Source organism: Dendropsophus ebraccatus, chromosome 12 (assembly GCF_027789765.1).
Source record: "Dendropsophus ebraccatus isolate aDenEbr1 chromosome 12, aDenEbr1.pat, whole genome shotgun sequence".
Lineage (NCBI taxonomy): Eukaryota > Metazoa > Chordata > Amphibia > Anura > Hylidae > Dendropsophus > Dendropsophus ebraccatus.
Window position 1 is genome coordinate 67641705 of NC_091465.1, and position 72089 is coordinate 67713793.

A 72089-nucleotide genomic window follows, 5' to 3' on the forward strand; every position below is an offset into this window, starting at 1 on the left:
TGACATTGGAACATTATTATTTCTTTCTGATATACCTGGCCTGGTTAGTGGATGTTGCACCTGTCTCCACTTAAAGTGTCACATCGTTAAAACATTTTTTTGCAGAAATCAATAGTCCAGGCGATTTCAAGAAACTTTGTAATTAGGTTTATTAACCGAAAAATGCATTTTTATCATGAAAAAGCAGTTTGAAGCTCTCCCCTCTGTCTTCATTGTTCTCTATGAAGAAGGGAGGGGTGGAGGGAGATGAGGCACCAAAACAGGACAACAAAAAGTTCATTTACAGCTACATCATCAGGCTATCTCCTCTGACATCAGCACTGACCTCTGAATAGGGGCTTTCAGCGGCTCCTGCTGTGTAAACCTTTGTTCTCTGCTCTCTGCTGGCGACTAATCTCCCCCCTCCCCTCTCCATAGAACCAACAGGGTCCGACTGATGTAAAACAGTCATAATTACAGATTTCCTGATTCTGAGCAGTGAATGAGAGAGAGGGGGGGGGCTGGGAAAAGGCTTTTTACATGCAGATAATGGCATATTTGCCTAATAAACCCAATTACAAAGTTTCTTAAAATCGCCTGGACTACTGATTCCTGCAAAAAGAAAATTAACGACAGTGACACTTTAAGTATTTATGGCCTTTTTTATGAACTTTTCATATATACACAGTTTTGATGTTTTGTTTTTGCAACATATTTTACTCCCCTTGTTTATTATTATGTAGTGCTATATCCCATTTGGGTCTGATATGATACACTTGTTTTTTCACTCATATTTCTGATGTTTTACACTTTATTGATAATCACGTTTGACTACTCATTGATTGAGATCTTGAACACATATAATCTCAGAGTGTGCACATGTATTGAATGGCTTGAGAAAGGACCTAATGTAGGACTGAAACATCGCTTGCTTATGTGAGAACTAAAGTGCTGCGGTGATTCTACTTACCTATATCGCTTTGCAACTGTGGTTCCAAGCTGCACGTCGCTGGCACCCATGCTTAACAGTTTCCTGAGTGCTGCTCACTATCTAGCACTACCACCGACAGATAGATAGATACAGGGCCGACATCAGGGCAGTATTAGTGGTACAGTTGTAAGTGGCCTGGCACAGATTAGAATCAGAGGCCCCCTCCTCGCTGCCCCTGGGCCCCGCCCCCTCACTACCTGCAGTTCCTGTCTTCTCCTCTCCTAATGTCGGGACAGAAGAGGAGGAGGGGGAGGGGCCCAGAGCGGCTGTGAGGAGAAGAGAAGCTGAGGACTACACCACATGAAGCTTCCCTGCATACAAAGGTGAATACAGAAGTGTGTGTGTGTGTCTGTCAGTATGGATGTAAATCTGTAATGTGCATAAGTGTGCACATCTGTGTAAAGTGTGACTGTATGTAATGTATACTGTATGTCTGTGTGTATATGATGTATGGTATGTAAAGTGCACATGTGTGTGTACATGTATATAACCTGTATGTATGACTGTAGATTAGAGATGAGCGAACCTCGAGCATACTCGAGTCCATCCGAACCCAAACTTTTGGCGTTTGATTAGCGGTGGCTGCTGAAGTTGGATAAAGCCCTAAGGCTATGTGGAAATCATGGATATAGTCATTGGCTGTATCCATGTTTTCCAGACAACCTTAGAGCTTTATCCAAGTTCAGCAGCCCCAGCTAATCAAATGCCGAAAGTTCGGGTTCGGATGGACTCGAACCCGAACCCGGTTCGCTCATCTCTCATCTCATCAGCAGTTTTGGGGGTTAAAGTTTTACTGTAATTTAAATAATTTTTTTGACATGTTAAATAAACATACCAAAACAGCTGAAAGTTCCAACAGCACCTTGGAGATACTCCAAATTGTTGATCAGAAAATAGAGGTAGGATGCACGCAGGACGGCTCACAATCCTTGGTGTGAGCACTGAACTGTAGAAAGAAGGGAATCCCACAGCATCCGATGCAAAATAAAGTGTGTTTAATCACACATCAGGGTACAAAAGTGCAACGTTTCGGCCAATCCTGGCCTTTGTCAAGCATAAACATGGTGTGCAAACAGGGGGTATATATATGAGCAAACAAGAAAAGAATCAACCCACGGGGAGGTACACGGGAGGGAGGGGGGAGGAGGACGTGAAAACAAGGGAGGAGGGTAAAAAGAAAAAAAAGGAAAAACCTGGGGTGGCACAGTTCATAAACGTTAACTATACACAACACATTTAGATGATCAACACATTCTGTATATCCGGATAGGTGTGTGATCCTATGTAGTGAAAATTGTGACACCTGCGGGCCGAGAATATGTACATAATATATGTATACAAATTAAATGTATTACCGGGTCTTGGATGTGGCCGGTACGACGGGAGACTCTGCACGAGAGAGCGCTGACAACTTCCGGACGCCAGAATCAGCTGATCCGTGTTGCCGCGTGCGTGCGTGGTCACGTGACCGGCGGGGTGACGTGGACCAATAAGGTTAAGGGAAGGCGGAACTGAGTCCCGGTTGCTATGATGCTTGAGAAACATAAACAACGGGCTGTCAAAGCGGCCCGGTGTTCATATCGGAGAGCAGTGGGGGCACCGTGTGTCAGTCTGGGGGGCTTACAAGGCAGAAAAATAGATTGAAAGGTAGAAAAAGCATATGAATCTATAACTGCATCACAGAAGGTGGTCCCATAATTACAAGTCTAACAAAAATAAATAAATAAATAAATAAACCCAGGAAACCTGACCCGACATTGCAGGTCTGCACTGTAAGTGTCAGTGCTTTGGGGCATAATAAAGGGTCACAAGGTGACATACATCAAAGCCGGAGGTGGTAATAAAAATGGACTAAGTGGAGGTTAGGTGACCATGTGAGAAGTGACCCGACATTGCAGGTCTGCGCTAACTACTGTAGCGCTTTGGGGCTACATCAAAGAAGGTTGGCCAAATGGAGTATGGCCTGTATTGGCCAGTATATAAAAATAAAAAACATAGGTATACATCAACACACCATAGTTGCCAGAGATCCGAGTGTTAACTATTTAGATGAGAGGTGGGAGAACAAACCGAGAGCCATTGTCCTATAATAAACCTGTGCACAGCCCCACAGAGTGTGTGGACTCTCAAGTAAGGGTAAGTATAAACTCAGGATGGACAATAAGGCTCAGTAAATCCACACCATACCATCAAGAACAGTGTATAGTGGTTGAGGGGTGCCCCGGCCCGTATGGGCACACGGCGGCCCGCGTCGGTTACACAGCCCACCGTGCAACCCCCAAGCCAGGGACACAACCACCCCCACCACCGCAGCAGAGGTCAACCCAGATCTATATAGGTGTATGAAATAAAAGGGTAATATTAAACATTCCTGGCCAAGGTACTAGGTCACCATAACACTACGAATCCATAAAAATACATAATAGACTCAAAATGTGATGCTCAATAGTTTATTCAGAAGAGGCAAAAGATATAAAGTACAAAGAAAGAAAGCAAGAGGAGGAGTAGGAAGGGAGGCCCAGACATCAACTCCGGATATCCCATGTGTACGGCATAGCAACCGAAGTCTCTCTCATATCCGGCCACATACAGGACCAGTCTCAGCAACTGAAACAAAAAGAAGAACACAATGAGGTTAGTGTGTCACTTGGCACATATATCTCGAAATTCACATAGCTAAAGTCTCACTGTCAGAGACGACCACTGTACCAATCCCCACCCCTAGAACAGAGAAGAGGGAAGAATTTAAAAACTCGTGAATAAAAATCCATGTAGAAATCTAGCTATACAGAGAAGTTGTAACCGAAGGTCACAGATACACAAAACTGAAAATCCAGAAACACCTTCTGTGATGCAGTTATAGATTCATATGCTTTTTCTACCTTTCAATCTATTTTTCTGCCTTGTAAGCCCCCCAGACTGACACACGGTGCCCCCACTGCTCTCCGATATGAACACCGGGCCGCTTTGACAGCCCGTTGTTTATGTTTCTCAAGCATCATAGCAACCGGGACTCAGTTCCGCCTTCCCTTAACCTTATTGGTCCACGTCACCCCGCCGGTCACGTGACCACGCACGCACGCGGCAACACGGATCAGCTGATTCTGGCGTCCGGAAGTTGTCAGCGCTCTCTCGTGCAGAGTCTCCCGTCGTACCGGCCACATCCAAGACCCGGTAATACATTTAATTTGTATACATATATTATGTACATATTCTCGGCCCGCAGGTGTCACAATTTTCACTACATAGGATCACACACCTATCCGGATATACAGAATGTGTTGATCATCTAAATGTGTTGTGTATAGTTAACGTTTATGAACTGTGCCACCCCAGGTTTTTCCTTTTTTTTCTTTTTACCCTCCTCCCTTGTTTTCACGTCCTCCTCCCCCCTCCCTCCCGTGTACCTCCCCGTGGGTTGATTCTTTTCTTGTTTGCTCATATATATACCCCCTGTTTGCACACCATGTTTATGCTTGACAAAGGCCAGGATTGGCCGAAACGTTGCACTTTTGTACCCTGATGTGTGATTAAACACACTTTATTTTGCATCGGATGCTGTGGGATTCCCTTCTTTCTAATGTTAAATAAACATGTCAAAATCTAAGATCTGTCAGGGTCTGAGACCCCCTGGCTCAGTTTAGGGCCCTATTACACAGAGCGATAATCTGCCAAATCAGGCTGATTTGGCAGATTATCACCAACGATCATCTGATGATTATTCCAACTTAAAAATCATCAGCCATCAGGTGCGCACCGCTATTACACATAGTGATGTACACCCTGCAGACAATGATTTTTAGGCTGGAATAAATAAAACTATCAGCCGGATGATGAATGTGCAAAACAAAAAACTTATGCACACCTCTTCACGTTCCCCAGTGTTCTTCTATCTTCTGCCCGCTCCCAGCAGTTGCTGCCGCTGGAACTTCTGAGCCGGTCTCTGAAGTGACAGTCCGCTCAGCCAATCACTGGCCAGAATGGTCCCGTCTTGGCCAATGATTGTCTCAGCGGTCTGTTACTTCAGAGGTAAGCTCAGAAGCTCCAGTGGCGGCTGCGGACAGAAGCGAGAACACCGGAAGCGTGGACAGGTGTGCTAAGGTTTATTATTTTACTAGGGCAAGGGCTGCCCTAGTAAATATACACACACACATATATACATAATGTAAAAAAGAACAGCACTCCAATGTGGATAATGAAGTTGGTGCAGGTAGAGTCAACCTGTATCAAAGGTCTCAGATCCATAAAAATAAAGAAATCTTCAGCACTTCGTTGTCATAAGGAAAGTGAAAAAATTGCTTTATTCCATTCCAAAGTGACAGCTACATTTCAGCTCACTCAATCAGCTTGAAAATGGCTCTGTGAGAGAGCTGAAACGTAGCTGTCACTTTGGAATGGAATAAAGCATTTTTTTCACTTTCCTTATGACAACGAAGTGCTGCAGATTTCTTTATTTTTATATATACACACATATACACAGCCCTTGCTGCCAGGTTATCGAGCGGTATATGGGCTCAGTAAGTGAGCGCCAATCTAGCAGATCAGCGCTCCCTTACATTAGTGATCAGGCCGTGTAATACAGCCCTTACAGTGCAACTGATTATGGGAGACACCAAGACGGGCTCTATTATATTCTATGGAGCTTATTTCCTGTGATCAGCTGGACTTTGCACTGAGCTGGGGAGTCATCCATGATACTGTGCACTGAGCTGGGGAGTGATCCATGATACTGTGCACCGAGCTGGGGAGTGAGCCATGCTACTGTGCACTGAGCTGGGGAGTGAGCCATGCTACTGTGCACTGAGCTGGGGAGTGAGCCATGATACTGTGCACTGAGCTGGGGAGTGAGCCATGATACTGTGCACCGAGCTGGGGAGTGAGCCATGCTACTGTGCACTGAGCTGGGGAGTGATCCATGATACTGTGCACTGAGCTGGGGAGTGAGCCATGCTACTGTGCACTGAGCTGGGGAGTGACCCATACTACTGTGCACTGAGCTGGGGAGTGAGCCATGCTACTGTGCACTGAGCTGGGGAGTGAGCCATGCTACTGTGCACTGAGCTGGGGAGTGAACCATGCTACTGTGCACTGAGCTGGGGAGTGATCCATGCTACTGTGCACTGAGCTGGGGAGTGAGCCATGCTACTGTGCACTGAGCTGGGGAGTGAGCCATGCTACTGTGCACTGAGCTGGGGAGTGATCCATGCTACTGTGCACTGAGCTGGGGAGTGAGCCATGCTACTGTGCACTGAGCTGGGGAGTGATCCATGATACTGTGCACTGAGCTGGGGAGTGAGCCATGATACTGTGCACCGAGCTGGGGAGTGAGCCATGATACTGTGCACTGAGCTGGGGAGTGAGCCATGCTACTGTGCACTGAGCTGGGGAGTGAACCATGCTACTGTGCACCGAGCTGGGGAGTGACACTACTACTGTGCACTGAGCTGGGGAGTGAACCATGCTACTGTGCACCGAGCTGGGGAGTGATCCATGATACTGTGCACTGAGCTGGGGAGTGAGCCATGATACTGTGCACTGAGCTGGGGAGTGATCCATGATACTGTGCACTGAGCTGGGGAGTGAACCATGCTACTGTGCACCGAGCTGGGGAGTGACAGTACTACTGTGCACTGAGCTGGGGAGTGAACCATGCTACTGTGCACCGAGCTGGGGAGTGACACTACTACTGTGCACTGAGCTGGGGAGTGAGCCATGATACTGTGCACTGAGCTGGGGAGTGAGCCATGCTACTGTGCACTGAGCCGGGGAGTGAGCCATGCTACTGTGTACTGAGCCAGGGAGTGACCCATACTACTGTGCACTGAGCTGGGGAGTGAGCCATGCTACTGTGCCCTGAGCTGGGGAGTGAGCCATGCTACTGTGCACTGAGCTGGGGAGTGACCCATACTACTGTGCACTGAGCTGGGGAGTGAGCCATGCTACTGTGCACTGAGCTGGGGAGTGATCCATGCTACTGTGCACTGAGCTGGGGAGTGAACCATGCTACTGTGCACTGAGCTGGGGAGTGAGCCATGCTACTGTGCACTGAGCTGGGGAGTGAACCATGCTACTGTGCACTGAGCTGGGGAGTGAGCCATGCTACTGTGCACTGAGCTGGGGAGCGAGCCATGCTACTGTGCACTGAGCTGGGGAGTGAGCCTACTACTGTGCACTGAGCTGGGGAGTGATCCATGATACTGTGCACTGAGCTGGGGAGTGAGCCATGCTACTGTGCACCGAGCTGGGGAGTGAGCCATGCTACTGTGCACCGAGCTGGGGAGTGAGCCATGCTACTGTGCACCGAGCTGGGGAGTGAGCCATGCTACTGTGCACTGAGCTGGGGAGTGAGCCATGCTACTGTGCACTGAGCTGGGGAGTGAACCATGCTACTGTGCACTGAGCTGGGGAGTGAACTATGCTACTGTGCACTGAGCTGGGGAGTGAGCCATGATACTGTGCACTGAGCTGGGGAGTGAGCCATGCTACTGTGCACTGAGCTGGGGAGCGAGCCATGCTACTGTGCACTGAGCTGGGGAGTGAGCCATGCTACTGTGCACTGAGCTGGGGAGTGAGCCATGATACTGTGCACTGAGCTGGGGAGTGAGCCATGATACTGTGCACTGAGCTGGGGAGTGAACCATGCTACTGTGCACTGAGCTGGGGAGTGATCCATGATACTGATTGACAGCAGTGGCGTAGCTACAGGGGTCGCAACGGTCGCAGTTGCGACCCGGCCCGCCAGCCAGGGGGGCCCGGCTGGGCCCCCCATGCCACCTTGCTGTGTCCCCGAAGCTGCTTGCAGTGGCGTAGCTACCACGGTAGCCCGGGACCTCTGCTATTAGCGGGCACGGTCTGATCGCCGTGCCCGCTAATTAGCTAATCGGAGACAGCTGTCAAAGTTGACAGCTGCCTCCGATTACCGGAGGCAACGTTTCCCTGGGGTCTAGTGGGGGAGATCGCTCCTCCGGGACCTTGTCCCGGAGGAGCGATCTCCGTTACTGATGCCGGCCGGGGACGCGTCCAAGATGGCGCCGTCCTCGGCTCGGCACTCGTTCGTTTTCGGCTGCAGCAGCCGAAAGCAAACGAGTGCCGATCTCATGGATCTCTGCAGCATATCTATGCTGCAGAGATCTCAATGAGAGATCACAGTGTATATACTAGAAGTCCCCTAGGGGGGCTTCTAGTATATGTGTAAAAAAAAAAAAAACAAAGTGTTGTTAATAGTAAAAAGCCCCCTCCCCTAATAAAAGTCTGAATCACCCCCCTTTTCCCAGGTTTTAAATAAAAGTAAACAAATAAATAAATAAACATGTTTGCTATCGCCGCGTGCGTAATCGCCCGAACTATTAATTAATCACATTCCTGATCTCGTACGGTAAACGGCGTCAGCGCAAAAAAATCCCAAAGTGCAAAATTGCGCATTTTTGGTCGCATCAAATCCAGAAAAAATGTAATATAAAGCGATCAAAAAGTCGTATATGCGCAATCAAGGTACCGATAGAAAGATCACATCATGGCGCAAAAAATGACACCTCGCACAGCCCCATAGACCAAAGGATAAAAGCGCTATAAGCCTGGGAATGGAGCGATTTTAAGGAACGTATATTGGTTAACAACGGTTTGAATTTTTTACAGGCCATCAGATACAATATAAGTTATACATGTTATATATCGTTTTAATCGTAACGACTTGAGGAACATGCATAACAAGTCAGTTTTACCCCAGGGTGAATGGCGTAAAAACACATTTCCCCCAAATAAAAGAAATGCGTTTTTTTTTTTCAATTTCACCACACTTTGAATTTTTTTCTGGTTTCGCAGTGTACTTTATGCAAAAATTCAGCCTGTCATTGCAAAGTACAATTAGTGATGCAAAAAATAAGGGCTCATGTGGGTTTCTAGGTGGAAAAATGCAAGTGCTATGACCTTTTAAACACAAGGAGGAAAAACCGAAAACGTAAAAACGAAAATGGGCCATGTCCTTAAAGGGTTAAAGGGAATTATCCAGGATTTTTTTTTTTTTAAAGCATCATTTTTCCAATAACAAGGCCATTCCTTGAGATATTGTAGATTTCTATTTAAGCATTCAGTGGAAACAAAGGACGAATCTTCTTCGGCGACAGGAAGTATGGCTGTCATCGCTCAAGAATTTTCATCTGGCTTTCTACTCATCATAACAATCCTATTACATTATGAATAGAGATCTATATGTTTCCGGTTTCACTAAGCATTTTATAGTTGTCAATCCCTAACTAGTGGCCCCCATGGACACTGTGCGAGTGCTGGTCCGGTTTTCACACCGTGCGGCTTTACCACCCCATGGGTGTGCGGCCAGATAGGCAATCTAATCTGGGATTATTATGAGGCTTATGAACTTAACTCTGTTTTCTCTAGTCTCTCATGCTAATGGGTTGGTCCACTTGATGATAGGACAGTTTTCATACTCTGCGTTTCTATATGTTCATTCAGTGTGATCAGATTTATGTGTTATTGTTTTATGTAATGCAGTAACTTCTTAGTGAGTTCACAGTCCTTATTTAACTGTTACTTTGTTCAGATCTCTATGCATATGTTTCTATTTTGGTGGGCGCTCCCATTGACTAGTCTGAGCTCATACACTTGCTTGTATGAGTCCTTTGCGCATGCTCAGCCCTCACGTACATGCATGTAGTTGCGTTCCACCGGAGCTTGGGTTCCATAGTCCTACATGCCGCGCCATCGGTGTCAATGCATCAGCTGTATGTCTCCCCTGCATGAGGTGAGCGATCCATCCTCGTTCTTTTATTGAACTGTAATGTATTTTTCTATGTGACACCGATTGATTAATGTATTCACATTGTATCACAAACACATGCGTATCACTACTGTTCATGGGATTACTCCCCCTTATCACATGTTTGGAATTGTTTGTAGTGTGATGTCACTGGTTAGCACAGCTGATTATACTAATAGCTCTATTGTGTTACATATATATACCCCTAGGGGGCACACGGGTTCATTAGGCTTGAAAAAAGATCACAGTTGTGGTCAGAAACGTCGCTGTTTTTCACATGGGTTGTGAATAAACCTTTTCACCATTTTTGCAACCTTTGGAGGGCTGCTGCTTTTGTGGACTTCATATCAATTTGCCTGAAGACTCACGGGCGTGCAAGCTGGCACCCAGCTTTCAAGAGTTTTTTCTTTGAGTGCCATGACACCTTTTTACTATCTATCTATATGTTTTGTGTGTGCGTGATAAACCCCAGCCCCTGAATCCGTTAACATTCTTATTGAACATATTCAAAACCATGGGGTTTTGTGAACCTTTGGTATTAGTTCATTAGGGGGTATTTGTGAAATTCCACACATCTGGGGTAAGGGTGAGTACATGTATCACTGCTGTAATAAGGGGGCACTGTGGCATCTGAAAAAAGTCATTATTATTTACAAGGGGTCTAAATGGAATGCTTGGAATGATGTCACAACCCATTGACGTCTATGGGCAAGTCAGTTCCGCAAATATGGACTGCATAAGTTCATGTCCTATTTTTAAGCTGATAGGACTTTCTAAAAAAAAATATGGACCATGTGCTTTGACCCCTGGAAATCAATAGTTGCTATACTGTGCATAATTACAAACAGTATACAGCTAGAAATATACAGTTGTGTGAAGGTGGCCTATGGGTGACCATCCATTTATTCATCCATTTGTTCATTCATGGCTCTATTCCCACACAAGTACTCAATAAATCAAACAATAATAACACGTTAAGTGGTAGATTCAGTACAAACAATTTGCAGTCTCAGTAGCTCAATAATAAAAGGCCTATGTATAGAAATATATAAATAAAGAGTGCAGTGCATGTGACCATGGTCTCTAAGAAGTCTTTCCGGGCAACACATAGCCACAAAAAGGAATAGTCCATGGCTCCTTCTAATTTAAAATGTGATGAAAACATTTCAAGTGTACCTGTCGTTATAACTTTCAAAGTTTGCAATATACATTCATTATTATTATTATTTCTGACTTGTGCTGGTGGAGAAAAAAAACAGACTAAACACAGAAATTCCGGCCAGTACAGAGAGTCACAGCTTAATATGTCCATCAATCACATGACTGCCTTCTCTCTGTGAGCGCTCAGATGGCCTGGGATACACAGGACTTCCTGTTTTCTGACTGTTTCCTGTCAGAAAACAGGAAGTGCTGTGTTTTCCATGATAACTAAAAAAAAAAATTAATGTAAATTGCAAACTTGCTTTATTTCACATCTAAAAGTGGAGAAAGATCTGCAGCAATCCCGATCCATTCTGGAAGAAAAGCGGCCTCGTACTTAAAAATTTTAAGATAAGTAGAATCTGGCAAAGTGAAGTTTGTAAGGTAGATTGTTTCACCTCCAACCAAGTATGCAGCCCAGTACCCAAACGTTCCAATGGTCATGATGGTGTGGTTACAATGAGCCAGGAGGGCCAAATCCTGAGCAGGAGAACTTTCTATGCCATTTCCAACAAAGTAGACATCCCCTAGTGTGTTATCAATGTTTTTCCTACACCAGTCCATCCCATTACTGGTCACCACAAAGAGAGGGTTGGCATACTTTCGTCTAAAATAGTCCATGGCTTGTTGCAGGTAATTTTTGTCCGCTACTACCCCTTTTCTTTTTTTAGGCATGACCTCTACATAATCTCCTCTACGAACATGAACTCCAACGTAAGTCACATTAACCTTGGTCCCTTTCAGTTGTTTCAAGTGGGAATTTGCCTCATCTTTAATTTTATCATGGAAGGTGAATTCCCTTAGAATCTCTTCTCTTATGTGATGGTAGAAGGTCCACGAACATGGAGTACCAAAAAGTTTCACATATTGTCCGGAGATGTTTAAATATTCTGGAGACATCCAATCCTGGATATTGTATTCCCTCCATTGAATTGAATCAGCGACTTCTTGGGGAAGAACAGGCAATGAGATCTTAAAGATCTTCCCAAGTTCATTTTGCATCTGGGGTAAAATATAGGCTCGATGACCGTTAAGTTTCGCCAGAGCGTATAACACTGCATATTCTCCCATCTTGTTTCCTAGACGTGCGCTGGGATGAGCAGTCCATATTACTGTATCTGAAGTGAAGTTCTTTGATTGTTTCTTACTATTTTTACTTATGAGGAAATTCATTATGAGTCTTCTGTATAAATACCAGAAGTAAAAGGTCAATGTCAGGAGAAATATCACCAGGGCACGTCTTGGTAAGTGGTTTCTCATAATGGGTAACTTGCCAGGCACTGAACTCCTAGAGACAAAGGCAAAGGAGAATAAGTAAGTAATAGCATTTAATAATATGATAATAAGAAATTGTAAGTAATAGTAAGTAATAATATATCATAGCTGGGTTTTTTTCCTCCAAAAACTCTTGTCCATGGGATGCAGAAGGGATACTGCAAGCCAGTCTCATTCAAATGAACAAGGAACATATAGTATAATAAATAAAGTATAATTCATGAACAGGAACTCTGGGGTCTGTTCAAAAAAAAAATCACCAAATAAACAAGGGATCGTGTACACCTTTTGTATAGTAACAGTTGGAGCCCAGAATCGCCACTCTCGAACCCCCACATTGCCCGTTCTGATTATCAGCTGGTCTCTCCTCACTTCCTGTATAAGCTCTGTTACTCTCGCCCACTTTACACTCTCCTCTCCTCCTTGTCCAGCCCACTCAGCCAAGCCTTGCTGTTTGTCCCACCCCCTGAATGTTACCACCCCCCTAGTGCTCAGCCTGTATTCCTGCCACATGCATCCTCTGTGGCATCACTGTTAGGCTACATTCACACGTTCCATGTTCCGGCGCATATCTGTACAGTTCCCCCACCCCCAGCATCTAATTACAGATGCTGCCCAGGCAGGGGGAGAGTCCGATACAGGTATTCCACACCCTTGTTCCGTCCGGCACACGCAAAATGTGAATGCAGCGTGTCTGCACGCCTAATGTGCAGCTTTGCAAAATGGTAAATCATTACACTGACACATCACCACATACTATACATACAGTGTCCATATTACTACTGACTTCTGACATTGACTACTGACTACTAACTTTGACTACTGATGAGTCAAATCATTGTGGTACTGTACTGACCCAGCCGCATCGCTGTGTCACTGAAGTAGTGCAAAGATTTAAACTCCAAAGCTCCAAACTCTGTTCCGCTGCCCATCGTCTATATATACGGACCATGCATGGAACATGTAAATAAGGCTTCAAGGTCCACCCAAAAATTCTAGTTGGGGCTTCCCTGAGCTGCCTACGGCTCCCCTTCTCCAATGCCCAGCTTATTCTATCTAGATGGACAGCAAAAATAGCAATGGTAAGTGTTACTTTACATTTCTTTATTTCCTTTTTTTGGAGGCTTAGAAGAAGAGATATGGGTGCACACTGGTGAAGCAGACTGTACTCCCTCTTGCCAGGCTCCTTCAGTCTTTTGAGTCCACACTAGATCGGAAAAAAAAAAAAACACTGCTATCATAGTACACATGGTGTTATCCACATAAATAGAAAATAAAAGGTGGGACAGTAGGGGCATGAAACTCCTGACCAGACCCCAAAAATGAATTCAGACCTCTGATCAGACAACCTAAACTAAGACTATTAATACCAAGCACTTATTTACTCATCCTCATTTCGGGGTCCTCTTCACCTCTGGGTGCCACAGTACTAGGTCCTGTACTAATCCAATAAATAAAGGCATATTTAAAAATAATTAAAAAAAAAATCTTCTGGATCTATGGGTCTAATTCCTCTTCTATGTGTTTGCCACTCAATAATAGTGGTGTCTTCTTATGTGGCCCAGATGGGACTGCTGCTCTACACCCCTAAGTACAATGTATTGTAATACAAAGCCTGGGAATATATGAAAGGTCAAAAGTATAGATGAGCGAACCGGGTCAAGGTTCAGCCTTTGACTCCAGCTGTCTTCCCGCTCTGTAGGGAAGGTGGAGACAGTGCTCAGGAACAATGGGTAAGCAGCGGACAGGGGCTAGGGACCGGGACAGCGGACAGGAACTAGGAACAAGGACTGAGGTCAGGAACAACAGGGAGCTGGGCCAAACGCTATGGGAAGCATGTAGAGGCTCCAACACCTGTGGTGGGGCAGGGCTGGAATTTATAGGAGAGTGTGTGAGCAGGAACCAATTAGGGACGGACTGCCCCTTTAACTGTGAGACAGCGGCGCGCGCGCCGGCCGGCACAGCTACGGACAGGAGCGGGGTGAGGTGAGGCGCCCCCAGGGGCCGAAGTGGCAGCAGCGCCGGGTCCCTGTATGTGGACACCGGCGGCTGCAGAACAAGGTGAGGGGATGTGGCGGCGGTCCGGAGCGCGGGACGCCGCCGCAGCCCTGACAGTACCCCTCCCTTTGGCCTCCCCCTCTTTCTAGCCTGCAAGAATCCCTTGAGAAGGTCCCGATCCAGGATATTAGACTCGGGTTCCCAGGATCTCTCCTTAGGACCAAAACCTCTCCAGTCCACTAGGAAGAACCGTCTTCCTCTGACAGTTTTCATCGCCAGAACTTCTTCTTTAACAATGTAGACATCGTCTGAGACGGCTTGTGGAGCAGAGAATGAAGATTTATTGGAGAATCGGTTGAGGACCACTGGCTTTAAGAAGGAAACATGGAAGGCGTTCGGGATCCGCATAGTAGGTGGTAGACGTAGTTTGTAGGTGACTGGGTTGATGCGTTTTAGCACCGAGAAAGGACCGAGGAATCGAGGACCCAACTTGTAGCTGGGAATCTTGAGTCGGACATATTTGGCCGAGAGCCAGACTTTGTCACCAGGGAGAAAGTTTGTGGCAGGTCTCCTTTTCTTATCCGCCTGGTCCTTCATGCGGTCAGATGCCTTGCGCAAAGACTGTCGAGTCTGTTCCCAGATTGACTGCAGGTCAGACAACAATTCCTCCACGGCTGGGACCTCGGAGGATGGAGAGAGAGGCAGAGGAGGACGAGGGTGACACCCATAGACCACATAGAAGGGTGACTTGCCTGTGGAACTCGAGTCCAGATGGTTGTAGGAAAACTCTGCCCATGGAAGTAGGCTGGACCAGTTGTCTTGGCGAGCTGAGACAAAATGACGTAGATAGTTGCCCAGGATCTGGTTGACCCTCTCCACTTGTCCGTTGGTCTGGGGCTGATAGGCAGACGAGAAGTCCAACTTCACTTGGAGCTGTGAGCAGAGGGCACGCCAAAACTTTGAGACGAATTGTGAGCCTCTGTCAGACACAATGTGAAGGGGAAGACCGTGGAGGCGGAAGATGTGTTGAAAGAAAAACTGGGCCAGACGGGGAGCAGATGGAAGTCCAGGAAAAGCCACAAAGTGAGACATTTTGAGAAGCGGTCAGTAACCACCCAAATAACTGTGTTGCCCGCAGATGGAGGCAAATCAGTGATGAAGTCCATCCCTATGTGGCGCCAGGGACGGTCTGGAACTGGCAAGGGCTGAAGTAGGCCGGCAGGTCTTTGACAGGATGACTTGTTTTTGGCACAAACGGTACAGGAAGCCACAAAGTCCTTGACATCCTGGAGGAGATTGGGCTACCAGTAGTGGCGGGAGATCAATTGCCCGGAGAGCTCCCGGATGCCCGGCCACCAAAGAGGAATGACTCCACTTCAAAATTTGTCTTCGAAGTGCAGGGCGCACATAGGTCTTTCCGGGAGGCACTCTTTAAAGAGTAGAGGTGGCGACTGGCACTAGGCAATCGGGAGGTATAATGTGGTGAGGGGATTCCTCTTGCCCCATAACATCAGATGCTCGGGAAAGTGCATTGGCTTTCACGTTGTTCTCAGCTGGACGGAAATGAATGATGAAATTGAATCGTGAAAAGAAGAGCGACCACCTGGCCTGCCGGGGATTGAGGCGTTAAGCCGATTGGAGGTAGAGAAGGTTCTTGTGGTCTGTGTAGATGTTAACCGGATGTCTAGCCCCCTCTAGGAGATGACGCCACTCCTCCAGTGCCAACTTAATCGCCAAGAGTTCTCGGTCGCCCATAGTATAGTTCCTCTCGGCAGGGGAGAAAGTCTTTGAAAAGAACCCACAGGTTCTGGTCTTGCCTGATGCATCCCTTTGCGGTAGGACGGCTCCAGCGCCCACTGAAGATGCGTCGACCTCAAGTGAAAACGGCTTGGTGGCATCCGGGCGGACTAGAGCAGGAGCAGAGGCAAAGGCAGACTTTAGGCTAGTGAAGGCTTGCTCGGCCTCAGGTGGCCAATGCCTGGGATCCGCCTTCTTCTTAGTGAGAGCCACGATGGGTGCGACCAAGGTAGAGAAATGTGGGATGAACTGCCGATAGTAGTTGGCAAATCCTAGGAGTCCCACAGGACGTGGCCACTGGAGAACAGCTGAGAGTTTGGCTGGATCCATCTGTAGACCCTGATCGAAGACAATATACCCAAGAAACGGAAGGCTGCGCTGATGGAAAACGCACTTCTCCAGCTTGGCGTACAAATGATTGGCCCATAGTCTTCGTAGGACCTGACGTACTTGTGTCACGTGAGTCTGTTGGTCAGGGGAGAAGACCAGAATGTCACCAAGATAGACGATGATGCAGACATAGAGGAGGTCACGGAATATGTCATTGACGAATTCCTGGAAGACAGCTGGGGCACTGCATAGGCCGAATGGCATGACCAGGTATTTGTAGTGCCCGTCTCTGGTGTTAAAAGCGGTCTTCCATTTGTCTCCTTCACGAATACGGATCAAATTGTACGCTCCCCTGAGATCCAGCTTGGAGAAGATCCTGGCTCCACGGAGACGGTCGAATAGTTCGGGGATAAGCGGAAGAGGATATCGGTTCTTAACAGTCACCTTATTTAGGCCCCGGTAGTCTATGCATGGGCGGAGAGAACCGTCCTTCTTCTGCACAAAGAAGAATCCTGCGCCAGCAGGGGACGTGGATTTGCGGATGAAACCCTTCTGTAAGTTCTCCCGGATGTAAGAGGACATGGCCTCAGTCTCGGGTACAAAGAGAGGGTACACCCAACCTCGTGGAGGAGAAGTTCAAGGAAGGAGGTCTATGGGACAATCGTACGTCCGGTGAGGGGGTAGAGAGTCCGCCTCTTTGGCAGAAAAGACGTCATCCAAGTCTTGGTATTCCGCCGGTAGGCCGGGTAGAGGTTTGACAGAGTCAGGTGACGTCATAGAGCACTTGGGCTGAAGAGACTTCAAACACTGGTTTGGACAGTCCAGACCCCAACTGAGAATCTCCCCGGTTCTCCAGTCTAGTTTAGGGGTATGTAATTGCAGCCAAGGGAGGCCCAGCAGGATGTCGGAAGAGGAATGGCGCAAGACGTAGAAGGAGATCTTCTTCTGATGTAAAGCGCCCACCTGGAGGACTAGAGGTGCAGTCTCGTAGTGTACAGCTTCGGTGAGAGTCTCGCCCGTGACCGAGGAGATAGACAGGGATCGGGCTAGCTGGGTCACGGGTAGCCGCCATCTTTGGACCAATGTTGCCGCAATAAAACTGCCTGCTGACCCAGAGTCGATGAAGGCAGTAGCCTGGTGAGTTTGTCCTGAGGGTGTCTGGATGGACACTGGCACAGACAACCTTGGAGAGGTGGCATTCACACCTAGGGAGGCCTCTCCCACCGGACCTAGGTGTGAGCGTTTCCCGGACGCTTGAGGACGTTGGGAACATCTCTGCCGGAAGTGATCAGGGCCACCACAGTAGAGGCTGAGATTCAGCTCCAGACGACAAGTACTCTCATCAGGCGTCAGGCGAGCTTGTTCCACCTGCATAGGAACCTCAGGAGTCAGCTGGGACACCGGAACGACAGGACTCTGGAAGACCAGCGCCAGCTGGTGATGGCGACGGGACAGGCTTAGTCACCGTTCTTGCCGGACCTCCTCCTCTCTCTCAGAAAAACGAGTATCGACCCTGGTGGCCAGTAGGATGAGTTCGTTCAGGGAGGTAGGAAGGTCTCGGGCGGAGAGCACGTCTTTCACCCGACTGGACAGGCCCTTCTTGAAGGTGGCTACTAGAGCTGCCTCATTCCAGTCTAGCTCTGCTGCCAGCGTGCGGAATTGGATGGCATAGTCGCCAACGGAGGAACTCCCTTGTGAGAGATTGAGTAGAGCAGTTTCAGCCGAAGATGCACGGGCAGGTTCCTCAAATACGGAGCGAAACTCGGCCAGGAAGGTTCAGAGATTGGCAGCAGCAGGGTCATCTCGGTCCCAGAGCGGCGTGGCCCAAGCCAAAGCTCTACCCTCCAGTAGGCTGATGATGAAAGCCACTTTAGAGCGCTCGGTGGAAAACTGACTACTTAAAGTTCAATATGCATGGTGCATTGAGTCAGGAATCCTCTGCACAACTTGGGATCGCCTCCGTATTTACTTGGGAGAGCTAGTCGAAGTCTCGAAGGGGCTGCAGGAGGTGGTGAGCGCTGGGCTGTAATATGCTGCTGTAAGGCGGCAGTCAGTTGCTGGATCTGCTGCGACTGTTGCTGGATCTGTTGCGCCTGTTGGGCGACCACTCTGGCTACGTCATGGATATCATGCACCTCGCCGGGATCCATGGTTGGAGCCTTCTGTAACGCCTGGAGTCGTGGATCCACTGAACCGTCACTAGCGATGGTTGTAACCGCACCAGGGAGCGGAGTCTAAGGGCCCTATTCCACCGGACGATTATCGTTTGCATAATCGTTAACGATTAACAATCTCAAACGACCGCTATTGCGAAAGACCTGAAAACATTCACTCATTTTCATGGAACGATAATTGTTACTTATAATCGTAATTGCGATAGTTTCTTCTTCGCTATTTATTCGCTATTGCGTTCGTATCTATTGCGAATGACTGAACGATGTTTTATTCAATGCGAATGATTTACGAACGTTTTGCGAACGAGCAACGATAAAAATAGGTCCAGGTCTTATAAAACGATTATCGTTTAGATTCGAATGATTTAACGATAATCTGAACGATAATCGTCCGGTGGAATAGGGCCCTAAGGGGCCGCTGGTTTTCACCAGAGCCCGCCGCAAGGCGGGATGGACTTGCTGCGGCAGGCGACCCCTAGGTCGCTACCCCTGGCTTGGTTGCTAGTGACAGCAGGCGAGGCGTGGCAGGAGCAGTAGGCAGAAGATAGTGCAGGCAGAGGTCTGTAGGAGTAACCGCAGGTGGCAGGCAGTGCTCAGGAACAATGGGTAAGCAGTGGACAGGGGCTAGGGACCGGGACAGCGGACAGGAACTAGAAACAAGGACTGAGGTCAGGAACAACAGGGAGCTGGGCCAAACGCTATGGGAAGCATGTAGAGGCTCCAACACCAGTGGTGGGGCAGGGCTGGAATTTATAGGAGTGTGTGAGAGCAGGAACCAATTAGGGACGGACTGCCCCTTTAACTGTGAGACAGCCGGTGCGCGCGCGCCCTAGGAGGCGGGGATTCAGGTGTGTACAAACCCAGACCGCAGCCAGGTTTGCTAATCTTTATCAAAAGCTCACTAAATAAAGTAATACACATAAAGCATAAACTGCAGGCGAAACCACACATACAGTTGAATTCTACTGAATAGGGATGGTCCGAACCTGGTTCGGACGGGGTTCGTACGAACCCGAACCCTCTGCAATGATTACCGCTGTCTGCCCGCTCCAGATCCAGTGGGAGGAACGCCTGGAAAACTGGGATACAGCCATAGCCATGGGTTGTATCCCAGTTTTCCAGGCGGTCCTCCCGCTGTATCTGCCCGCTGCACGGAGCGGGCAGACAGCGGGAATCCGATGCCGAGCGTTCGGGTTCAGCCGAACCCGAACCTCGGCGGGTTCGGACCATCCCTACTACTGAACTTAGTGCACATACAATACACATTAATTTTATGGCCATCATTCTTACAGCCATAACATCACTCAATATTCCCCTGCCATTTATGGCCAGAAAAAAAGACACTTTTCATGCAAAAACAGCTGGAAATCTTCTTTATGACTGAAAAAAAAACCAGCCATAATATTGTGTGAACATAGCCTAGGTAGTCTATGGAAAATTAGGGAGAAATAGAACCAGAGAAACAATAGCCCGACCACTCTTACTAGCCAACTTAGTGCCAGCATTTGACAACACTATTATGTGACTACTGTACAGTCAATGGACAGATGTGAAAGACTAAGCAAAAAAACCCCAAAAAGAAGGTAACAGAAAAGGGAGGGGAGCGAGAAAACAAAATCTAACTCCTGGCAAAGTGCTCCTAAGTGGAAACCTAAGCAGAAGAGTAGGCTGAAGCCTATCCAAACATATCTGACCCAAATCTATTAACCTCCAGTCCTTGTTCAGTCAAGTGAACCAATGACGCACAGTGTGGGAGATCTAAACACTTTAAAATGGGCAGATTAAATGTTTTAGCTGCCATTAATATATGTCTCACCAGGGGATGTGTATATTCACTGTGCTAGGGGTAAGGTTACTATGTAATAATGCCCCCCTTTCCTCTCACACTTTAATTTGGGGGAGTTGACAATTTTTGCATCTTGCAAGGTGTGAGTTAGCAGGAAGCAGATGTGGTTTAACATACAACATTGTGCTTTAAGATAAAAAAAACTGTAAGCCAACTGTAAGTATATAATTATACAACAGTCTCTTAAAGGAGAAGTCCGGCGATTTTTTTACTTTTCAATTTAATTAAAGTATATTGCCTCCAAAAGTTATACAAATCACCAATACACACTTATTATGGGAAATGCACATCAAGTGCTTTTTATGGTGCAGAGGTCCAGATTGGCTCCCGGCTGAGGTGATGGATCAATGCAGTACATATGTACAACATTGATCTTTATGAGCTGTCAAGGAAATTTCAAATCAGGCACATATCTCCCCATGTAATAAAGCCAGTGATACAACACTCGCTTGTTGACTGATTGCTGTTTTTCAGCATGTCAAAAAGTAACTTTCCATTGGCCAAATCGAGCAGCCAGGAGAACGTTGCTTGGAAACTGAAAGCACAGATATTCATATAGCTATATTATCTATAGATAGATAGATAGATAGATAGATAGATAGATAGATAGTAGAGAGATAGATATTCAGATCACAAAAGCAGTGCATACCCTAAAGATACAGTGACAGCCAAAGCTGGACGGGAGGATTTCCCATAGCAAAGCAGCGGTAATGGTATTCATCCACTGTTTGGGTCGGGAAACTGATATATATGTATATTCATGCTGACAGTTTCCCTTTGCTTTCGGTCTCACATCTTCTGTTCACACAGGGTGATATGGGGACAATAACTAAAATTTAAAGGACAGCTCCAGCCAAAAGTATTTTTTAATATGTTATTACTTATGAAAACTTAAACAAATTCCTTATGTACATTAATTATGGGAAATGCACATATAGGGCTATTTCCCTTGATTTAGTAGATCATGGAGTGTTAAAATTGTCACGAACCAGGTGTTATTCCTATGGAGTGTCCAGCAGGGGGCGCAGTATATGTAGAAGCCTATGGACTGTACTGAAGTCTATGGGAGATGTAATGTGCAATGTAATGTAAACTACACTTTATTGATAGACTATGTGTATGGATTAAATGGAGACTCCCTCCCTCCATGCTTGGTGCAGTGGGAAAGAAATACACTGCTACTCCTCCCATCATCTGCTAATAGTATGAGCAGATGATGGGAGTAGTAGTACTAGGGAGATTCCCAGCACCAAGCCCCCCCTCAGCCGACATTGCCCCCACCGACCCCACACCCACCGCCGGTAACCTCCCAGGATCTGGCCCCCCGTCAGCAGTCTCCCCAACTTCTCCTTGTCCTTTAAAGCCAGCTTAAAAGATCTGATCAGCTGAAGTTTGGGTGTTTTCCTGCTCCTCCGACGATCGCTGTGACGTTTACATAGGCCTTCTTATCGGTTGAAGGAGCATTTCTAGATAATCGGCCCATGTAAAAGGCCCTTAAATCGGTTGTTAGAGCCCATGTTAGAAAGGGATGGTGGCCAAGGTACTGAGGATATGACTATGTGGCCCTGCTCAAGTGCCTGGGATGTTAATTCACTGCAATATAGGAGATTAAAACCTAAAAATAATCGGTGACTACAAACACAATTGTGTACCAAATTCCAGCACAGAATGCTGTCACAGCCACCAAAAACCTGTGCATACAGTGCAAACTATTCAGTCAGATGGATAACAATATTATGTAACACATAAAAATAACATTTAGAATGGATATGATGAATAGCCCTGTTCCTAACAATGATGGGGGTAAGGTAAAGGCAAGAGGTTGTTTTCTGTATAAGGACGGCCCCGCACTGGAACCTACCCATAGTGCTCTTAGGTTGTAATGTTTCATATTGGGACTATTACCCCATCAGCGGCAGTGATATGTTAAAGGCGTTATACATCACTACAAAAACATGGCCACTTTCTTCCAGAGACAGCAACACTCTTGTCTCCAGTTCAGGTGTGGTTTGCAATTGAAGGGGTTATCCAGCGAAAATATATATTTTTTAAATCAACTGATATCAGAAAGTTAGATAGATTTGTAATTTACTACTATTTTAAAATTTCAAGTCATCCGATACTTATCAGCTGCTGTATGTCCTGCAGGAAATGTATTATTTTTAGTTTGACACTTTGCTGACATCTCTGGCCGAGACAGGAAACCTGTCTTGGTTTTCTATGAATCCCCATAGAAGACCTCTCCTGCTCTGGACAGTTCCTGTTTCGGACAGAGATGTCAGCAGAGAGCTCTGTGTCAGACTGAATATAAAACAGCACTTCCTGCTGGACATGCAGCAGCTAATAAGTATGGGAAGACTTTTTTTTCTACTATTTTTAGTAGAAGTAAAATACAAATCTATATAACTTTCTGACACCAGTTGATTTGAAGGAAAAAGATTTTCTCTGGAAAACCCCTTTAAGATCCATTCACTTCAATGGAACTGAGTTACAAAGCCATACCCACACTGCAGACAACCTAACCTCTTTAAATGTCTCTGGCACATAAGATTTGCATCTTTCCCAAAGACCATACCCAGGATTATAAAAAGGCAGAAGAAGTCTTGCCCAAACAAGGTGTACACCAACAACCATAAGCACAGAAGCGCCACTCCTGTCCCCAGGTTGTGTGTGTTATTACACCCAAGCTGAGGACAAGAGTAGTGCTGTTTCTTTAAGAAATCTGCCATGCTTTTCTAGCCCCTTTTAAGTAAGAACTATGCACCTTGTTAATGTTCTCTATGGAGAACTGCTAAGCACTGTGCATGTGTAATATATGCAGTAAACCATCTAAATTACTAAGTTACTTGCAAAAGCTGTGTCATTTCCTAGAACCACAGGGCAGAGAGATTAACCGTCACGGCTCCACCTGCCCCTTCTTACAGGCTTAAAGCGTAACTGTCATTTCAGGGTCATTTTTCTGAAAACATTAAATATAAACAGTACAAGCGATTTTAAGAAACTATGTAATAGGTTTTATGTACTAAAAGAGTTTCCTTCTGTAGTGAAAAAGCAATCTCCCAGCCTCCCCCTCACATCAGATGAAGTAGGATTTCTGTGTCCATTATGTGGCTATGGAGGGGGGAGGGGCTGTTAGGAGTGACTGAGCACGGAGCAGTTCTGCACAGCACAACACCCTGCAATCTTCTCTCAGTAAGTTTATAGATAAGCACTGACCTTTCTGACACCTGAATTTAGCGTTTTAGGTGCCCAGAGAGTCTACAAACAGCTGACCTTCATGTCACCTCTTCCTGCTCCCTCATCTCCCTCGGCCCCTCCCCCCTTCATAGGCTTACAATGGAGAGAGCAGAGCCCGTCTTCACTGGCTTCTCTGTAATGAAGACGTGTTTGCCTGATAATGCACAGATAAGAAGTCAGGGGGGGAGGCTGGGAGATTGCTTCTTGAGCACAGAAGGAGGCTTTTTTGGCTGATGAAACCTATTACAGAGTTTCTTAAAATCGCTTATACTACTGATTTCTACAATAAAAAAAAACATGACAGTTACTCTTTAAGGCCCTATTCCACGGAATGATTATCGTTCGTATTCGGCAGATATTGGCCGCTACGGATGATAATCGTCCCGTGGGAATAGAGTGCAACGATCAGCCGACATCGTTCATGTCGGCTGATCGTTGCAGTCGTTTGTTTTTCAACATGTTGAAAAACAAGCGACTGATATAGTAGCGATCTGCTGCAGTCGCTCCGTTGAATAGGAGCATCGGCAGCAGACACTGCTGTATCCTATGGGCTGCCCGGACTATCAGCAATCACCCGGGCAGCCCCCCACCACAGCTTCCCACCGCCCCTCCCGCACTCACCCGCTCGCTGCTGCCGCGTTGAATAGCGGCGGCAGTGAGCGGGGAACGAGGAGCAAACGAACGCTGAGAGCACTTGTTTGCTCCTCTAGACGGCCCGTTGAATAGGGCCTTTACTTCTAGAAAGTACTGACACAGACACTACCAGGCCGTGGTGCTTGAGATTCACTAGCTTCACTTGTATGCCTTTACTGAAGAGATCATATTACCACTTTAAAGGGGTTATCCAGTGCTACAAAAACATGGCCACTCTTGTCTCCAGCTTGGGCGGGGTTTAGCTGCTCAGTTCCATTGAAGTGAATGGAGCTTAATTGCAAACCGCACCTGAACTGGAGACAAATGTCGTGTTGTCTCTGAAAGAAAGTGGCCGTGTTTTTGTAGCACTGAATAACCCCTTTAAGGAATCATGCAATAGATCAAGAAAGTGACCACAGATTCAATCAATATCTGATTCCAATAACAAATTCTTAAAAACATCACATGACCCAAAAAAAAAAATAATTTTAACATTTAATATTTAAAAACAATTAAAAACACAAAACCAATACCCGATAAGTTGCCCCCTAGGAAAATTTAGATCTCGTTGCTAAGACCCCTTTAATCGTTAGTTACTTCCTAATGATCTAAGGGGGTCTCAGCACCGAGGCCCTGACCTTTTGACTTTCTGAACAAAATGCCTAAACTTTAATTATTATAATTTTAATTATTGGAAACAAATAAGGAAATAAGGCATCATTAAGGGTGGCAGTCATTGTCTAACGTTTAATGTACATGGTCATGTAAAGAAAATACAGATATATAAATAATAAAAACACAATAGAAATACCATGTATGTTTTGATGATCTCTGATAGTTTCTCCATAGATGCTCTTCTCTCATTCTAAGGCGGCTGATAACCGTGTTTACATTATTGTATTTCCCCTGCAGCTACAACGCATTTACATCATCTATGTTATGAAGTTGTCTTTTAAAGTACATACATCTTACCTTGTCGATCTGCCTTCGTAGATTGTACAATGCTTTCAGTTCCTTCTTCCTGCCCCTTAAACTGCATTTATGGAAATAAAAAAAAAATAAAAAAAGAACTGTAAGAGGGCGGAGGGCTAATACAGGAAGCAGCAGGGCTGGATCCCAAACACGACATAGATCATCATCATTAGATAGAAAAACACATAGGCATATCTTATATGGAAGTGAAACCATTAACCAAGAGATGGTTTATGTTAAGAGATGGATTTCTAGCCATCACTATTAGCTAATCCTCCAGTTCCTTCCATACAGAACATCATGTGAGCTTTACATGTTTGTTATAATTGATAAAGTTCACAAAGTGGACAAAGCAATGAAAATATATGCATGCTTGTAATAAAGCAGGCATAATCTATCTGCTTAAAGGAGACCTGTCACCCCCCGTGCCGGGGTGACAGGCTCCCGACCCCCCGTTAGTTCCCCCTATACTCACGTGATCCCGTCGGGTCCCGCTTCCTGAGCCGGTCGGGTCACGGAGATATGAGCGCCCGAAGCCCGGCGCGTGCGCTGACAGCAGAGTCAGATGCCCATAGAGAATGAATGGGGAGTCCGATGCTCCGTCATTCTCTATGGGCATCGGACTCTCCTGTGAGCGCACGCGCCGGGCTTCGGGCGCTGATATCTCTGTGACCTGACCGGATCAGGAAGCAGGACCCGGCTGGATCACGTGAGTATAGGGGGATCTAACGGGGTCGGGAGCCTGTCACCCCGGCACGGGGGGTGACAGGTCCTCTTTAAAGCAACTTCTGTCCCCCCAAAACCGCCTTTACCGTCGGATAGCTGCTTTTAGAGTGTCTGTGCCCTAGGCCTGCGACGCCTCTCCGTCCCTCCTCCCCACCCTCCAGCACATGTACAGTGTTCAGCTTAACATAGCTTAACCTTTTACGTACACTGCAGCTGTGTGTGTGTATATATATATATATATATATATATATATTTTTTTTTTTTTTTTTTCAGATTGGAGGATCCCATGCCTCTTTTACAAGCCGGGTGATTCCAAATAACACTAATTCTACAAAGACTACATGGACAAAAGTATTGACACAGCTCTTAATCATTGAATTTAAAGTGTAACTGTCATTTAAATGTTACTTTTCAGAAATCAGTAAGTATCAATAGTACAAGCAATTTCTAAAAAAAACTCTGATGGAAAACAATAATAATTTTTCTGGTGAAATTGAAAAAAATAAAATCACCATTTTTTTAATTTCTGAGGGATTTCATGTTTACGCCGCTCGCCCTAGGGTAAACTGATCTATTATATAAGTTTCCCAAGTCAGTACGATTACAACGATAGGCAACTTTATATATAACTTTTATTTTATTTAATGGCTTTTAAAAAGTTAAAAACCATTTTAAAAAAAAATAAATGTTCCTAAAATTGCTCTATTACCATCATTTTAATGCTTTTATCCTTTGGTCTATGGGGCTGAGTGAAGTGTCATTTTTTTTGCGCCATGATCTGTACTTTCTATCTGTACCTTGATTGCGTATATGTGGCCTTTTGATCACTTTTTATTACAATTCTTCTGGATTTGATGCAACCAAAAATCAGCAATTTTAATTTTTTTGCACTTACACCATTTACTGTGCGAGATCAGGAATGCGATAATGTAATAGTTCAGGCTTTGACAGCTGCATTTGAATGATTAATTAGCCAGGAGCGGTGATCGACCACAACGGTTAATACCCATGGTCCTGCGCGGTTCAGAGCGGAGTTTTGGTGCAACCCTCCCTTTGAACTACCCCACCTGACCCAAACTTATCTCATCAAGTTCCTATACCAGTGCTGAGTTTTCTGACCTTTGAATCCATTGTTTTATGTGCCCAGACAATCCCCAAACTGTAGGGCTGCTTGTCTGCTCCCCCTGTTCACTCATCCCCCTCGGCCCTACCCCCTCCATAGGTTATTATGGACTCAGCAAACCCGTCTGCACTTTGCTCCTCTGTAATGAAGACAACTTTGCCTAATGCACAGATACGAAGGGAGGGGAGGAGGCTTCAAAACTGCTTTTTGAGTACAAAAAGAGGCCTAGTGTGAACCCAGTCCTATCATACACAGTAGACGCTGTATTCAATGTGCCATGAATTATCACAAAGAACAGTGGCAGACTTGCAGTAACTTGGCTGGGAGGCAAACACATAAAACATCAGGCAGCATTTGACATCATTCCTATATAAATAGACACTTACAGGCTCTATGCAGGTTCCAGGAAACCAGGGGAGACCATTTGCCTCAGCTGCTGCAAAGCTGTTGGGAAAGCACAAGTGTCTAAGATGCTAATTGAGATGTCAGCTCTAGCAATGTTTGTGCTCTGCTGCATACAAGCATATGGTCCCTTACAACTAGGAACTTATCAGTAACCCCCTCCTTATCTATATACTGCAGCAGCTTGGATATCAGACATACAGGACATGGTAGGGACAAACACTGGCAGTCAATATACATCATATTGTAATGCTTTAAAAAATACCAAGTTACTAGGACACTGTTCTACTCTGGCAAAAGGTATAACTATCTATTAATACAAATACAGGCAATAATGACGCAAAGATTACAAAGGGTTAATAAATTGAGTCATTACCTCATATGCCGTAATGTTTGCATGTGGTTTCACCCTCTGTATTATCTTGTGAGAATTGCATTAGTCTGTGAGTCAGCACAACCTGGTCCTTAGAAGAAGGGGGAAGGATGAGGAGCTGTGCTTGTATGTAACGGCCGTTTACAGGGAGGGACATCATAACTAGAGATGGGCGAGTACTAAAATGCTCGGTGCTCGTTTTTCGAGTCGAATTTTTCCCGATGCTCGGGTGCTCGTTATTCGAATTTATCCCGATGCTCGGGTGCTCGTTTCGAATAACGAACCCCATTGAAGTCAATGGGAGACTCTGGCACTTTGCAGGGGACTGGCTGGTAGTGGTGGCTCCCCTGCTGATCCTGGTGTGGCACAGGTTGCACACCACAGTCCGTCGGTCATCTGCACTTTCTTTAAAGAACCTCCAGACTTGAGAACATCTAGGCCTTGGCACAGGAGCTTCACTTTGTGAAACATGGAAAGTGCAGAAATGAGTGATGGTTCCGGCACTCCAAGAAGGTTAAAATCCAATACTTTATTTCATAGAAGCCATAAAATTGTGCTGCAAGATAACACCGACGCGTTTCGCGCGCATGCGCGCTTAGTCTTGGTATGATGCATGCTACGTGTAACACATGTTTAAAAGCAAAGCGGCCTATCGTAACAAAGTAATTCAACCTGGGATACAGGTGTGAGAGCAACTTAGCATAATTGTAATGTGAGACCAATGTGGGCGTGGGAGAGATGCAGGCAAGGGGAACCGAACATAATATGCGGTGAATGCCGCATGATGAGAAAAGAAAAGTCTGAATAGGGATGAAACCAAGAATGCAAAGTTGGATAAAAGGACAAAAGAAAAGACAAAAGAAAACAGGAAACAAGAAGCAGGAAAATATATGTATATAATATAAAAGGAGAAGAAAAAAAGAGAAGAGTGGAGGTAAGAATCCCTCATAAGGTAAGTACAAATATGAGTATGAAAGCATGAATAAATACGTAACTGAGCATGTTATATGAAAAACACATGTGTGTATGAATAACAGTAAAATGATAGTAGGAATATCACAAACTCTTGCAAATAGATCATATCAATAACATAAAAGCTCAGTAAGTATAGTGGTACAATAAATCATTTTTGAAATTTAATCCATTTGGAAAACGGGTATTGAGTTTGAAAATGTACTCAGCTTCCTTGTATAATAATGCTCGCTGTCGGCTCCCCCCTCTCTCAGCAGCTTGGACTATCCTAATGCCGTAGAATGTGAACGAGGACATATTACCACGATGTTGCTCAAGAAAATGTTTTAGTGCACCAGAGGAGCTTGTGGTATGACCCTTTCTAATGTCTGTTACATGTTCACTGATTCTTCTTTTTAATTTGCGTATGGTACAGCCCACGTATTTTAAGTGACAAGATCTACACTCGATTATGTACACAACATGATCACTTTCGCAACTAATGTTGTCCTGGATTTTATAGGTTTGGGTGTTGCCACTGTCGGTATACGTGCTAGTGGGAAACATGTATCTACACATATTACATCTCGGGAGTCCACATCTGTGGCAGCCCAAGATGTTGTGTGATGAATGGGTATGGAGTGGAGATAAAATACTGGGCGAGAGTTGATCACCCAATGTGTGGCCTCTTCGTGCCACACTGCGTACTAATATGACTATGTTTGTAGCCACTGCGTTCACACTCCTAAGATCATTCACTCACTTATCCGCTTTTCCCCCTGACCCACATTACTTAAAAAAAATTCCCTTAACTCATTGTTAAAGGGGAACTCCAGGTAGAGGTTAAAAAAATGAAACTTCAGCAGAAGCATAAAGCATTACTTACCTATCTATCCCAGTTTTGAAACTACCAAAAATCCATTTGTTTTGAAGGGTTTTGTTCTATTTTGTGTTTCTGTATTTCCTGGTTGAGCAGTTGTACACAGAACTACAGGTTCCAGAATGCAATGCTTTCCCTCAGCTGTGCATCACAGTCCCCCACCCTGCCCATTCCCTGCCCAAATCTGTTGCAGAACATCTAGGCTGTGTTCACACATTGCAGTTTCATTGTGTTACTGCATTATTTGCAGTACTTTATCATTTCATTGTTGTTCCACCCACACAGCACGCTGTATTCTCTACCTGTAACACCACACAGAACGCTGTATTCTCTACCTGTAACACCACACAGCACGCTGTATTCTCTACCTGTAACACCACACAGCACACTGTATTCTCTACCTGTAACACCACACAGCAGGCTGTATTCTCTACCTGTAACACCACACAGCACGCTGTATTCTCTACCTGTAATGCTGATATTGGTAAAAAAAAAAAAAAAAAAAAGTAAAAAACTTTTAGAATTTTTTTTTTCTTTTCATTTTCACGCACATATTATGATCAAGCATCTGTTATCTTTGAAGTTGAGCCCCACAATAAGGCTCTGATCCTCTCTGCCATTTAGCATAATTTACTTGTGTTACTGTATCATTTTTGTGAATAAGTAGCAGTACTGCAATGACACTCCAACATGTGGACATAGCCCTAATTTCACTGCACACTTCTGCACAATCAGCAAAATTAGTGCAACACCTGCTTCTGCCTGGTAAGAGATGGTGAATCACTCAGGGGATTGGGGGATCCAGCCAAGCCTCCTGGGACATCACGCCCTGCCCCCTGTCTGCATCATCAGCCTGATCTCAGCAAACACACACAATGTGAGACAGAGGCATGGAATATTTGTCTCCTAAGGGGGGAGAGCAGTGGGAGCAGGAGACAATGTGGATTTGCACAGAGGCCATTTTTCTTCACTTCCTCGATTTCTATCAGCTACCAGTGTGGCAGAACCGCACAGATATGGTAATACATTGTATAGACACATCTATATAACTTTTAATGTACCTTAAATAGAAAACAAGTTTTCCTTATCCGGAGTTCCCCTTTAATTTGGTCATGTGTAGTTAGAGATGAGCGAACCGGGTTCAGGTTCGAGTCCATCTGAACCGGAACGTTCGGCATTTGATTAGCGGTGGCTGCTAAACTTGGATAAAGCTCTAAGGTTGTCTGGAAAACATGGATATAGTCATTGGCTGTATCCATGATTTCCACATAGCCTTAGGGTTTTATCCAACTTCAGCAGCCACCGCTAATCAAATGCCGAAAGTTCAGGTTCGGATCGACTCGAGCATGCTCGAGGTTCGCTCATCTCTATGTGTAGTAATTAACTTTTAAAATCCCTATATTTGGCCCTATTACCATCCAGATTTAGATCTGTTCTAAGTGGCACGTGATCAGACACACTCCGGTTTTCATGCACCACTCTTCCCACTTTTAGCATAGCTTTATCATTAACAAGCGTCATATCTGTCCTTGAAAATACCTTGTGGGACAAGTTGTAGCAGGTGAATTCCTGAGCTTCAAGGATTCAGCTGACGCAATGCTTCCCTCCATCCAAATTCACTCATTAATTTAACCAACGGGGACCAGCCCCCACTACCCATCCTCTGACACTCTCTTTTCCGATCTTGTGTTTCGTCTATAACAGTGTTAAAGTCCCCCATTATGAAAACCATACAATCTCCAAATCTCGCAGCAAGCTCATAACACAGCACAAATACATCTGTAGAGAATGGAGGAAGTATATAAATAAATGCAAGGACAACATAATAGCTAAAGGCTGATAAGCCCTGATGCAAAATTTTAGCTTGAAGTGTGAAGCAATGAAGTGTGACAGTGTGGTAAGTGATAGTTTATATTTTCAATAAACTATGTTTAACTATTGCTGATTTGTCTGACTTTCTTCTCATGTTCTATAACAGAATCCAAAGAACCTAACTCTAAGCAGAACAATTACACTAAGCAGAAGTCCTGGAGTCAGAACAGGAAGCCCGGGGCTTCTGCCAGCAATATAGTCAGCTGCATCAGCAATAGGGAGGGAGACAGGGCCAGGCTGGGACTAGAAAGCAGCCCTGGCTCCTTTCAGCCCCCACAAAATATCATAATTCCCCACCCCATAAATAATGGTGGTGCAATGTGCACCACAGTGAATTTTGTTCACATTGCTCACATATACACATAAACATAAGTACTATGCTTGGCTTTTTGGGCATTTTCCATCTGACAAGTTCTATGTAGCCAAGTTCATATAGACACATACAGTCACATAAGTACATATGGTCAGGCACAAATATACCCATTCAGAGACACATATGCTGTACACACAAGCACATACATACAGTCACATAGATACACACATACGGTCAGGCACGTGCATACATAGAGACACATACAGTCACAAAGACACACAGGCACATATACAGAGACACACACATTTTGTGCACACGAGCACATACATAGAGACACATACAGTTACATGCACCCAGGCACATATATACACATACACACACCCTATACTCAGGTAGATACATACAGTCCCATGTACACATATGGACATGAACATACATACAGACAGAGACAGACAGAGAGACAATCACATATACTCATACAGTCAGGTACATACATACCCATTCAGAGACACACATACACACACACTGTACACAGAAGTACTTACATAGTCCTCCTCTCCTTGTAAAAGTCTGAACTTATCTGTGGTTTCACTATAACTGTTGTATTAGTAAAGATGACCACTAGATGTCGCTATAGTGTGTAACTAAGGTTTAGAAGCTGCACAGCTGAAGTATACTAAAGGGTTACTGTTTGTGTATGTACCAGATTCTGTTGTCCAGTAGGATTTCTCCTTTCTTCTGCCCAATTCTCTCTTTTCTATTCTGTTTCTCTATTGCACTTTTTCCACCCAACCACAGCACATCTTACTCGCTGGTTAGGAAGTTAGTCCCTTGGGTGAAGGAGAAGTCTTAGCTGAGCTTTGGAGGAAAAAGGACGCATCTCAGATAGCTCTTCTCAGTGGTTCTACCTGGGCCCTGGCCCTCTGCCAGGTCCCCCCTACAAGTTAGTTCTTAGTCAGTACCAGGCATTGGGTAGGACGCAGAACAGCCAGCTCTCACAACTCTCTTTCTTGAAGCACCAAATCCGTATGATGCGTTGCCTACAGATAACCTCAACCCACGCAGAGGAATAGTCAGTACAGTGCAGGACAGTCTCTGCAGAAAAGCCAAAGAGCTAGGAACTGATCCAGGTGGAGCAAAGCAAACTCTACTACATCCTACTCAGAACTTATTCTACAGATCTGGTGGTTCTATGTATGTGTATTTATTGGATCTGTATCAAGTGTACCTGAAGATTCGTTGTATTCCCTGCTGCATATTAATGAGTTGTAAACCGAGTCAACGTTATCAACTGAGTCTGTGATTACTGACTACCACCTGCACGGCATATATACCGCAACCCTGGGACATTTCCCCTATCTGTGGGTGGCGGGTCCTATCAATATTCGGGAGGGGTACTATACCACTCTGACCACCTGTGACATAATCCCAAGGGACCCTGCAGCAACCCGACAGGACACCGACCACAGGGGAGAAGGGTACAACCGGCCTTATACTCAAAAAGCAGGCATGCCATCACACCTGTGTACCACCAGACACTGGCGTCACGTGACAAAACCCTTAAGGTCCGGCAGTGCTCGGCCATCCACCACAAGGAGTGGCGTCACACTTCCATCTAGCAAGTGACCGGCCGTCCAACCACTACAACATCATCCGGGGGTTACCACACTAGAGCCATGTAATGGGGGCGAGCTGTCAGCAGTGTCTGGCAGCAGCCCTCAGTAAATGCTTTGGCAGCATGGGGACGAGGTGGGGGGGCCTTGGGCTGGAAGGAAGAGCTGTCCCCTGCGCTGCCGGTTACTTTTTTCCTGGAGGCCTGTGCTTAGTGCATTTCTCCCGAACTAGCTGTCATTATCACAGCCATTTGGGGAGAACTGCAGAGTGACAGGAAGTGCAGGCCCCCCTAGCTACGGGCCCATTCGCCATGGCGACCGTTGCGACCCCTATAGCCACGCCACTGTCTATTGGCTTAAATTTAACATTCTGATGAACCAACACACTTACTCCCCCTGAGTACACCGAATATGTAGGGTGGAACTGTACGAAATCCATCTATGCTCCAATACTTTCACCCTCTCAGCATCTAGATGGGTCTCCAGCAAGCAAACAATTGCCGGTAAAAATCTAGCCATTCCCCTAGTAACTGCGTATCTTTTCAACCCATCATTAATCCTCCTAATATTCCACACTACTATTCTCACCAAGCTTCAAGAGAAAGAAAGAGAGAGGGTAAAAAAAAAAAAAGGCAACCGTCCAGGAGCCCTGGACAATGGATAGGTAATGTATGCACTTTGCATACCGTTAGCCGCTATTACATGTAGCGATGTGCGGTCTGTGCCCGACAATTATAGGTCCAAACCTATATCAACCTATATTGTTATCAGCTGATCGTTGTGTTTATTACACAGAACAATAATCAGCCGGATAGGGCCGATTCGGCCAATTGTCGTTCCGTGTAATAGGGACCTAAGTCTCTTTTTCACATCCACAAACTTCTCTCTTGATCTCTTATTCTACTCTCATTACTGACTTTCTTCAGCTCTCCCTCCATCTTCCCTACTTTATCCTCCACCGAGCTAATCCTGCTTTCTGTCTCCGTTACCTGATCTCTTACTTTATTTATATCAGCACGAATCAAAAAGACGTCTACCTTGATCTAACCTATCTGCGGGGTAATTTCATTAAGGGCCTCATTTGACTTATTTGCGCCAATATCTCTGCTAGTATTGGATCTACCATCCTGTTAGCCGAGGCTCCCCCTACTGCTTGCTCCATCTCTTGCTGTTGCTCAATCTCTCCGATAATCCCCTACCACTTCCCCCATTACTTAGATGGGGTCGCACCGTTTTCCTCTGCAAGGTAGGACTCACATATTTATCCATTTTTTGCTCAGTTTTCCCTGGTTTAGGGGGATTGCTCGTCTGTCCCATTACCAAACCAGTGGTGTTTTTGCAAACACAATGCACTCATTTATGCTATCACAATCACAATTATGCTATTATACAATCACAGTGCAGGATAGCCGTTATACTATCTTACAGTCTCACTACCCTACAGGATAACAGATGTGTTGTTGTGTAACCTCAATACAATACCAACTAGCAATTATGTTGTCTTACAGTCTCAATACCCTGCCAAGTAGAAATTGTATGACTTATAAAAAATGCACGATAGCTATATGTTGTTTTTCACTCTCAATCCACCGGAAGATAGCCTTTGTGCTATCTTGCAGCCTCAATACAGTGCAATACAGCTGTTGTCTTTTCTTACTGTCTCAACCCACTGCCGGATATCAGTTATGTTATTTTACAGTCTCAGTACAATGCAGGATAGCAGTTATGTTATTTTACAGTCTCAGTACAATGCAGGATAGCAGTTATGTTATTTTACAGTCTCAGTACAATGCAGGATAACCGTTGTGTTATTTTGCAATCCCAATACAATGCAGGATGTTATTTTGCAGACTCGATACTAAGCAGGATAGCAGTTCTATTATGTTGCAGTCTCCATTCAAAGCAGGATAGCAGTTCTGTTATTTTGCAGTCTCCATACAAAGCAGGAAAGAAGTTCTTTCATTTTGCAGTCTCCATACAAAGCAGGATAGCAGTTCTGTTATTTTGCAGTCTCCATACAAAGCAGGATAGCAGTTCTGTTATTTTGCAGTCTCCATACAAAGCAGGATAGCAGTTCTGTTATTTTACAGCCTCAATACTATGCCAAATAGCAGTTATATAGTTTTGCAGTCGGGATAAAGGGAACTCCGGATAAGAAAAACTTGTTTTCTATTAAAAGTACATTAAGGCTACAAACCCACTTGGCGGGTCTGCAGCGAGTCTCCTTGCTGCGTTTTTGCAGCGAGACTCGCTGCAGATCCCAGCCCTATACTTTCATTATATACAAATAGAAACACACAATGGGCTTAATTCATAAAAAATGTAAAGAATTTTTATTGTATATAATAGGTACTAATACACAGACAGTTTTTACCAATATAAAATGAAGTATTAAAAATATTACCCCAGTAAAAACACATATAAAATGGGTGTCAGCAATGCGGGATTATACCCACAACAAATTTCTAATGTGGGAGTATAACTATAAGGTGCATTAAGTCATGTACTATTCTAGTATCGCCTCAGTATCATTACGTATGTAAACAAAGAAAAACCAAGTGGCCACTATAGCATTCAAAACATATTGCACATACCCATGTTTGTCTGACACCGCACCGACCGTTCCTACGTACGTTTCGCTATTGCACGCTTCCTCGAGGAAGCGTGCAATAGCGAAACGTACGTAGGAACGGTCGGTGCGGTGTCAGACAAACATGGGTATGTGCAATATGTTTTGAATGCTATAGTGGCCACTTGGTTTTTCTTTGTTTACATACGTAATGATACTGAGGCGATACTAGAATAGTACATGACTTAATGCACCTTATAGTTATACTCCCACATTAGAAATTTGTTGTGGGTATAATCCCGCATTGCTGACACCCATTTTATATGTGTTTTTACTGGGGTAATATTTTTAATACTTCATTTTATATTGGTAAAAACTGTCTATGTATTAGTACCTATTATATACAATAAAAATTCTTTACATTTTTTATGAATTAAGCCCATTGTGTGTTTCTATTTGTATACAATTTTATTTATGGGTAATTTCTAATTGATAGAGTGACATCTAGTGGTGCCGTTTGGTACTGCATCCCTTATTTTAAGATCATTTTTTCACATCTATCACAAACCAGTGTGTGTAATCCTATACTTTCATTAGCAGAGAAACTCGCAGCAGGGATGTACATCCCTGCTGCGATTTTGTCTGCAGCCCTCCCCATTAACCCCCTAGCCGCCGGACATTATACATTACCGGGTCCCCGTTCCTGCTTGCTTCGGGGCTCCCGGTGTCTTCACGGCCCGCCCCGATCGCCCCCGGCCGCATGATCGCCCCCCGCACCCCCCAGCCGCATGATCGCCCCCCGCACCCCCCAGTCGTATGATCGCCCCCCGCAGCCCCCGGCCGCACGTTCGCCCCCCGCAGGCCGGGGGGTGCGGGGGGCAATCATGCGGCCGGGGGCTGCCGGGGGCTGCGTGGGGCGATCGTACGGCCGGGGGGTTTGGGGGGCGATCATGCGGCCGGGGGGTGCGGGGGGCAATCATGCGGCCGGGGGCGATCGGGGCTGCAGGGGGGGTGGGCAGGATATACATTACCTGATCCCGGCTCCTGCTTGCTTCGGCAGCTCCCGGCACGTTCTGCCCAGCCAATCAGTGCGCTGCCCTGCTGCAGCGCACTGATTGGCCGGGCGGACCGTGAAGACACCGGGAGCCCCGAAGCAAGCAGGAACGGGGACCCGGTAATGTATAATGTCCGGCGGCTAGGGGGTTAATGGGGAGGGCTGCAGACAAAATCGCAGCAGGGATGTACATCCCTGCTGCGAGTTTCTTTGCTAATGAAAGTATAGGGCTGGGATCTGCAGCGAGTCTCGCTGCAAAAACGCAGCAAGGAGACTCGCTGCAGACCCGGCAAGTGGGTTTGTACCCTAAAAGTTATATAGATGTGTCTATACAATGTATTACTGTATCTGTACAGTTCTGCCACACTGGTAGCTGATAGAAATCCAGGAAGTGAAAAAAATGGCCCCTGTGCCCATCAACATAGTCTCCTGCTCCTTCTGCTATCCCCCCCTCCCCCCCAGGAGACCAATCTTCCATGCCTCTGTCTCACATTGTGTGTGTTTGCTGATGATGCAGACAGGGGGCAGGGCGGGATGTCACAGGAGGCGGGGCTGGGTGGGGGTGGAGTCTGGCAGCCTGGCTGAATAAAAGCATAGGATCTGAGCTCCTGCTCATGCATCCTTATTAAGCGGCATAAAAGCATTTCCACCACCTCAAAACTGATCAGGACTACCCTTAAAGCATACTCCATCATGCCCTACAAGAAAAGAAAGACATTTAGACCAGAGAAATTGCTCAGAGACTACTATATTCTGGATGCTGGGCACTCCCAGGATGGTGCTGTGGGAGAGAAGCAGCATGCCTCACAAGCAAGCAACAAGAACTCACCCAGACATGTTCCAAAACTTCATCTGAGACATTCTACATCTGACTCTGAGGTACATCTGCTGGAAAATGAGGGAGACAGTGAGAGGGAAAGCATGCAGGATCAGACAACAGGTGAGCTGACAGAAATAATTCAGCTGTGTCACTGAGCCACCATGACAGAGAATCTGCTCCCTCACCAACCATTTTTACAGGATAAAGGAACTGTTGCTTGAATACTCAAGGAAGCAAGGTGACTTACCTGCACCATATCACAAAATAAAAATCTACACAGATCTCTCTGCATCTACCCTCCAACTAAGGAGAACCTTACAGCCAATCACCCTGGCATTAAGGGAAGAAAAAATACCCTACCGCTGGGGATTCCCTGTCAAACTTTTCATTTTCAGAAATAATATCCTGCACATTGTCAGATCGATGGAAGAGGGAAAAGATCTACTCAAGGAATGGAACATAAAATTGAATGCTCGGGATGCCACAAAAAAACAAGGGCGTCAAAAAATCCAGAAAAAGTGGACTATCCCTAAATAATCTAGGTGGAAAATTCATTAAGCTATGATGCTATCCTGTGCCTTAGTTCATATTAGGTAACAGAATGACTTGTTTACCCCATAATCAGTACGGCTTTTACTTGGCAGGTCGATTCTACATGCTAACTGTTCAGTATTTTGTTCCTCTGTTACATCTGTTTTTGTGTTACAGGTTCTTACCCCAACTGCAGATCGGCCTTCATTCAGCCGGCCAAATTCTTATGCTGACTGTTCAGCATTTTATTCTTCTGTTGTGCATAATACTTTTTCGGTTTTTACCTAGTCCGAGTCCTACAAAGTGTATTCTATCTGCATCCTTTTGGTACCAAGGATACACATCTGATGGGGATGCCCTCGCTGGGAGGTATTCTCTGCCTCTGTATATGATTGCATTTTCTGCTTTTTTGTTAGCAGTGTTTGTATTACTGTTTTATGGTATTATCATTAACTAGTCTGAATGTTAAAGGGCTTAATGCCCCTCAGAAGCGTTCTTATGTATGGAGAGAAGCCAAACATACGAAATGGGATATCATACCCATCTTATAGAAAAAGACGCATTTAGACTTAAACACCCTAATTATTCACATATATTTCAATCCCATTGCAATAAAAAATCTAGAGGAGTAGCCATAATACTAAATAACTCACTAGCCATTAATTTAATTGAACAAATCGTGGATCCCAATGGACGCTATGTGTTACTGATTTGCACAATAAACAATATTACATACACAATACTTTCATTGTACGCACCCAATAAGGGACAGAAAAGATTTTTTTTTTAAATATTTAAATTGTTGGAGAAGAAAAAACAAGGAATAACCATATTATGTGGGGATTTCAATGCAATAGTTGACCAATCACTAGATACTACAAATGCTTCTAGATTACCATCTGGATCTCTAATGAATATGATGTTAACATATGATGTATATGATATATGGCGTATTCAACACCCATCTGAACGGGATTACTCCTACCACTCAGACCCACATAATTCATACTCTAGAATTTACCTATTTCTAGTTGATAGGAACACTGTTCCTTTAATTCAGGCATCTAAAATTGACCAAATTAAGTGGTCAGACCATGCAGCTATAAATATAACATTGTCAGAAACTAACTCACAACCACCCATCTATATGTGGAGGAGTAGCCCGTTTGTGATGTCACACCATGTATATGGTCCTAAACTAACTAAAGAAATTTCAGATTTTTTTGTTACTAATAAAACAAATGACGTTAATCCGTTTACAGTATGGAATGCCCATAAAGCCTTCATGCGGGGCCATTTTATAAAATTTCGTTCACGCATGAAAAAAGAGAAAGAAGCAAAACTAAACGACCTTTTAAACCAAATACGATTCTTGGAATCACAAAACAAACATAATCCGTCTTCCAGTCTAGCGTTAGCTCTAAGCTCACTACGAACTACGAGTTACAAATTTTATTATTGTCAGATTATGAAAAAACTTTAAGGAAAACATATGCTAAATATTACCCCCAAGACAATAAATCAAGAAAATGATTAGCCAATAGACTAAAAACCAAACACTTAAGAGCAAAATTACCTTATCTTAAACACCCCAATTCCTCAGAAAAGCTTTATACCCCAAGTGCTATAGCAAATAGTTTTAGAGACTTCTATTCAAAATTATATAATTTGCAGGACTCCACACCAGACCCCCCTGAATTACAAAACAAAATTTCCTCATTTCTGTCCTCGTTAAAACTAACTAAATTAACCCCAAAGCAAATAGATATACTTAACTCAGAAATTACTGAATCCGAGATCCTAGAGGTTATTAGTTCTATCCCAGCAGACAAGGCCCCAGGACCAGATGGATTCGCTAACAGCTATTATAAAAAAATTTAGTAAAATTATAGCCCCTTTTTTAACAGAATTTTGTAAATTCTCAATGAAATTAGGAACACTCCCGAAAGAAAATTTGCAAGCTTTAATTATAACCCTTCCCAAACCCGGAAAAGAACCTGATTGTCCCCAAAATTTCAGACCCATATCCCTACTGAATAATGACATGAAAATACTGGCAAAATTGTTGGCCAGAAGAGTTGCACCTATGCTAAATATTTTAACAAATAATGACCAGGCAGGTTTTGTCCCAGGACGTCATACGTCTGACAATACTAGACGCCTGTTAAATATTATTCATCATATTAACAATCAGAGGTTGCCAGCAGTGGCACAGGCACTGGACGCCGAGAAGGCGTTCGACCGGCTTAGCTGGTCGTTTGCCTTCTCGGTGTTATAAAACACGGGATTTCAGGGTCCAATGATGTCCGCTATAAAAGCCTTATGCTCTACACCTTCCGCCAAGACATTTGTAAATGAAGCTTTATCAGATGAGTTTATGATAACAAATGGATCAAGAAAAGGGATGTCCCCTTTCACCCTTGGTTTTTATACTAGCTATGGAACCATTAGCACAAGCAATAAGACAACATCCGAATATAACAGGAGTAACTATAGGCTCTATGACGCACGTAATATCACTGTACGCGGATGACGTCATATTGACGCTGACAAATCCATCTCGGTCCCTACAAGAAACCATGTCCACCATCTCCTTTTATGGCTCCCTATCATACTATCAATTAAACAAAGCCAAAACTCAAGCATTACCCCTAAACTTGGATTCAGATATTTGTAAGAGACTAAAAACAGATTATAACTTTGACTGGAAGGCGGACTATATAGATTACTTAGGTATTAAAGTAACAGCGTCTTATAAATCTCTCTACAAATACAACTATGACCCATTACTTAGAGGCATTTCTGGGGAGGCACAACGCCTATCTACAATTAATCAGCAATTAAAACGTTATTACGCTGGTATTATACCCCTGACAGGTTGGCCCTTTTTTACCCAGACGCTAATGACAGGCGTTGGAGGAAATGTAATTCTAAAGGGACTCTCCTACACATCCTATGGACATGCCCCTATATACAATTATATTGGGATACCTGCTTCTCTATTATCCATTCCGTTGTTTCCCCCTTTGTTCCTAAACTCCCCCAAACAGCCCTTTTATTTCTTAACTTGGAAAGACTTTCCTATGCACAAAAAACTCTTGCTAGTATATTACTCATAATAGCAAAAACAGTCTTATGTAGGTACGGGAAATCAGTAGATATTCCCAGTGAGAAAGAGTTTATTAACGCAGTAAACAAGACTTACCATTATGAACTTATTATAGCAAGAGGACAAGTTTTTTTATATAATGTTAAGAAAATTGATGTATACTTTTAACTGTACACCACATGTGTATACCGTTTTCTTGTATAATAATTGTTTACTACTGTTTTCTTTATTCAAAAAACCTCAATAAAAACCATTGAATCAGGAGGCTTGGCTGGATAACCCAATCCCCTGACTGATACACCACCTCTAACCGACCAGAAGCAGCTGCTGCACTAATTTTACTGTAATGGGTGGGGGCTGTGATGATCACATGAGGAAAAGCATTGCATTCTGGGAAATGCCAAACCAGGAAGTACAGAAACACAAAACAGAGCAAACATCCCCCCCCCCCCCCAAATAAATGGATTTTTGGTAGTTTCAAAACTGGGACAGACAGGTAAGTAATGCGTTATGCTTCTGCAGAATTTTCATTTTTTTAACCTCTACCTGGAGTTCCCCTTTGATATGATGCAGGGTAACAGTTATATTATTTTGCAGCCTCAGTGCCATGCAGGACAGCAGTGTGTTGTTTTGCAGCTTCAATACAGTGCAGTATCAGCTGTACAATCAGCATAAATCTCACCAGTCAGTCGGGCCCCCCTTTACTTTGCTCCAGACAGCTCCCACACCTCGAGCGTATCACCAACTCTTTCTCAGACACTGGGTTCTGGTAACCTTACTTCCTTCTCCACTCTGACCTCGGCCCATGTGTCAGCATCCTCTCCCTCAGTCCCTCAGTCTTGTAGCTGCGTCCCTCCAATACTCCCTCATGCCTTGCAGCAATTCATTGCTGTTACAGCACCTCCACAGTTCCTCGCACAGCCCAAACAGCGCACTGTACAGACATGACGTGCCTACGTCCTCACGTCACCACACCCCAAGGGGGGCAAGCTCTGTCTTGTTCCTGTGAAAATGTCGAAATGTAAGGTATTAAGTTCATTAATTGTCAGTTTAGAGCAAGTGTCCATTTGAGTGTATGTTAAAAAATTAGAAAATGTAGGGCCGAATTGCCTGCGTTGGATGGTGGAATGGAGAAAGGTCCAGGAGACCTTATCAAGGGCCTTTTCCACGTCTAAACTGAGTACCATAGTCAGGGGAGAAGAGAGTTCACGAGCCCCCTATACAGGTCTTCAAAATAATCATACAAAACAGCACTTATGTCCTTAGTAGAGATAAGCGAACTTCGAGCATGCTCGAGTCCACCCTAACCCGACCGTTCGGCATTTGATTAGCGGTGGCTGCTGAAGTTGGATAAAGCCCTAAGGATATGTGGAAAACATGGATATAGTCATTGGCTGTATCCATGTTTTCCAGACAACCTTAGAGTTTTATCTAAGTTCAGCAGCCACCGCTAATCAAATACAGAATGATTGGGTTCGGATGGACTCAAGCATGCTCGAGGTTCGCTCATCTCTCGTCCTTAGTTTTGGTTAATATAGCATTTGTGGGGGGTCTCGCAAGGATGAAATAGGCGTAAACATATTTTTAGGGGAGGATAGGCAGGCTAGCAGGTGTCCAGATTTATTTGCCTGCCTAAAATATTTATTTTGTTTGGTCCTTACCAGCCAGACCGCCTGTCCCTGAATGAACACGTCTAAGTTTGTTTGTGCTTCCATTGTCAATTTTTTGGAAAGTGGGGAGGGGTGTTGCGCGTGAGTCTGCTGAACCTGCAACAAGGCACTGTGTAGGGATTGGAATATCTGGTGTGCATATATTTATATATATAGTTTATAGTTTATGAGATATAGTTTATGGTATGACCAGTAGCAGAATATAAAAGGTCCGTTTTGGGCGGTAGCCTGGGGCCCTAAGCTCCTGGGGGGCCCATGGCCACCCAAACAGATTTATAATTTCAGTGGTGTATTGTCTCCTGGCTACAGTTCTGCCATGATTTGCAAAAAAGTGCTGCTTTTTTTACCTTGATTTTGCACAAATCAGGGCATCATAACATTATTCATGCTGTTCTATGAACACCACACTAGTGCTGCCATAGTTACAGTAGGGTGGGGGGGGGGGGGGGACAAGCCTCCTGAACAGCCCGGGGCCTATGGTAAAGTTAATCCGCCCCTAGGTATGACCCCTAACCACAGCCTTGGAGGTGGCCCACCACATGGTCCACATGGTCTAAATTATCGTCAATAAAATTAGCCCATGCCGTTCCTAGGTAATCCTGGAAGTCTCCCGAGTGAATAAGGTAAGTGAGAAACCACGAAAACCTGGTCCCAATATAAGGGGTGAGGCTCTGTAGGGACAGAGTAATCGGAGAATGGTCAGAAATGGTGATCGTGTGGAGTGTATTAGAAGAGACAGAGTCCATAAGGGAGAGAGAGGTGAGAAAATAATCGATACGGGAGAAGCTGTCATGTGCAGAGGAATAAAATGTGTATTCTCGGGAGGTGGGGTAAGACAAACACCATGGGTCGTATAGTGAGTGTGACTGGATGAGATGTATATAATGATGAGAAATATAATGTGTCGGCCTGATGTTTTATCCAATGATGGATTGAGTACTGTGTTAAAATCACCGCCTTGAAGCAAGAGTGAATTCAGTTTCGAAAAGAGTATGGGGTTTATTAGGGAGAGTGTATTGCGTGTCGTCTAATCTGACCACTAGCAATAGGTTTCTACCCTCCTCATCTGCAATCTCCCTGTCCACCACAACATGAAGGCCCCTTCGGATGACAATCACTAATCCCCTAGCTTTCGAGGAATAGTTAGCCATGTAGCAGGACAGAGCAACCAGTTCTGTGGCAAAAGCAGCTGTCAGATAGGAGCAACGCAACCAGTAGAAGTATAAGTTCAGTTTTTAAGCCACAGTGCAAACAAAGGGAGCAGAAATGCAGTTGTCAGTCAGGTGAGAAAAACAATGCGGCCAGTAGGTATACAGCTATTAGTCAGGTGCCGTCAGCGCTTTTGTAATTATTAGGAGTTTATAGCTGAGACAATATGAAGGGCTGTCTGGTATATGCACAGCAGGGGCTTGCAAAAGGAGCACCCTAGTTCATTCCTTTAATTTAGTTGTAAAATAGCAATGCAGCAGTGGTGGTCAGTGTGCAGCAAACATAAGCTTACCCTCATGGGATTATGTGGCACTTTTAGGTCAGATCAGTGGTGTAGCTACCATAGAGGCAGGGTAGGCAGTTGCTATGGGGCCCATACAGGAGGGGGCCCAGGGGAGAAGGGTAAGCGGTTTGTCCTTCTGCTTTACCCTTTATGTACTGCAATGTGTAAGAAGGGGCGGATTAACTTTACCATAGGCCCCGGGCTGTTCACCAAGCCTGGGCCCCCCCTACCCCATTGTAACTATGGCAGCACTAGTGGGGTGTTCATAGTACAGACAATGTCATGATGCCCTGATTTGTGCAAAATTACTGTAAAAAAGCAGCGATTTTTTTTGCAAATCATGGCAGAAATGTAGCCAGGAGACAATACACCACTGAAAGTATAAGTCTTTTTCAGTAGCCATGGGCCCCTTAGGAACTCAGGGCCCCGGGCTACCGCCCGAAATGGACCTATTATAATCCATTACTGTGTGTAAGTGACCCAATGTTTACTTACATGCTGCAACACAAAAAAAAGGGTTAACAAGCAGAAGACAGAGATCTCTGCTTCACTGCACTGATAACCTCTGACCTCTTCTCCAGCTAGCAAGTAGGAAAGCAAAATGAGAAGAGCTCCTTGCAGAGGTCAGGGGTTATCAGTGCACCAGCAGTAAAGCAGATATATGCGTAGTGCTTTGTGTTGTGTGTAGGCGAGGGGGGGGGCCTTAAAAATTCTTGCTATGGGGATCTGTGAATCCTAGCTACGCCCCTGGGTCAGATAGCTGTGAGGGAGAGGCAGTGACTGGGTGTCACATGTTGCTGCTGTGTAGGAGGCAAAATGGAGTTCAGTCAGCCCCTGTACAATGATGCCACAAGCATGGGTCCCCGCAGTTCCCAGCTGTAAATATGTCAGTCCCAGCAGGGGTCTTTATGTGTCCCTGAGTTTAGGGTGCTGCGTCACCACGTGTGTCTATAATGGCCGCGGACCTATCCACCATTCATGTGGGTCTGTGCCCTGTCAATACTTTCCGTTCCTGACCGTCTTGAGGGTTCCGAGCAGTGGCGTAGCTATAGGGGTCGCCATGGTCGCCATGGCGACCGGGCCCCTAGCTACAGGGGGCCCGCTGGGCTCCCTCGCCACTTCCTGCCTCTCAGTGCAGAACTGCACTAAGCTTACTGCTGCCTAACGCTGCAGTGTGGGGTCCCTGATTCCTCCCAATCACCTGCTTTCTGCTCTCCTCTGAAGTCGTGCAGGGAGGAGGGGGAGGGACGGGAGAGCATGGTCCGGCACCAGGAGGAAGAGGAGGGAGGAGGAGGGAGGCCAGGAGCTGCTGAAAAGTGGATTTTCCTTATAATAAGTAAGTGTCTCTGTGCTGTGTGTTTGGCTGCCTGTCTGTGCTTCCAGTATTTAGTATTGCACTTCCTGGCAAAACATCCTCCAGAAAGGTGTTTTTTTTTTTTATGAGCCTCTGTTGAGAGTTGTGGATTGTCTGCAGGATTCTCACATGCATGGATTTTTATCAGGACTTTGACTTGGCCAATCAGGAATCTTTTTCTTTTTTCTAAGTTCCTTAATGAATCTCCTATCTTGGCTATAGTCATGTTGCAAATTGCATTTTTGCTGAACCTAAAAATCCAGTATCACCATGGTAGGGTCCAACACCCATTACTTCAATACTGTCTCTGACTATGGACATACTGTGCAAAAGTCACTATTCATATCTGAAAATGTTAAAATGTTCAGACCCTAACCAATTACTAGAAGTGGTGTTTCCTCATAATAAGTGTGTGTGTGTGCGTGCGTGCGTGCGTGCATGCGCACACCTGCATGTCTGTGTATGAGAACTGTGGATGTAAATGTGCAGTGTGCAAGTGTATATGTATAAAGTGTGTTTTTGTATGTAATGTGTATTGTATGTGTAAAGGATTTACAGTATGTGTGTATATGATGCATGTGCAGTATGGGTGTGTATATGATGCATGTATATGTGTATGCATGTACAGTATGTGTGTAGGTGATACATGTGCAGTATGTATATGTGTACTCTATATAACAGTGTGAACAGGATCCTATGTTGTACCTGGGTGTTGGGTGTGTTTCACTACAGCCGCTCCACAGTTTTCACAATCACGTATTCGTCCATAAAGAAACACATACAATACTTCTTTTCAAATGGGCAAATCTTCATTATTAGCAAATTCCAGCAGCACATACAGATGTACATTAGTAATAACATCCATGTATATCACCCAGTCCATACACCGCGGCTTCAGAGAACATCTATTCCTCCAAGTTTGGTCTTTGACATCTCAGGCGTTGATCACAGAGGTGAGATGATCCATGATACATGTGCAATGTTTAAAGCCTTGACAAAAAGAGTGTTTTCCCTTGAAACATTGCAGATGTATCATAGATCATCTCACCTCTGTGAATAACGCCTGAGATGTCAGAGACTGAACTTGGAGGAATAAATGTTCTCTGAAGCTGCGTCGTATGTGTGTATACATGTACAGTATGTGTGTATATGATGTATGTGTATGCATGTACAGTGTGTGTATATGATGTATGTGTATGCATGTACAGTGTGTGTGTATGCATGTACAGTATGTGTGTATATGATGTATGTGTATGCATGTACAGTGTTTGTGTGTATGTATGTACAGTGTGTGTGTATGCATGTACAGTATGTGTGTATATGATGTATGTGTATGCATGTACAGTGTGTGTATATGATGTATGTGTATGCATGTACAGTATGTGTGTATATGATGTATGTGTATGCATGTACAGTGTGTGTGTGCATGTACAGTATGTGTGTATATGATGTATGTAGGGGGGTCCAGTATACCTGTAGTGTAGTTGTAGTTTTCAGCTAGAGAGTCAAAGATTGGTACACAATGATTACAGAATGTCACAGTACAGTCCATTAACTATAGGGGACAGTGGTACAGTACATGAGGGGGAGGCAGTGGTACAGTACATGAGGGGGAGGCAGTGGTACAGTACATGAGGGGGAGGCAGTGGTACAGTACATGAGGGGGAGGCAGTGGTACAGTACATGAGGGGGAGGCAGTGGTACGGTACATGAGGGGGAGGCAGTGGTACGGTACATGAGGGGGAGGCAGTGGTACGGTACATGAGGGGGAGGCAGTGGTACGGTACATGAGGGGGAGGCAGTGACAGATTATTAAGACACGGTGGCACATTAGAGGGTGTCACCTTAGAGTCATCGGATAGACCTTTTTTTGTTCTCTGACTGCGCTCATCTGATGGGTATGGGGGGGCCCAAGCTAAAATTTTGCACCAGGTCCCATCAGCCTTTAGCTACGCCCCTGGTTCCGAGGAATAATTGAATCACCCGGAGTCAGCTGTAGGGGTGATCCTGACTGTGCCGGGATTTTGCGTCCGCCTGTGTTCCCACTGTTCAAGGAGGAAAATGTTGCCACTCCTCTGAAGCGCTCCTTAGCTCCCCTGACCAGGGCGCCACTGCTGTGAACTGGAACGGGTCAGGTCAGGTGGCAGACTGTTGCCCCTAGGCTGCTCGTTGCCCCAGGGTTCAGGGGCAGAAAACTCTAGGGTGCTTTTTTATGGGTTAGGCAGCCGGAGCTCTGCTAAAATGCGGCCACCCTGGGTGTCCCACCCACCGGAAGTCTCTTCCATCTCATATTTGGTCCTCAGCATGACTTCCCTCTCCTTCCCAGTTCCAAGTCCTCAGCATGGCTCCACTCATTCCTAGCCTGAATGGTTCCCTCCTGGCATTCCTTGTCCCCTGCATGGCTTTCCTTTCATTCATAGTCATCAGCATGGCTTCCCTCTTATTCCTTGTCCCTGTATGGCTCCCCATCTCACTCACGGTCCACAGCATAACTTCCCTCTAATTCCTAGTCCCCTCCATGGTGTTCTTCTCATTATGGATCCTTAGTGTGGTGACTGCCCCAACAGTGAACAGGGACAGACAGCCGCTTACAAGCCAGTTGGAACAACGTGACGCCACTCCTCCTTGAGAGGCTAGATCTGTACTGAGAGTGGAGTAGAGGGTACAGCCGTGCTGACTGAGTTGCGTGTTGAGAGGGAGAAAGTTCAGAAGAGTGGAGAGGAGGATGTTGAGAGAGTCCTAGCCCAATGTAGTACTGTGCTCTGCCGGAACTTCAGAGGCAGAATAAGTAGAATACTTGAGAGTAGAGAGAATACTTGTGCCTGTGTTTTGACTCTTTTGGTCTTTGAACCACCTATTGCCCACCAGTGTCGGGTGACCCATCCTAGAGGGTGACACAAGCCCCAGACCTTGTTACCTGGGATGAGGAGAGTGGTCAGAATTCTCTGATGACACCCATGCTGCAAGACAGAGTGCATAGGCTTCTAGCAACTTTGCTCTATTCGGATCAGTTCCTTTACTTTTTTATGGATACTGTCCTGCCCTGTGTTCCTCTGGTCCACGGTGTGGGTTAGGGTGATCCCTGACATGTCCTCTCTAGTAGTGACTTAACACTGTATTCCACAGTGTGGAATAAGGTTGCTTGAAAAGAAACTGTAGGGAGCTTGCATCTTTCCTCTACAGAATCCCAGGCAAAAGACCCCCACACTTCCTCTAACCCATGTGACTTCCTACCTACAGCATATGTAATCTGTGCTGTGAGTGGGTGAGGAATGCGTGCTAAGAAATAAAGAGAGAGATGATAGGTGAAGAGAAGAAAGAACTCTTATAGGTGTACAGATCCATGTGATACATAAACAAACAATAACCCCTTAACTTCTACAGCCGTGCAATATCTAGGCATACATATCTGCAATAAAGACATCTAGTGGCAAAGTTTTGGTACTGCTACATTACCACTTGTAACTTAAAAGTACAGACTTTTGCGAAGAGTGTAACCAATAACAACACTGGTGGTGGGACACCACACTTAGCATGGCTCCTCATGTCATTTCTAGCCCCTATAATGACTCCACATCTCGTTCTGGACCCTCTCATTACTCCACAGCATCTCTCCCCATCTTTTGCTGGTCCCTTCAAACAGTAAGTCTGCACTGCATAAAGCATCTCTGACTTACTGTGCCCAGTTATACCAAATAAAACACAAAGCATGTTATGATAATAAAAACACTAGCTTATTAATTCATTTAAAATAAACATAGAAGGTGTGGCAGATTCCAAATATGCAAGGCACCAGCACAGGCAATATAAACTGTCAGTGGCATTGTAAACAAACAGTGCATATAACCAGAATACATTGTGAAAGTGCTACTTCATATCATTGTTCTAACTCTGTCCCACATGTGTTCAATATTGTCCGCCCACATCAGGGCATAGGCCAAAGCTTCAGAAAATAGGTGCAATATAGCAAGTCACAATGGTCCTATTGCACATACCCATGTAGCCTGACTGGTGCCTCTACCCCCAACGCACACTTCACAATCCTCTCGCTTCCTCAGAAGGGTGTCTTACTGTACCCAGGCCTGACAGACTTAAGCCCCTATTACACGGGGCGATGGAGAGAAGCAAACAAGTGCTGTCAGCGCTTGCTAGCTCCTCTTTCCTCCCTTGCTGCCCGCGATATTACACGTGCCGTCAGCTAGCAGGTAATAACCGGGTGGCGCGGGGAACTGCGGGGGAGAAGGGTTGCCCGGATGATCACTGGATCGTCCAGGCAGTCCGTAGAAGATAGCAGCGATCTGCTGCCGCCACTCCTGTTCCGTAGAGCGACGGCAGCAGATCGTTGCTATCTTAGGGTGGGTCCCTTGTACACACTAGAGGTGGCGTACATCTCCACTCGTGCCATAGACACCCTTCTGTGGCCAGGCCGATTCCACCATCCTCCGAAAGAACTGACATGTCAATTCTTTCCGCGTACGGCGGAATCCGACCAACCATAGAATTGAGCCTATGGCACGGGCTAGGTGCGCCGCTGCTAACAGGTACAAGCAACCAAATCTGCCAGAACTGTGTACCCACTCTTAGTCGTTCATCGTTCATGTCGGCTGATCGTTGTCTTCTAATACACGAGAAGAGTGTGGGCTGTAACAGCCGATATCCTGCGAATACGGACGATAATCGTTTCGTGTAATAAGGCCTTAACTGAGCCAAGTGGAAAGCGAATCTACTGTCAGTAAAGAGTCTACTGAGATCTTGTGCCAATGTGGCTAATGTTTGACTGTGGCTACTTTAGTATGACCAGACTTTGGGACCATTAAAAGCTTATCTGGTACTGAAGTAGACCAGCCTGACCCTGATAGCAGCACTAAAAACATGGATGTAGAAGTGTAATGTCATACCATGCTATATTTCCAATATGGATAAATGCGGGCTGTTATATGTCTATAGATGGTACTTCACAGGGCATACTGCAGCAGTTTGTTGGGGGCCCAGGAGACCTATTACACAAAACAATAATCATCTGAATCGGCCTTATTAAGCCAATTAGCGCTCCGTTTAATAGAGAGAACAATCAGCTGATGAAACAATTATTGACTGATCGTTTTTTTTAGGCCCTGACCTAAAATCATGCGCCAACTGCGCATCGCTACGTGTAATGGTGATGCTCGGCTGACAGCTAAGAATTGAACAGTTAATACATTACCTGTCCACGTTACCAGTCTCCTCCTGTGCTCTGTTACATCCTGGGTGCCGCGGCTGCAGCTTTAGAGTGGCCTGTTTGAGCTAACAGGCCACTTAGCCAATCACTCTCCGGGACCACCAGCTCTGAAGCTGCAGCATGCGGTACCGGGACTCATTCAGAGCGCAGGAGGAGACCATGACCATGGACAGGTAATGTAAAATGTGGTTGGGCAAGAGCTTCGCTGACATCACTAACGATGTATGTACAGCCCTTGCTAAACAATTAATGGGCCGTGTATAGTATTGATTGGGAAGTCCTCAGCCAGTGTAATAGCTATGCCACTGTGTTCAGTCAGATCTGTTCTAATATTTACATTGAGTCTTTGCAGAACATAGAGTTAGTGGTAATCCCTGAAATAACTAAAATAGGTTTAGAAGTGTTTTTTTCAGTCAGTGGTCATGTTTTGAAGGGGAGATAGGTCCGCAGGTATCCCAATCCATTTGGGAAGATAAGCTGCTTCATATTTAAAAATTTTAAGAAACTCAGAGTCTGGCAAGGTAAAATTGGAAAGGTAAATGGTTTCACCTCCAGCTAAATATCCAGCCCAATATCCAAACGTCCCTATTGTCATGATGGTGTGGTTACAATGTGCCAAAAGAGCAAAGTCACGGGTTGGTGAAGCCTCTATACCATCACCAGAAAAATGGATGTCTCCCAGTGTGGTGTTAATGTTCTCTTTACACCAGTCCATCCCATTACTGGTTACTATGAATAAAGGGTTTTGGTACTTCTTTCGGAAATAGTCCATAGCTGTCTGTAGGTACTGCTTGTTAGCTAACACCCCTTTCCACACTTCGGGCATGATAGTCAGATAGTCTCCTCTACGTACATGAACACCCACAAAAGTAACATTGTCACGGCCTTGCTGCAGTCTGGAAAGGTAGTTGTTGGCTTCTTGTTTAATGTGGTCATGAAATGTGAACTCCTGGAGAATTTTATCTTTCACTTCTTCATAGAACGTCCATGAGCATGGGTATCCTGTCAGTCTTACATATTCATGGCCAATGTATCTGTATTCTGGAGACATCCAGTCATGGAGAGGAACCTTTATCCAATCGGTATGTGTGAAGTCTCGATGATTCATAATAGGCAGAGTTATTTTAAAAACCCTTGAAAGTGACCAGTGCATATCAGACATAACAGAAGCTCTGCGGCCATTCAGTTTTGCCAAGGCATAAAGCGTTGCATATTCCCCCATTAAATTTCCAAGTCGTCCAATGGGATCTATTGTCCACATTCCCGTAGGTTCCTGGTTGGTGGTCTTTTTCTGAACCTGATATTGATGACTTGGTAGCTCTGTATGGATATAATTAAACATCTCCCAGGGTTCTGATTTGCTTACAAGGAGATCATATAGCATCTTCAAAACAAGGAGTAATATCGCTGTCTGTAGGATGATTCTCGGCCTTCTCATGTTCCACAGTCCCGCTAAAAGAATGCAGAGAAAAAAGTATGTTATAGAACTAGAGTTACAGTAACGTTGTGGATACATTACGTGGTTATTGTGTACTTCAATTAAAAGTATATTTGCCCTTATATAAGGGTTAAGTCTTGATTGGGGTGTATCCTTTATAAATAGTTGCCCATTGCTTTAGGTGGATAATATGATTTTGCTTTTGACTGGTGTCCTTACTTGCAGATCACCAAAATCAGGGATAGGGAAGCTTCCGCCCTCCAGCTGTTGCGAAACTACAATTCTCATCACGTCTGGACAGCCAAAGCTAAAGCTTTTTAAGTGATACTATCACCTCCCTCTTCCTTACTCTTGCTTAATTTCATCAGTGGACAGTTTCACCTAGACGGGGCTTCACGGCAATTGGGCCCCATCTCCCTGCTATGGAGATGCCCCAACTGCGGTGAAGCCCTACCTAGCCAATGCTGTTGACTTATCAAACTAAGCAATTTTAGAGCAGAAAAAAGACATGGACAAGTTTTATACAAGTATATATCAAATGTGCAGCATATACTGTAATCTTGTGTAATACAGGGGTGACAATATTACTTTAAACCCTTAAATGCAGGGATTAATACTGATTGCAGCATTTAGAAGACTAAATGACAGGTGCTACAGCTGTCAGGGTCCTGACTGGCACCCTTGTGAGGCAATTGTGGGGTGCCAATTGGTTAGCATGGAAGCTAATAGAGTCTACCTCAGGCTTAAAGGGGTATTAAGGGAAAAAAATGTACTTTTCCCCTATCCACAGTATAGGAGAAAAGTAGGAGGTTGCAGGGGATCCGACCCCTGAACCCACCGGTGATCTCCATATCGGGCCCTGCCGACTCTGTTATGAATAGAGCCCCGGGCCGGCATGTGACCCGCAGCTATTCATTCCTATGGAACGACGGAAAGAGCTGAGTATGCCGGATAGCGGAAAAGTTATTTTTCCCAGAATACCCCTTTAAATAACTAATCAGTGCAATACATGTGTCTAAGTATTCAAAGGATATGTTGTGAAAGTCCCTTATGGGGACTAAAAAAGCGTGAAACTTTTTTTTTAAAGCATTAAAAAATAATAGTAAAAATGACCCACCACCCTTTTACAAACCAAAAAAAGAAGCCTTTTAGTTATCACAGCATGCAGAGTCGCCCAAGCTATTAATATTTAATATTTCTGACCAAAAATTCCGATTTATGTAAAAATTGTATCTACAAAAACCACAAGTCATAGCACAGAAAAGTAGCCCCCAAATAGCTCTAAAGACAAACAAAATCAGATGTCAGGGCAATTCCAAGTATAATATATATATTTTTAAAGTTTTATAGGGGTTATTTATCAGGATCTGGGCTAGGCACCCAAAAAGAGGAAATAGAGCCTCTATCTATAACTGCATAGAATAAGATAGAATAGCCTAATACTGAATAGTAAATTTTAGCATTCTATGGTCCAGGCAAATTCTGCCGTCCACCCGAAGAATGATCCTGTGTGGGCTAAGCCACTCACTTTCTCTTCTGTATGCCATATTGGATTCCCCACCGAACAACCTAGCCCCCCATTACCTTGCTGCTTGGAAAGCGGATCTAGGTCTCACTTTGTCTTCGAGGGTGTTCACTTTCACCCATTCTTTTTCCATCTCTTCCTGTGTGCTAGAAGCAGGGTACAAAGTCCTAACCAGATGTTATTAAAGGGGTTATCCAGCGCTACAAAAACATGGCCACTTTCTTCCATAGACAGCCCCACTCTTGTCTCCAGCTTGGGCGGGGTTTTGCTGCTCAGTTTTATTGAAGTGAATGAAGCTTAATTGCAAACCGCACCTGAACTGCAGACAAGAGTCGTGTTGTCTCTCAAAGAAAGTGGCCATGTTTTTGGAGCACTGGATAACCCTTTTAAGTCCCTACCCAAATCCACAGGATCTTTTCTGACACTACCCCATTGGAGGAACTGCGGTGAGGGAGGGCACTCTGTTACACACATTCAGGAGTTGCCCCAAGCTGGTGCCTTTCTGGAAAGAAGTGTGGCGATTAGGCTCTACCTTCACAGTCTATCAGGTACCTTTTACCAAGGCAATCGTTCTCCTGCACAACCTGGAAATACCACTTAAAATTTACTGCCACTCTGTATTACGTCACTTGCTTAACACTGCTAGGACATGTATGCCTGCCCTATGACAATGCCCTGACCTTCCTGCTATCTCACCCGGGAAGGTCAAAGTTGAAGATGCAAAGTGCATGGAAGATCTGACAGCTCAGTCGCATGACCGTTCTGACATGGTACTATTGGGACCAGTTTAAAGAGACTACAGAGTTCAAGACTCTAATAGCCCAGTGAGAGTTCCCCCAGTTCTCTTCGCACTTTCTTTTCTCTTTTCTCTTTTTTCCCCCTCTTTTTCTCCCTTCTCTTCTCCTCTTCCTCTCCCCCATACCTCCAATCTTTTACCCCTCTTTTGTTGACTCAATTGTTTGGGCTTTGGCTCCTTTGTTATGTCTTGAGTACATTATCACAGCATACGTTTTACCTGTTTATTTCTCTGTGCACTTACTGTCACAACGTTGTTCGTTATTTGTACTCCTTGTTTGCACCACATCTGGCGCTTTTGTTATATTTATCAAAAATTCAATAAAAATTCAGATTAAAAAAAAACACATAGGGATTAGTACGGCCTCAAAATAATGCTTTATCATTTTCCTACTGGCTATTAGCTTTCATTTGCATATTATTCATAGTGTGCTGTAAACTATTTGCTATACATACTTTAATCACTTGAGCGTTCCCTATGAGGGATGTCGCTGTGTACCTGTACAGGTGTTCATATATTGTTCCCTTTATAATCCCTATGTGAACTGGTTAACCTCTTTCTCTGCGCCATGAGCCAAAGGTCTTAGTTTTATTATATGTGTCATTTCACATGCATTTATCTTTAACCTATAAATACATAGTTCGACAGCTGAAAGTTCATCGAGTTCAGCCTATAGCTCCACTGTGTTGATTCTGCAGAAGGCAAAAACCCTCATAAGGTAGATGCCAATTTCCCCATCACAGGGAGAAAAATCCCCTTCCAACGCCAATATCGATCAGAATAAATTCTTGGATCAACGTCCTATCACATGTAATCTAGTGCCAATAACTTGTAATATTAGATTTATTGAGAAAAGCATCCAGTTCATATTGGTGTAGTTAAAGTCTTCATTCTGCTTCGCTACCTCTATTTGTCTTATTAGGTTATTTTTTGCTGCTTTCATAAGGCTCCGTTCACACGGAGTAAAACTGGGGGAATTCCGCAGCGAATCCCGCCAGCCTCCTGTCATACTGGCAGTCTATGGGAGGCTTGCGCGCCTCCTCTCTCCATGCTGAAGAATGGACAAGTCATCAGCATAAGCAATCAAAAGATTCCTTTTAGTAGTCTCCTATGGGGGATAAGGCTATGTTCACACTACGTATGTTTCCATCCGTGGTGCGAACCGCGAATATTCGCCCGTAGTTTTGAGGTTAATGCGTACGCTGGAAAGTATACGATATACGCCCGCACAGTGCACACTACATATGAGCTTACGGCCGGATCGTATACGGCGCCGTGAAAAATGAACAAGACCATTGTTTGAGGTCGGAAATGTTGAAACGGCCGTCGATTTCCATGCGGTCCCGTACAGAGTACTTATTCCAGCCAAATTAAATTAGATTTTTCGATCCAAAAGGTTCTGTGTGGTTTACGGGGCTGGGCGAAGATTTCCAAGTAAATGACCTGCTTCAGATCGCTTCGAAACAAACCCGGGAAACATAACTGTACTACGGGCGTATGTTCGCGGTTCGTACGCATCCGGCTGCATGTCTATTTTTCCCACGCCCGTAGTTTCAGCCGCACATGTACGGCGGCGTACGAAATGCGGGGGGACTTGTACGCAGTGTGAACATAGCCTAAAAATGTATGTAAAAAAAAAGAACAATAAAGTTTGGTTGACTAAAAAACCCCTCCCATAATACAAGTTTAAATCACTCCCTTTTTCCATATTCAAAATAAAAAAGTGTAAATAAATAATCAAATAAACATATGCTATATCACTGCATGCGCAATTGTCCGAACTTCCAAAAATATAACATTATTGTTCGCATGCACCGAACAACATAGACGGAAAAAAAAGTTCCAAATGCCCAAATTGTGAATTTTTGCTACAAAAAGTATTTTAATTTTTTTTTTTTAAAGCAACCAAAAAGTCCAGTCCAGACCAGAATGGTACTGATGTAAAGTACAGACCATAGGACAAAAAATAAAAGGGAAAAAGGATCTGAGTAGGGCACTTTTAGGCCTATTCTTTTTTTTTCTAGGTTGAAAAACAAAATAAAACCTATAAAAATTAGATATTGTTATTATCATAACCACCCAGAAAATGTAGATAATGTATCAGTTTAACTGTAAATTGCATTTTGTAAGAAGGAAAGCACCCAAAATTACCAAATTTCATTTATTTATTTTTTGTTTTACCTCACAAAGATTCTTTTTCCTTCTTGACATGCATTTTATGGTACAATAAAAGGTGTTATTACGAAGTAAATTCAGTTTCACAAAAAATAGGTCCTCATATGAGTTTTTTTTATTGAAAGATATAGGAATTTTAGACGGTGAGGAGCAAAAAACGAAAATCGCTCTGTCCCTTAAGTGGTAAATGGTCAGGTTTGTTATGGTGCCGTCCCCTTTTCCCATTTTACATAAAAATAAATAAACATACCCTTTTTCCCCGAAAATAAGACAGCCTCTGAAAATAAGGCATAGTGGAGGAATTACAGGATAGCTTAAAATAAGGCATCCCCCTGACAATAAGACATAGCGCATCTTTGGGAGTAAAAATTGATATAAAACACTGTCTTATTTTCGGGGAAACACAGTATTAGGCTATGTTCCCACTACGTAAAACTACGGCCGTAGTTCTCGCCTCAGCTGTAGTTTTGCGGTGTGTGCCATGGCCTTATGTGCAATGGGATCCCATGCGGCGCCAGAAAAAACTGACAGGTCAGTTTTCTGCGGCCGGAATTCAGTGAATTCCGGCCGCAGAAAGACCTGTCAGTGCACACAGTGAAGCGAGCGGCTCCGCCCGCTTGCTTCACTGTGGGCTATGGGAAGCTCTGATGCGGGCGCTCGCTGATTCGCCCGCATCAGAGCTCTGCGGACGGACTTAAGTACCGGCCGCGATGATTCGGGCACAAAGCGGCCGTTCCGTGACCCGGCCGGGGTCATGGAATGGCCGGTCTGATATGCAATGTGAACATAGCCTTATATATCGTAGCGCGCAAAATTGTCCAATCTATTAAAATATAACAAAAGTGATCCCGTACGGAAAGCAGCGTAAATGAAAAAAGTAAAAAAAGCCAGGCCTTAAATGGTTAAGATTAAATGACAATAGCATGATACAGTACAATACAGCAAATCGTAATAATATGGCCTATGATTATTTAGTATTTTACAGCATATGATAATATTATATAGTACAATACACTATGTAATAGAATAAGATAGGATGGCTATATAAGAATAGGAGAGCAGAAAATATGGTATAATACAAACAATGTGAATTCATTCTTAGGGTCACGTCTCCATATATACCAGCGATTACTACGAAATCTCTATGGCTATATATGCTCAATAAATATTGATTTTATAACATTATTAAAGGGGTTGTTTATACAACTCCACAGTGGATTAAACATGCAGTAAAGCTTAACATGATTCCACAGACATAGTTAACACTAGTTGTACATGTCAAATCCTACCTGCTTAGTTGTCTCCTTCCCATACCGGGCTTGAGAACACCTCTCATTTATCTTTGCATCCGGAATATTTATGAACTCATAACTCAAGTTGAAGTTTACATTAAAGGGAACCAATCACCCAGAAAATCAATGTAAAGACAAGGATATGTGCTGATAGATCACCCAGCACACTTCCCAAATATGCCCCTGTAACCTCTGTGCCCCCCTCAATTAGACAGTAATCTTACTTTGTTCAGGTCACGCGCTGTATGTAAATTTTTGCTAAATAGTCCTGGTGGGCGTATGTAGTCCTGGTGGGCATATGTAGTCACGGTCCGGGGGCGTATCTAGTCACGGTCCGGGGGCGTATGTAGTCACGGTCTGGGGCTGTAATCACGCCCAGAGGGGCGTGATTCGAAGGCTTGCGGTCCAGTGACGTCATCCGGCGGCTTGCGTTCCGCGTCGCGGCCGCGCCGACGTGCTCGGGAACCCGCGCATGCGCAGTACGTCAGCATCGTCTCCCGCCGTACTGCGCATGCGCGGGTTCCCGAACACGTCGGCGCGGCCGCGACGCGGAACGCAAGCCGCCGGATGACGTCACTGGACCGCAAGCCTCCTAGATGTGATAAGTAAAACTCTGTCTCCACCACAGAAATGTATGTTCATATATATTTTTTTTTTATATTTTGTTATATATTTTATATTTGGTCAATATATATATGATATATCTATATGTTTTCTAAAAGGGTCAGGAAGAAAGTTTCTGAAATGATAGCTACAGTGTGGGGAGTCGAAGACAGATCAAGCCTCCTGCTCCTCGTTGCTCACTTCCTGCATTTCCATATGTTGAAGGGAATCTATCACTAGGTTTATGGTGCCGTAAATTAGAGCGGCATAAACTAGTGACATAAATGCTGAACAGATCGGAGTATAAGTTAGATCATTCTCTTCTCCTAATATGCAGGAGAAAAGGATTCTTGCCACACCCCTCCCCCCGCCCTCCAGCTGCTGATTGACAGCTGACTGCCTATATACAGCATGGAAAGATAACTGCCAATCAGCAACTGCTGGGCGGAGTTTTTTGCTTCTCATGAATATCCAGGACTACTGGGCTCATGCTCACAATGAAGAGGACTGCTTATTGTCCTTGTTATTCAGGGGATATCTCCAAATCAGCTGCAAAGAATAATATAAGTGATACATCATTCTGTTCAGCTTCTCTGTCACTAGGGCTGCATAAACCTGCTGATAGTGTCTTTTTAAAGGTATACCTTCCAAGACAGGAGGGTGCAGGTGTATATCTGACCATGTCCAATAGCTGCACCATGTCACTGATGTTTTTAAATGCATCTTTATTTTTTAACTTAACCTGGGCCACTTCACCAGTTAGCATTTCACTGTGCAGAAGAGAGGGAAGTGTATTACCTTTCCTTTATTTGTTTACCATGCCAACCATGAGAGGAAGTGAAGTGGTCAACTATCTCAGAAAGAAGTAAGAAGAACAAAAGGGTGAAAAAAAAAAGATTATAAAACAGTAGAAGTAATTTGGCCTGGTTTTTGGGAAGTCACTACTGTAGCAAGTTATCATAGAGGTAGCAGGAATGTTCCAGAAAAGAGAAGCCAATTACAACCAAAGTCATAATACATTTGAAGTGCTGTATATTTAGAAGGCAACACAAGATCCGGTGTTACTGGTGGCCCCAATGTTATGGCTCCCTTTATTAAAGGAGAAGTGCGGTGAAAAATTTTATTATAGTATTGTATTGCCCCCACAAAGTTATACAAATCACCAATATACACTTATTATGGGAAATGCCTATAAAGTGCTTTTTTCCCTGCACTTACTACTACATGAGGTACGAGTCCCGAGATATAAGTAAAGCTCCTATTACACAGGGCAATGTGGAGAGCAAGCAAGTGCTGACCTGTCAGATCAGCGCTGGCTTGCTCCTCGTCCCCCCATCTGCTGCCGGTAGGGATGGTCCGAATCTGCCGAGGTTCGCGTTCGTATGAACCCGAACGCTCGGCATCAGATTCCCACTGTCTGCCCGCTCCATGCAGCGGGTGGATACAGCGGGAGGACCGCCTGGAAAACTGGGATACAGCCTATGGTTATGGCTGTATCCCAGTTTTCCAGACCATCCTCCTGCTGTATTCACCCTCTCCACGGAGCGGCAGACAGCGGGAATCATTTCCGAGGGTTCAGGTTCGTACGAACCAGACCCGTACCAGGTTCGGACCATCCCTAGCTGCCAGTGCTATTACACACTCCAACAGCGAGCGAGGTGGAGCCGATATGTGCCAGGGGCCGGGGGGCTTCCCGGGCGATCGTCAGATCATCTGGGCACCCCATAGGGGACAGTGGTGGTCTGCTGATGCCGCTCCTATTACACAGAGCACGGCAGCAGATCATACCAGGATGATTGTTGGCGTTTCAGACTGTTAAAGGCAACAATCAGCCAACATCATGCATGTCGGCTGATCCTTATCTTCTATTATACAAAACAATTATGGCCAAATACGACCAATAATCGCTTTGTGTAATAGGGCCTTAAAAGAAGATCAACTTACCACTCCACACCCATCAAATGACCACCTGGCCCAGCAGTGCTCCATGTCCTAGTTCCACAATGTATGAAGCATGTCCAGTGCTTGGTAATCCAGGAAAACAATGGGGGAGATTTATTAAACTGGTGTAAAGTAAAAATTGTCTTAGTTGCCCCTAGCAACCAATTAGGGAAACATCCTTGGATGCATTAAAGAGTTACACCACTTCACATTCTGATAATATTGCACACCAAACCCAAGATAAAGTCCAATTTAGAGTGGGGGATAAAGTTAGGAAAGACTCTTTCCAGGACATTTAGGCCACATTCACACGTCAGTTTATTTTCCTGGATGAAAATCTGGATCCTCTATTTTTCATCCGCAATCCGCAAAAAATCACCCATTTTGCATCCGAATTGAGTTCCGTATTTTTATCTGTTTTTTGCGGATCCGCAAAGTAAGGTGTAGTGAAGAAAAAGAGGGGATGGCAAAAATGATGTCATTAGCTGTCCCAACCCCCAAAAAAGGTCACATGGTTGTCTGGGGGCCATTTTACAGTCATTTCTATTAGGCCGGATATTTCTGGCAGGAGGAGCTTGGTGATAAAAAAAAAACAGATCCGTGATACGGATGGTTTTGCGGGTTCTTTTGCGGATTGCAATGTACTCTCCGCAAATTTTGCGCTCTCCATAGACTTCTATTGGGGTGTCCGTTCCGTAATTACAGACCGTATTACAACATGTCCGTTTTTTTGTCACAGATTGCGGATCCGCAAAAAAACTGGATGTATGAATAGCACTATAGAAAATAATGGCATGCTCGGCTAGACAACAGGCCCTAGTGGCCAGAAACGGCCGTCGCCATTGAGACACGCCCTGCACCCCTACCCTCCCTGCTGATGCACTAATATGGAATGAAGAAGCTAACCTGTCATCAGAATCATGGTGGGTGCTGAATTTATTCATCTACCTGCATATAGAAAATAATGGGTTGTAATGGATTCCGTATTTCCTGGTACGTGAAAACGGATGAAAAATATTGACGTGTGAATTTAGCCTTACTTGTATAGAAATCAAAAAGGAAAAGAAAAAATTTATACACTCCTTAAAAGCTGGCCCATCTCTCACCTTAAGGCCCTATACCACAGAACGATTATCGGCCATATTCAGCCGATATCGGCCGTTACGGGCAATAATCGTCCCGTGGAATTGACAGCAACGATGAGCCGACATCGTTCATGTCGGCTGATCGTTGCAGTTGTTTGTTTTTTAACATGTTGAAAAACAAACGACTGATACAGCAACGATCTGCTGCCATCGCTCCGTGGAATAGGAGCGTCAGCAGCAGACACTGCTGTATCCTATGGGCTGCCTGGACAGCGATCAGCGATCCCCCAGGCAGCCCCCAACGAGCAGGGAACGAGGAGCAAGCGAGCGCTAATAGCATTCGTTTGCTCCTGTCAGTCGGCCTGTGGAATAGGGCCTTATGGTTGGGGTTAATTGATCTCAAGTGCTTAAATCAGGCTTCACTAATCACTGTTTAATGGTGCGTTACACGAAACGATAATTGGCCCGATCGTACGATTAACGATGTCGGAGTAACGATTTTTTCATAACGATCAGCGTTTAGACGGTACGATATATTGTACGGAAAAATCGTTTTGTGATCGCTTTGCGATCGCGCGCTGCAGCCCGGCCCGCCCGCAGCCCGGCCCCCCGCTCATCCACAGCCTGGCCCTCCGCTCGCAGCCCGGTCCCCCGCTCATCCGCAGCCCGGCCCCACGGTCAACCGCAGCCCCCTGCGCCACCCCGATCGCCACCCCTATCGCCACCACCGCAGCCACGATCGACACCCACACTCCAATCGGCAGGGGTGGCGATCGGGGCGGTGGGGGTGGCGATCAGAGCGGCGGCGGGGGTGGCGATCGAGCCGATGCAGGGGGCTGCGGATGAGCGGGGGGCCGGGCTGCGAGCGGAGGGCCGGCTGCGAGCGGGAGGCCGGGAGGCCGGACTTTCACGCAACGACTGTTTACACGGAACGATCGGCAAATTTTTTCCGAACCACAAATGACGATTTGATAACATGTTAAGAGATCAAAATGAACGATTTCTCGTTCGTCGTTTGATTGTTCGCTGCGTTTACACGTACGATTATCGTTCGAATTCGATCGTTATGGCGCAAATTTGCACGATAATCGTTACGTGTAAACGCACCTTAAGCTTGCTCACTGTTGTGGCTGGTTGCTAAGTGGCTTTCAATATTAGCCGCTGCGGCCGATCGCCGCCGCCGGCTAATTAACTATTCAAATGCAGCTGTCAAAGCTGACAGCTGCATTTGGATAGTGACTGTGCCCCCTGTCCCTGGTGTCTAGTGGGGGATCTCCCCTCCGCGATGCAATCGTGGGGGGGGAGATCCGTTCTATTGAGTCGGCCGGGGCTCAGTGTCGGAATGACGCTGATCCCGGTTAGGCAAACTATTCAGATTATTATACAAAATAGCTCTGTGTGACGGTGATACCGTAACAATCTCGATCGTACCAAATCCAACATATTAAAAACCCGTCGCTATTATACAATTATTGGAAACCCACCAAAACATTATCCACCAAAACAAACACATGGGCATCTGGTTCCATTATAAAATTATTTGAATCTTTATTAAATACAATAAAAAAAGGTAACAAAAATTAGATGTAAATCGTGCTCAAAGAAAAACCCAGCAAACAACAACCACCTACACAGTACCTATGGGAATATGACTCAACATATAGTAATTGCACTATGTCCGACTCTGTAGATGTAATAAAAGTATTGTATATAGCAAATGAAATATGACAGAGGTAAGCCTTTACACTATCTGGCCCTTCACACACAAAAACATATGTTACATATCTTACATTATATATCCTGTCTTGTACATGTAGTCGCCCAATTTTAGTATTTTAAAATATGTGCAAGTTATAAAGTTGTAACGTGGTCTTACCCATAATGGACTATGAAGATGGCAATCACCCCGACGTGTGTTTCGCGTATGATGCTTCCTCAAGGGGGCCCCCAACTGAATGGGCCCCCAACTGATTATGTTACCCAATGGGCCCCCAACTGATTATGTTACCCGTAGGGAACCTTAGCAGATGAGAAGGCTTTCCAAATAATAAAGCAAATATTCCACTACATTACTTAAAATTAAAGGGGTGCTCCAGCGTGGGGGTACTTTTTTGGGGGGACCGGGGAGGAGGTGGCTGAAATAAAAGACGTCTACTTACCTCCCCGGTTCCAGCGGCGGGTCCCGCATCACGGCGCTCCGGTGCCCGGTTCCCAGCCGCTTCCTGGTGTCTGACGCCGCCCAAAACGCTACGTCTCAGGGCCGCTCAGCCACTCAGTGAAGGAGGCGGGATCCGTTTGAAGTCCGCTCGGATCCTGTCTCCTTCACTGAGTGGCTGAGAGGCCCTGAGACGTAGCGTCTTGGGCGGCGTCAGACACCAGGAAGCGGCCGGGAACCAGAGCACCACTGGAATCGGGGAGGTAAGTGGACGTCTTTTATTTTAGCCACCTCCTCCCCGGTCCGCCCCCCAAAAAAGGGCCCCCACGCTGGAGCACCCCTTTAATTCTAAGTAATGTAGCGGAATATTTGCTTTATTATTTGGAAAGCCTTCTCATCTGCTAAGGTTCCCTATGAGTCAGAAATGATAGTGAGAAAAACTTGGTGTGTATACACCCGTACCTTTGCACCTCCGGACAGCCGTCCTTCATATATCTGGAACCTTTAAGAAAAGGAATCCCCGAACTCTGTTCATAGATCCATATCTGTTTAATTCAGTGTGCTGGTACAAACAATGCTCACAAGGCTGATACAAGGTTCCCTATGGGTAACATAATCAGTTGGGGGCCCATTCACACTCACTCGCCTCCCCCCTTCCCTGGGTTGAAACCCTATTTACTACCCTGATACCTACATAGGATTGTTCTTTGTAAACCAAGTTAATTCAGATCTTCTACTACAGTGTAAGGTAAGGCCAGGAGCAGGGCCGTCTTAACAGTATTATGGGCCCCTGGGCAGAGGTGCGAATTGGCCCCCCCCAACCGCCACCATCAAATCCCCCACATCTTTGCATATAGTGCCCCCCATAGTAGCCAATCCCCCCATAGTAGCCAATCCCCCCCATATAGTGCCCCCCATAGTAGCCAATCCCCCATTATAGTGCCCCCCATAGTAGCCAGTGCCCCCCATAGTAGCCAGTGCTCCACATAGTAGCCAGTGCCCCCCATAGTAGTCAGTGCCCCCCATAGTAGCCAGTGCCCCCCATAGTAGCCAGTGCCCCCATAGTAGCCAGTGCCCCCCACAGTAGCCAGTGCCCCCATAGTAGCCAGTGCCCCCCACAGTAGCCAGTGCCCCCATAGTAGCCAGTGTCCCCCATAGTAGCCAGTGCCCCCATAGTAGCCAGTGCCCCCCATAGTAGTCAGTGCCCCCCATAGTAGCCAGTGCCCCCCATAGTAGCCAGTGCCCCCCATAGTAGCCAGTGCCCTCCATAGTAGCCAGTGCCCCCATAGTAGCCAGTGCCCCCCATAGTAGCCAGTGCCCCCATAGTAGCCAGTGCCCCCCATAGTAGCCAGTGCCCCCCATAGTAGCCAGTGCCCCCCATAGTAGCCAGTGCCCCCATAGTAGCCAGTGCCCCCATAGTAGCCAGTGCCCCCATAGTAGCCAGTGCCCCCCATAGTAGCCAGTGCCCCCATAGTAGCCAGTGCCCCCCAAAACAACAAACCAGTTACTCACCCGTCCGGCGGCCCCAGCAGCTCCTCTCCCGGCAGCGCGCTCCCGACATCCTCCAGCACAGGCAGCGGGGTACAGAGAGACAGCCTGTGCCGGAAGTGACCTGCTGCATGACACATCCAGGACACAGGCAGCGTCTCTGTACCCCGCTGCCTATGCCCGGAGGATGACGGGAGTGGCGCGCTGCCGGGAGAGGAGCTGCTGGGGCCGCCGGACGGGTGAGTTCCTGGACCGCCCGCCCCTTCTATCGCCGCTTAGCTGAGTCGATCAGAAGCCCAGGAAAGTGCTGCTCATTGCACTTTCCTGGGCTTCTGATCGGCTGTCAGCTGAGAAGCGATAGAAGGGGCGGGCGGAGGGGGTCGCTCAGGGCCGCTCACTATGCATATGCATAGTGAGCGGCAATACAGGGGGCGAGCGGGACGGCTTCCTTGCGGTGCTCAGCACTGCTTGGGAGCCGTCTTTGCTTTATAGGACGCACTTAGTTTTATAAGTGCGTCTTATAAAGCTAAAAATACAGGTCCCAGAGGGCAGGGGCCCCCTAGGACGCAAGGGCCCCCGGGCAGCCGCCTACCCTGCCCAATGGATAAGACGGCCCTGGCCAGGAGTCGTATTTGAGGGTGCCTTTACACGTACCGGATATGCAGCGGATTTCATGCTGCGAGTTTGCGATGAAATCCACTGCGAATTGTTGTACAGTGAAGTTCAAAGGGGTTACATACCCACAGCAGAATTTTCATTCCGCTGCGAGTATGTAACCCGGCTCCTTTAACCCCCCGCTATTAAACTTCACTGTACAAGGATTCACAGCGGATTTCGCTGCAAACTCGCAGCGTGAAATCCGCTGCGTATCCGGTACGTGTAAAGGCACCCTTTCACTGTAACCACACAAAAAGGACGTCAATTATACACTATGACCGTCGTCGCTGCCATTCAATTAGGTAGTGTTAGTAAACAATGGGCATTGTTACAAACTCCAGCGGCATATGTAGAAAATAATAAAGAATCTTGGGCAGGATGATTAATCAATCATCAATTAATTAGATTTTGCCTGTTATCAGTAGTTGCTCCCAGTAAGCCCCATCCCCCCAGCAGCGTCCTGCGTCCTCAGGATTGGCAGTGAGGAGGCACGGATGTAGAGATGACAATATAATTACTTCTCATTAGAGCCCGTCAGTAAGTTAGATGATTATATAACTTTTTGGAGCACTGTGGCATGATGTTTACTACTTAGCGCTGCAACATTTCACTCTCACGCTCACCTGCCTCTTTAATGCCCTAATACCGAGCTCTCCTGGCGTTTCTTTTCCAGGTGCCACAGTCTCTGTATGAGTCCTCTGACCTGTGCCTCCTCCCACTGCAGCACATTAGGGGTTAACAATAGGAGACATTCATGTTTTATCTGCTGCCTAGGAGATTGGTAGTGCAGGAGCAGATTATTCCCTTCTCAGTGTTGAAGTAAATGTACATAGTAGGCTGAGCATTTGCCCGGGTGATTGCTGATCGTCCGGGCAGCCCATAGGATATAGCAGCGTCTGCTGCCGACGCTCCTATTCAACGGAGCGACGGCAGCAGATCGCTGCTATATCAGTCGCTTGTTTTTCAACATGTTGAAAAACAAGCGACTGCAATGATCAGCCGACATAAACGATGTCGGCTGATCGTTGCACTCTATTCCACGGGACGATTATCATCTGTAGCGCCCGATATCGTCCGAATACGGACTATAATCGTTCCGTGGAATAGGGCCTTTAGAGCTGCGGGACATGAGTGATGTGACTTGTGCGCTCACAGAGCAGGAAGAGAGTTGACATGAGAAGACTACAGTAGTGCAACCGCACAGCAGGTAAGTATGGCTTTTTTTGCCTTAGTTTTAGAGGAGGAGACCTATGTGGGTGGGTGGGGCTAACTCCTGGGAAGGATGTTATCTATGGGGGTTGGGGTATGGGATGTGCTGGCTTACTGAAAAGGGGGTACCTAATTTGGAGGTACAGTCTACTCACAGTGGTGGTGGTGGTGTCTAACCACCAGGAGGATTTCCAGGGAGATTACTGCTGGGGAAGAGGGTGGCTGTATGGGAATACATACCAGGGGGATTACCTACATGAGATGGTGCTGGAGGGGATGCCTACATGGAGGATACTACCTTTTGAGGAAGAGGGGGATTGCCTGCACAGAGAGGTCTAAATGCTAGATAGATCCACAGAGGGGAGTCTAACTTCTATATGAGGGCACAGAGGGCCATAACTACTACTACATGGAAACAGAGGGAAATAATAACTATATTGGGCCACAGAAAGCCTAACTACCATATGGATGCACAGAGAAGCTGAATTTTAAAATGAAGGGCCTCACTACTATATGGGGGTGCACAGAGTGGGTCTATCTTCTATATGGAGGAACAAGGGGGGATAATCTTCTATGTTAGGGTATAGATGGCGGCCTTTTTACTATATGAGAGCATAGAAGGACCATGTGAAATATATGGGGGCTAGAACTGGGTCTAGATACTACATGAAGGCATAAATTGGCTGCTCTCATATACCCTGTACACCAGGATTATCAGGGCTGCTCTCATATACCCTGTACACCAGCATTATCAGGGCTGCTCTCATATACCCTGTACACCATAATTATCGGTGCAGCTCCCATATACCCTGTACACCATAATTATCGGTGCTGCTCTCATATACCCTGTACACCAGGATTATCCGGACTGCTCTCATATACCCTGTACACCAGGATTATCAGGCTGCTCTCATATACCTGTAACCCCTGCTACAGAGGAAGATTGTACTGTGAGCTATGGGCAGGGATTCACAGCTTCAGACACTGGTTCTAAGGGGAATTGGACTACATATCCCATGGACACTAGAGCCTATCTGTTCCCTCAGCCTCAGCCTATGGGAGATGGAGCAGGGGGGAAAGGGGCTGGGCTGAGCAGGGACTTGTGGGGGAAGGCTGGAGAAGGGGGAGAGCCTGGAGCCATCTTGGAAGGAGCAGCATTGTCTAAAGAGACTGTGGCATACCCCCTGCAAAGAGTAAATTCTACTTACAGGCAGACAAGAGAAAGGGGCTGCTGCAACCAAGAGACTACATCCTGCAGTGAGAATAGAGACAGAGAGATCAGCAGCTGTATCATCTGCACAGAGCATCCAGGTCCTGCTGACAGGAGGATTCTACCTGTGACCCCACAGCCAGCACAGACTCCTGCAATCATCACCCCTGCTGGAGTTATAGTCAAGACAGTAAGTGCACCACCACATCCACATGCAACAAGTTCCTGAGTAACTGGGCCCCAACAAAAGACTCATCTTATAGCTGGCCAGCAGACTGTATCAGTGAGTTATAGGGGCAGATAGGAGTGTGTTTTTGGTCTTTCACCAGAGACTGTGTGGGGTGTTAGTAGTTGGGATACACTACTGTATATTGTTTTATTACTATTGTTTCCCTACTAGGGTTTTCCCTTATGCTGATTTGTCATCTGTTCCCTACCTGTTTGTTACCTTACCCAGACAGTTATCCCCCTGTGATCTCCCTTTCCCCTAATAAATCTGTTATCCTGTTACTCCTTCTCTGGAGTGAGTGTGTACTGAAGCTGGGCAGGGGTTTTCCCAAATCAATCCCTGGCAATAACATTAACAATTTACTGCATACCCGAAGAGCTGCAATCAAGATTTGGGTGGAGGCACTGCGCTATAGTGAGGTGAGAGCTACATTACCACACACCCTGCCTACAGAGGTCGGCCCAAAGGGGTGTTACATTGGAGGCACTGCTGAGATCGATAGAAACAGTCGCCATGGGAACATTCACAGAAGATGGTGTGTTTAAGTGGTGTGAAGAGACTAGCACTGCTGAAGAATATAGTTTTGCAGTGTATGGTGAACTCCTGGAGTGTTCAGACAATGACATACTGCAGAATGTGAACTGGCTTCATGGGGTTATTCACCCCAAAGTGGTTGACCGAAGAAATGATTTTGAGAAGCCATGGTCAGCTGCGCTAATAGCCACAGAGCAGGTGTTGCAGAAAGAATTCTTCCCATCTGCAATATCTGTGTCCGCTGAACGTGGACAGAAGTGGATAATCATATGGCCTCTGCGGCCTGTGGAAACGCAACCTCAAGGTTCAAATAGTCCTGATAGAAGGCCTCATAGACGGTTACCCCCTACCCCCTCTCGTGCCACGTCAGAAGAGACCTCTGCTACTGCTGATATACTTGTGGCAACAATGGAGAAGCTAGTCAGCCAGTTTGCAAAAATGCAGCCAGAGGGGAGCTACCGTCGTTTAAGGACCTTTTCTGGGGTTCTCCCTACCCCAGCAGGAGAAGAAGGATATGACATATGGAGAGATGCCACCTTGCAGTATCTAGAAGAGTGGCAATGTACCGATGCTGCAAAGAAACAGAGAATAGTGGAGAGTCTGAAGGGCCCTGCTATGGAAGTGGTCCAGGCTGCCTGGCGAAGCAAGCCACATGCAACTTCCCAAGACTATATGGCGGCACTTGAGGATGCTTTTGGGTCCCCAGAGGATGGTGTAGACCTGCTATACAAACTCCGTACTACTTACCAAGATCCAGGGGAGAAGATGTCGGACTATCTTTACAGGCTGGATAAGCTGATTCACCGAGTAGTATCCAAAGGAGGGATTAGCTCTGCAGAAGTTGACAAGTGCCGCCTTGATCAAGTATTACGCGGAGCTCTGACCCATGACCCTATTGCTCAACGACTGAGGTGCTGTGATAAAGAGAAGATACCTCATTCCTTTCCAAAATTACTTAAGGAAGTGCGACATGAAGAAGCTATTTTGGCTGCCAGAGAGCTGAAACCCACAAGAGTAGCTGCCGTTGCTCTAGAATCTAAGTCACCAGGCCGAGAGGAGGAGCTTCTGAAGGTAATTGAGAAGCAAGGAGAGCAGATTTCACAACTCCTAAGTGTCCAGACTGAACAAGTAGAGTGGTTGCGACAGATTGCTGAGGCGGCAACTGAAAGACCCCAGCCGCTCACAAAGAAGATAGGTGATCATCCTCAGAGAAGCAGAGACCCGAAGACTGAGGGATGCTTCATATGTGGGGATCACAGCCACATTGCTCGCCAATGCCCAAAGAAGTGGGAGTTCAAGGAGCCTGTACCACCTCCCCGTTCAAAGGGTAAAATGTCGGGAAATGGGAAAGGGGGTCAGTAGAGTCCCATACTGGCCCCCTAACACTGAAGGCTCACTCCACAGTCCCATCTACTGGTACTCCGTTGGAACCACTTCCTGAAGGAATGGTGGGACCAGCCCCCCATGTGCCAGCATACATCAATGACCAACCTTGCAATGTATTGTTGGATAGTGGATCTCAAGTCTCCATCATCTTTGAAAACTGGTACAAGAAACACTTATCAAATGTACCCATACAGCCCTTATCTGGACTTGTGGTTTGGGGACTGAGTGAACAAAGCTATCCTTACCGAGGATATGTGTCTGTAGTGCTAAGGTTCCCAAGGGAAGTCGCAGGGGTGGACAAAGAGATACCCATTATAGCCTTAGTCTGCCCGGAGGCCGAAGCTGAATTGAAATCGGTACCAGTAATAGTGGGAACAAATGCAAACATCTTCTGTACCCTAGCCCAGTGGTGCCGAGAAGTTGGGGGAGACAACTATTTACAGACTCTTACCATTCACCCAGCCTGTCTAGCTGCTTATGTGAGAAAGGAAGAAGCAAAGAGAGATGAGCTCCTCCCCGAACATTTTGATCCTTGTTTTGAGGATAGTGATCTGACAGAAAACGAAAAGGAGTCAATCATAAAGGGAATGATGGAACGTGGTGCTGCTTTCTCATTAGGAGACTGGGATTTGGGTTTGGCACAAGGAGTAGAGCATTGTATCCGACTGAATGATGAGAAGCCTTTCCGAGAGAGGTCCAGAAGACTAGCCCCCGCAGACATAGAAGATGTCAGACGACACCTAAGAAGCCTGTTAGACAGTGGAGTTATCATTGAATCAAACAGCCCATATGCTTCTCCCATAGTGGTTGCTAGGAAGAAGAATGGAGAAATCCGGCTGTGTGTAGATTACCGGACTCTGAACAAACGCACCGTGCCTGACCAGTATACCGTGCCTAGGATTGATGAAGCCTTGGATTGCTTACAGGGCAGTCAGTGGTTTACTGTGTTGGACCTTCGGAGTGGTTACTACCAGATACCTATGAGTAAAGAGGATCAAGAGAAGACTGCTTTCATTTGCCCCCTTGGGTTCTACCAGCACCAAAGGATGCCTCAAGGAGTTAAGGGTGCCCCTGCTACATTCCAGAGGTGC

General features: G+C 45.5%; 3 protein-coding genes across 10 annotated transcripts; 1 reads left to right on the top strand and 2 right to left on the bottom strand.

Moving 5' to 3' along the window:
* Nucleotides 1-3473: 3473 nt before the first annotated feature.
* On the bottom strand, nt 3474-42458 carry LOC138770065 (galactoside alpha-(1,2)-fucosyltransferase 2-like). Of its 8 annotated transcripts, XM_069948970.1 has the most exons (6): nt 27833-27932; nt 27441-27498; nt 25206-25266; nt 13317-13425; nt 11342-12231; nt 3474-3577 (listed from the first exon to the last, which is right to left on the bottom strand). In XM_069948970.1, the coding sequence occupies exons 1-6, from the start codon at nt 27853-27855 to the stop codon at nt 3543-3545; spliced, it is 1176 nt and encodes a 391-aa protein (XP_069805071.1). In that variant the 5' UTR covers nt 27856-27932; the 3' UTR covers nt 3474-3542. The 8 variants fall into 8 exon arrangements, with proteins under 8 accessions (XP_069805071.1, XP_069805069.1, XP_069805076.1 ...); XM_069948968.1 differs by lacking the exon at nt 3474-3577 and having other exon boundaries at nt 10628-12231; XM_069948975.1 differs by lacking the exon at nt 3474-3577 and having other exon boundaries at nt 10628-12231; nt 25045-25266.
* Nucleotides 42459-51447: 8989 nt separating this feature from the next.
* Nucleotides 51448-52676, bottom strand: LOC138769458 (galactoside alpha-(1,2)-fucosyltransferase 2-like). Its single transcript, XM_069947958.1, has one exon. The coding sequence runs from the start codon at nt 52657-52659 to the stop codon at nt 51685-51687; it is 975 nt and encodes a 324-aa protein (XP_069804059.1). The 5' UTR covers nt 52660-52676; the 3' UTR covers nt 51448-51684.
* A 16915-nt stretch (nt 52677-69591) lies between these two features.
* LOC138768742 (paraneoplastic antigen Ma1 homolog) lies at nt 69592-70974 on the top strand. The gene has a single exon (XM_069946696.1). The coding sequence runs from the start codon at nt 69592-69594 to the stop codon at nt 70972-70974; it is 1383 nt and encodes a 460-aa protein (XP_069802797.1).
* The last annotated feature ends 1115 nt before the right edge of the window (nt 70975-72089 follow it).

Bases quoted from the DNA above. Each gene is read 5' to 3' on its own strand.
- LOC138769458 (XM_069947958.1), bottom strand. From the start codon at position 52,659: ATGCTATATGATCTCCTTGTAAGCAAATCAGAACCCTGGGAGATGTTT.
- LOC138770065 (XM_069948968.1), bottom strand. From the start codon at position 27,855: ATGCAAACATTACGGCATATGAG. The intron at 13,426-25,205 runs GTAAGATGTATG...TTTCCGATCTAG, and splicing joins TACGAAGGCAGATCGACAAG to TGTGGACTCAAAAGACTGAA. The intron at 12,232-13,316 runs GTAAAGTAACAC...CTTTGTCTCTAG, and splicing joins AAAAAAGGAAATAAAGAAAT to GAGTTCAGTGCCTGGCAAGT.
- LOC138768742 (XM_069946696.1), top strand. From the start codon at position 69,592: ATGGGAACATTCACAGAAGATGGTGTGTTTAAGTGGTGTGAAGAGACT.